Source organism: Aplidium turbinatum, chromosome 4, assembly GCF_918807975.1.
Source record: "Aplidium turbinatum chromosome 4, kaAplTurb1.1, whole genome shotgun sequence".
NCBI lineage: Eukaryota > Metazoa > Chordata > Ascidiacea > Aplousobranchia > Polyclinidae > Aplidium > Aplidium turbinatum.
In genome coordinates this window covers 908,180-962,714 of record NC_137475.1, presented here as the reverse complement: position 1 = coordinate 962,714, position 54,535 = coordinate 908,180, and the positions used below count along the sequence as shown (strand labels likewise).

General features: G+C 38.5%; 4 protein-coding genes across 4 annotated transcripts; all 4 read right to left on the bottom strand.

Moving 5' to 3' along the window:
- Window positions 1-6,741: 6,741 nt before the first annotated feature.
- LOC145769502 (uncharacterized) lies at window positions 6,742-9,216 on the bottom strand. Its single transcript, XM_082581149.1, has 4 exons — window positions 9,147-9,216; window positions 8,671-8,739; window positions 7,746-8,076; window positions 6,742-6,936 (listed from the first exon to the last, which is right to left on the bottom strand). The coding sequence occupies exons 1-4, from the start codon at window positions 9,193-9,195 to the stop codon at window positions 6,873-6,875; spliced, it is 513 nt and encodes a 170-aa protein (XP_082437275.1). The 5' UTR covers window positions 9,196-9,216; the 3' UTR covers window positions 6,742-6,872.
- A 4,436-nt stretch (window positions 9,217-13,652) lies between these two features.
- On the bottom strand, window positions 13,653-15,425 carry LOC145769377 (neuron navigator 2-like). The gene is made up of 2 exons (XM_082580995.1): window positions 15,114-15,425; window positions 13,653-15,033 (listed from the first exon to the last, which is right to left on the bottom strand). Exons 1-2 carry the CDS (start codon window positions 15,380-15,382, stop codon window positions 14,619-14,621), a joined length of 684 nt encoding a protein of 227 aa, XP_082437121.1. The 5' UTR covers window positions 15,383-15,425; the 3' UTR covers window positions 13,653-14,618.
- Window positions 15,426-19,978: 4,553 nt separating this feature from the next.
- Window positions 19,979-22,453, bottom strand: LOC145769503 (uncharacterized). Its single transcript, XM_082581150.1, has 4 exons — window positions 22,384-22,453; window positions 21,908-21,976; window positions 20,983-21,313; window positions 19,979-20,173 (listed from the first exon to the last, which is right to left on the bottom strand). Exons 1-4 carry the CDS (start codon window positions 22,430-22,432, stop codon window positions 20,110-20,112), a joined length of 513 nt encoding a protein of 170 aa, XP_082437276.1. The 5' UTR covers window positions 22,433-22,453; the 3' UTR covers window positions 19,979-20,109.
- A 4,434-nt stretch (window positions 22,454-26,887) lies between these two features.
- On the bottom strand, window positions 26,888-40,927 carry LOC145768669 (neuron navigator 3-like). Its single transcript, XM_082580228.1, has 14 exons — window positions 40,790-40,927; window positions 36,007-36,274; window positions 35,397-35,548; window positions 34,415-34,548; window positions 33,672-33,819; window positions 33,287-33,467; window positions 32,416-32,618; window positions 32,022-32,190; window positions 31,523-31,670; window positions 30,054-30,144; window positions 29,590-29,752; window positions 29,203-29,317; window positions 28,351-28,680; window positions 26,888-28,270 (listed from the first exon to the last, which is right to left on the bottom strand). Exons 2-14 carry the CDS (start codon window positions 36,224-36,226, stop codon window positions 27,856-27,858), a joined length of 2,469 nt encoding a protein of 822 aa, XP_082436354.1. The 5' UTR covers window positions 36,227-36,274; window positions 40,790-40,927; the 3' UTR covers window positions 26,888-27,855.
- Between the last annotated feature and the right edge of the window lie 13,608 nt (window positions 40,928-54,535).

The following is a 54,535-nucleotide window of genomic DNA, read 5'->3' as shown; positions in this document are numbered from 1 at the left end:
TGTACCACAAAACCCATACTCGCTTAAACGTTCAATAAGCTTAATATCTAAGTGGTTTCAATGATCTTTTTCTGTCATTCCCGTAACTAAAATAGCATGTAGATACGATGCAAAACCAGGGATTCCCGAAATCATTTTATCCATGCAACGTTGAAATTGGGCTGAGCTTGATGCCACACTGAAACACATATAATTGTATTGGAAGAGACTAAAAATTTTGTTTATGACAAAGTTTTTTTTTGCTTCGTCATCAATCTCTAATTGCAAGTGAGCATCCGACAAGTCATTTTAGAAAAGTACTGACCTTTTCCCAGCGATTCCAGTAGCCTAATGTGTCCAAAGTCGGCAGCGGGTGTTAATCCACTTGTATTTATTGGTTCAGTCCCTTGAAATCACTTCCATTCGCTTTCGGCACCTCTACGATTGGAGCTGCACAGTCGTTACAATTTATTGGCTGCAAAACGTTACTCTCTTCAAGTCTATCCATTTCTTTGATAGCTTGCTTCTTGGAAAGTGGAATTGGTCTTGGTGAAAAAAAAACAGACTTTGTTTCCGGTTTTAAGTGTATAGAAACTTTTGTCTTAACACATTTCCCAAGGTCAGTTGAAAAAAGTCTGGAAAGTTGGCAAGTTGAAGCTGTAACTTGCCTTTCCCTCTCCATTAGTAAAGCTTCCTCTATCTGTTGAACTTGTGATGATACGAGATTTTTTTTCTTGTCTGAAACTTGATCTAACACCGAAATATCCTGACTGGTCAAGCCAAAACTGTCACTCCAGTTTAGACCCATTAGATTTGAGCCTTTGTTTTCATTTAGTACGATTAACTTCATCCTTGCTTTCGTTTGACAACCTATTTTAACATTCACAAAGCATTGACCTTTAACATGCAAAGGCCTACCACCATAAGCATGCAGTGAAGTTTCCGATGGATAGCACGTGGTAGAACCTAACTCATGATAACCATCTAACCCAACCACGGAACATGTTGGGTTGTGTTAACTTCGGCAAGGATCTAAATTTTCTTTCCGATGCGTTGGTAAGCTTTTGAGTTTCGATTTTCCTTCCATGGAGATGTTTTTGAATTAGGTTGCAACTGCTTACATGGCCTATAGCTTCTACTCGATGTTTCTGCTGGCATTGTAGCCTCTTTGCCTGGCACACAAATTTGATGTGCCCTTTTTTCCTGCACTTGTAACACAGTTGCAGTAACTTTTAAAAAAACATTTACCCTTAGAATGTTTAGAAAACAATCCTGACATGACTTCCATGCTTTGCAACCTTATTTGTGGAACCAACTGAAGGTTTCTTTCTAATCTTAATATAGGTTGCGGACATTTTATTAACGACAACTGCTTCATCTGATGTCCCTTCCCCTCTTAGGATGTTATCAGTTTGCACAGTTCTGATATAAACTTCAGCTTTGTTGAGAACATCATGGAGTGAAAAATTTAAATTCATCAAACATTGACGCCTGACTTCAGGATGTGGGGTGTTTAACACAATAACATCTCTAATCTGCTCGTCGACATAGCTGAGATGATTGCACTGCTCACTTTTGCAAGTAAATTTACAATTTTGAGCAAGCCCTCGAAAAGTTGCTATCCAATTTTTATTAGACTGACCCACTTGTAATTTACAGGTGTGGAAACTATGGCGCGCTGCTTGAACATGGATGGTTTCTTTGAAATGCCATGCTAACTTACCTGAAGTCTGTTTGAACGATTTATCACGTAGCCTACGTTTTTGTCACCAAAAAATTCTCAACTAAACTATATACGTCTCAGGGCCAACCCAGGATAACAAACATGCCTTTTTTTATCATCAATGTAACACTGTAAATGTCCATGTGATGCAAGAACCTTTGTATGTAATGTTCCTTTTTTCTTTATCCTAGTTGAAACTTTCAAACTTTGGCACTAATTCGTTGGTTGGCATTCGACTTATGCCATTTAACGTTGATAAAAATGTTCCTGCTGTATCTCTATTGTGGCTAGCTTTGCTTCGACTGTTTCTTCCATTACTAATGTCTGCAGAAAACCACCGTGACAATGTAATAATCTGATCACTTCAGAAAACTGCAACGTATATTCTATTTTGCTTCTGACACCATTTTTTGACACTCAGACCTCCGGATGGAGGCGTGGATGTGACTTCCGCTTGTGGCACCATTGTTTCGCTTGTAGATACTGCAGAATAGCTTCAGAAATCCACAAATGTAAAGGAATTGAAAAGAGGTCTTAACATTATGTGTACAATTGACAAATCACTGTGTAGTAGGTACCAACCAAATGAAGACATCGAAATAACAAAGGACATGATCCTCTACAATCAATTTCCCGGAGAAGAAAAAAGGAACTTAATACCTCTGATCATGAGGAATGTCTCCAAACACACCATCACCCAAAAGAAGATATCTCTGGATATTGGCAGCACATACATATGGAACACAAAACGGTCCATCATTCAAGCCCTGTGGGTGATCATGACGAAAACAAAAGACATGACTATAGGGCCATTTAAAGTCATTAAAGTCATATTTTTTTCTATGCATCAGTAAGTCGTGAAATCAATTTTAACGCAAAAACCTCATCCCTATGAGTTATAGTAAAAAAGTTATGAAGTCATATAAAGTCATATTTTCCTTGTTAGGTCATATATCAGCTTTTTAAGTTATATAGTCATATTTTTGAGTTATAAAGTCATACCGTTGTATAGCCTACTTGAAATAAAAAATACCAATTTAAGCGGTGAAGCAATTAAGCACTAAGAAAGTAAGGCAATTTCTGATTGAACGAAGGCAAACTGTAGGATTAGCTAACATAACACTTACAGTCACAAACCTATATTTTATGAGGTCACACATTGAGGTCAACTTAATACTCAAAATGGAAAGTTGTATTGTACGTACACCATCAAAGAGGCCCAGGCTGATCTAAATGCCCTTGATTTCGGAAAAGATTCGCTTGAGCTCAAAAATAACATTAAGAAGCGATTGGACAAAAACGATGTGAAACAAATTATGGAGCTACAAAGACAAGACATTTCACCAGCGCTTTATGCAAAACTGCAAAAGTGTCAACCCACATCAGCGTCTGTGGAGCGCTCATTTTCCTTACTAAAGTCATTTTTACGTCCAAATCGTAACTTCAAAGACTCTAACATTCCACACTACATGAAACTGTACTGCAACAGTGGTTTAAAATAAAAATGGATGTGTATTACTGTTATGTTGCGTATGTTTTACTCTTTAGTTCCGTGAGTGACGTTGTTCGTATGTAAAAATAAACGATTTTCACATAAAGTCATTTAAAGTCATATTTTCCAAAAAATAAAGTCATATTATTGATTTTTTAAGGTCATATAAAAATGGCCCTAGACATGACACAAAAGCATAACATACCTTTGTCATCTGACATTTCTCCTCCTTCCAAACCTCCTCCTACGGTCAGAAGAAAGAAAAACCAGTCGAGACTCTCTCTTCAACCGCCCTCTCAGCCATCCTTAGTGGTAGGGACGACTGATTGCAGCGGTGGGTCTCAATAGCACAGTACGATTATAGAACATCTTTGAAGAAGTTTAGACAGCCAAGGGCGGAACAATCCATCATTAACTCGTCCTTCTCACTCATCTGAAACAGCTCGATGCCGGAAGAGTGATTGCAGCGGGAAATCTTTAACCGTCCCTTTCCATTATCCCACTCGCCCTGAGATGACAGGATTTCAGCGTCCCATCCATAGAAGACTCTGGGGTCAGCGAAAGCTACCCTTTCTCTGGCCGCCCCTCTCTGGCATATCCGCCAAATGAGATGTCAGACTGCAGTGACCCGTTTTCCACAAGCAGGATCCATTCTTCAAGCGGGCAACAAGAAAATACTCACACACAAACCATCTCAAATAAAATTAAAATCAATTCTCTACCAAAACGCGCTAGATCTCATGCTTGACCCGCCATCTCCTAGTCTGCTCCAAGATCAGCGAAAAGAAAGTCGAGACAGGCAGATCAGCTTGAGGCAGCCAATCACCACCATTATTACATCAATATATCTACCGCGGTAAGTCCCTTCGGTCAGAGTAAGTCCCTCGCCTCCCTGGTAGGTATTTTCCATGTAAGTAAGGTGTGCCTGCTGAGTGTTGTGTGCCAGTGTCCCACTGGCACGTGAACGGTTTGTCGTTAACTTCGGCAAGGATCTAAATTTGCTTTCCGATGCGTTGGTAAGCTTTAGAGTTTCGATTTTCCTTCCATGGAGGTGTCTTTTGAATTTGGTTGCAACTGCTTACATGGCCTATAGCTTCTACTCGATTTTTCTCCTGGCGTTGTAAGCTCTTTGCCTGATATTCAATATTCATGTAGAAGCAAGCAATGCTGTGGTAAATGCTTACGGAACAAGTTTCGCTTTCAGTCCGCCCCGATATCTCAGTTGATTAGCGCATGACTTTTTGAACGAAGAAACTGCAAGATCAAGTAGCGCTGGTTCGACTCTGAGGGTGTGCGCTTGAGCAACGCATTCTAAGGACTGCTTTCCAATTAGTGATGCTTAATGGATGAAATAATTTCTGGCAATAACACTTTAACTAACGGAAAAACTTCACTTTGTCAAACACGTTAGCCGATCCTGTGTCAAAATCCTCTACAGGTATGCGATACTACAAGGAATAACCTATTAAAGCTTTTGTCCGAAGATACAGATTCAAAACCAAACCAATTAATTATAATAATGTTAATGGTTTTATTTATCATCGCTCTGCAACAGCTAAGGTCTTTTAGAGACAGGGCTCATTTTTAATTTTATATCAGGTGTAAGATGTCATCACATTATTACTCGACTTATTTTCACAACGTCACGCAAGAAAAAACAAAATTGATATCGTTTTTAAAGTCTTCGGTGTGACCCGACCTTTAATCGATCTCAGATCTACCAGCACCAGAGCGAAAGCGAAACCACTCGGCCACTGAGCTGGTTCGCTTTCAGTTGTTTTTGGTTCTACACCCAGTGTTCCGGCGGCTTGATTGCTCTCTTTAGGGTTTGAAATTTTTGAAAACTGTTTCTTTAGAGGTCTCTTATTTGGGGAGAGGGGGCGGTGCCCGGCTTCTTATCCGTACCGGGTCCAAATTGCTCTCTCAAAGGTTCTGTATGTTTTGCGAAGGACACGCAATTATACGTTTTTGCGTGTATTGTAAGTCATTCCATGTCCGATGTCTTATATGTATTGTCTTGCTGCTGACACAGCAGGGTACTTTGATTGGTTTCGAACCGGCGTCCTTCTAGCGTCTAACCGCTCAGTCTTGTCGTCTTTGGTTGGGTCAGATTCAGTTATCATCCTTTTTGAATTTTGAACTGCTTCCCAACCGTGATGTCGGTGACGAGTTAAAAATGCGATTTCGTTCCTATTCACAACTCAACTTCTTCACATAGGCTTCACATTCAAAACTCTTCTTCTTCCTGCAGTCAAACAGGGCTAAGCTCAATTGCAATTAAAATTTCTCACATAGGCCTACAGTTTATTGTATTGAGCTGTCAATATTCTCTTTGTTTGACACATTTAACTTTTTGTTGTAGTCATTACGCAATATCTCATAATGGGCTCCCAACAAAATTACCAGTGAAAAAACCCCATTAGCTTCAGAAGGGCTGATACCACTATTGCAACCCACGTAGACTGCTATTCTACGCAAAGCATTCTTGACAACACATAGCACGATAAACTGTATCAGCGTTTTAATAGCTACCTGGACAACCACTTTATCTGGTCCAGATCTACAAAAGATGTGGACCTGATAAAGTGGTTGTCTGGAAACGCAGTGGTCGCGCTGTGCGCATCTGTGGCTTCATCGGGAAATAAGATTAATTCTCTTTCTCACCCCAAGGTCTTCAACCAACTTTAGTATTATACCAAATCTTTGATTACATATTTTTAAACATGGGAGTTTTAAATCATTTGAAGTTGTGTTGAAAGTCATGTTGCGGTATCATCGCCACCTTTTGCCATTGTTGATGCTTCAGAATTCTAAATTGGAATTTCAAAATATTTTTGGACAATTGAATGGTTGCAAGTTGCTATTCAAATGGTGTCTACACCTCTGGTTTTCATAGGTCGTGGTTTAGTTCCAGGTCCGGTCACACCAGATTTCAATGTTGCCGTTTTCGTTCTTTGTTATCTATAGCAAGGAGAACAAATTGAGAAATTAAAGCGACCACCTCTTAAACCAGCGGTTCTTAACCTTTTGCCTTGTCGGCACCACCTTGAAATTACCAACCAGTTCTCGCACCCCCTCCTAGGATTGGCTGAAAAGTAATAGTCGCCTACAGTTCGAAATTTTTGTTGAAATCTGGTAAAACAACTTTGCTCCCTACGCCGTATTATAACAAACCTAGACAATTCAGCATCCCCGCACTGCCTACCTACAGGTCTCGCACCCCTTAGTCGTGCGTACACTCCTGGTTAAGAACCCCTGACCTAAACCGTCACTTCTGTAAATCTGTAAATCTCTTCTGCAAAACTATTAAAAACTACACTGAGTAAAATTATGCAAACTTATTTCAAATTATACACAATTTTTAGTGCTTCAATTTTACTTTTTGTTGATGTGTTTAAACCAACATTTTAGCGAAAGAACACACTTTCTCTGCATTGGCACGATTGGCACATGTGTCATGGTGACATGCATTGGCTGGTCGCAATTTCGTCATCAACTTCATTTACAATTATCTAAATAAACTAACATTGAAAATAAAAAACAGAAATTCCGTTTTCCCTTTTATTTTGTTTATTGCAATTCTGAACGAGACGCCATTGTGACAACGTAAAGAACAAAGCGCAACAAAAGACGGTTTGTATTCTTCCGCTGGGTGGCGCAAAGCATTTTTCAACCATTCTATTTCGAAGCCGCGGCCTCCGATGACCTCGCCAAGCAGGCGAAATCGTTTCGCGCGCATCGTCTGCAAAGTAACAACACTCTTGATGTAAGATGCAGCCATAAAAGAAAAAGAATTTTTGCAAATTTCATTGTAAATCTGCTATTTCTTTTGTAGTAGAACTGCTGGTTCAATGGTCTCGGTGTGCACTTGAGCAACGCGTTTCAAGGACAACCCTCCATTCAACAACAATGTGTTGCGAAAAAGACATACAGTAAACTAAGAAGTGTGGTCGTTCTACTGCTCTGCAAGCAAGTTGATTTAAAGTTTTGGAAGTACTGTTAAAAATTAAAAATGATCCGATTTATTCGTCCTTCACCTCAATAGGTTCATGTCATCCGTGAAACAATTAACATCAACGTGGCATTAATTGCTTGCGTCCTACGTGCAATGACGCATTTAGAATGATCCACAATTTTCCAGGTGGCATAGTTTTCCTGGAATTTCCGCCCCATTAGCTCAGTTGGTTAAGAACCTGACCTCACAAACGAAGAAACAGCAAGATCAGGCAATCTGGTTCGACTCTCGAGGAGTGCGCTTGAGCAACGTATTTTAAGGACTACTCTTCATTTAGCGGTACTTGGTGGACAGATTTATTAACAACAACAATAACTTAACAACAACAACAACAACTTATGTACAAACAACAACACTTCAACAATCGGAAACTTCACTCTGTAAATCTCGATAACGAAACTGCCAAGGTTGTTTTCAAAAAAGGTTTCTCAGTCCGAGAATAAATATTCGCACAACCGATCATGTAAATACTTTAGTGCTTTGCGTGTTGTGTTGTGACCTATCGGTTTGAATGATGGTAACAAACTTTCACTGACCTTCGCTCGAGGCAGCAGTACCTGACCTCGTAGTTCCTGCACGGACATCTTCTTGGGCTTCTTGGCTGCTCTTCACTGTAGCACTTCAAACCATTCAAAGTGAGGTGGAGAGCGTTCCTCCATTCCCACACAACTAAGTGAGAAGTGACGACTCGCGCTTGCATCGACGGCGGGACCACACGAGAGTCAAAATAGTAGGTTCGGGGGTTCGGATGGCGTTGGCGGTTGCAAGGGCAACTACGCCATTCATAGTCATCTCCATTACCCCCAGGGTTGGTCGAGCTGGTCCATCTGGTCCATCGGTAACCGCGCGGGCATTCCTTGCCGACAGCTGCAAACAATATTGAAACCTTTGTCATTGTGACATGAGGGGCTTGTGATTTTAGTTGTCGCGTCACATTGTGTGACTTCATGCTTTAACTAAGTGGCCGCCTTGTAGTGACGTCACAATAGACAATAGGGTAACAATATTATAAAACACAAACTAGAATACAAAAAAATCACAAAAAATACAATAAAAGAAACCTTAGTTTAAAATAGAAAATACAACCAATGTCAGAATGAAATAAGTGATTATTTCTTAACAAACGAAATTAATATTCTTGTATGTTGTTACAGCAGAAAATGATTTTCGAAAAATAAAACGCTTTTCTTCTATGCATCCGACACAGGTCATCTGGTAATTATGATCTGCCAATAACCATCGAAGGCACTCGATTGTCTGTGTCTTGACAAAAGATACGTTTGACAGATTCCAAAGTGAATAGGAAGATTGACTTCCAATCTTAAATCTTCGAGCTATATCAAACTATCTTGCAATGGAAAGCATTAAGCATCGAAAGCTTTTCACTACCACGACACAACCTAAAGTAGGCAACTTTTCTTACAATAATGAAACGAGAACTTTATCGGTTAGGCTACTCACTGTATATTGTTTGCGGTCGTAGAGAAGTTTGAGGTTGTACAAAAGCTGTTGGTCCTATTTGTGTGAGGCCTGAAACAAAAATACACACAGCGCTTTAGTTAGCTTTGCGACCAAGAGCCATCATGATCAGCATACACGAGTTCGAATATTGGTCAAGTCACTTCTTTCATGATTACAAAACATAATCTGACATTTTAATATAAAAGTTTCTGTAAGCAAATAGAAAAATACAAAGTTGATCGAAAGCATTTGATTAATTATTGAAAAACTGTATCATGGTCTCTTCAGAAGCAATTAGTATGACAAGCATTTCATTTGGTTCTTGATCCACAAGACGCTATTTAAATTTCCTGCTGGACAATTTATTATTGCGGATAAAAACAATGCAGTGACAGCGTTTGCAAGAAGATGGATGCATTCGGCGCAAAGAAGTAGCCTAAGTTACCGAAATGACTGTACAGGTTAATACTGCTTACCAACATTTGCCACTGAGAGCAGAACTAAACCGGCAAGAATGAAATGCATCTTCGTCTTTTTCCGATTAAATTCAAGAAATTTGTATTGATTGGCGAGAAGTTCCAGCTTTTATACAAACCGCTCTCACAAACCAAATTCCATATATGGAAGTCCGGCGTCATCTCTGAGCAATTGTGATTGAGCGTCTTGTCAGAAAACAACGATCGTTATTGTGGACCCGCCCACTTGGAGCATTTGTCGCCTCAGGAAAAATTAAATATAAATTTGCTTCAAGATGAGCTTTGTCACGAATGAACGTTTTGCAAAAATTAATTTCAGTCAAAAGCAAAACTGTATGAAACAATTTTTATATTTATTTTTTGGGTTGAAATAAAAAGAAATTCTTCAGCAAAAAAATTTAAATGAAAATCAAAGAAAACCAAACTTCCTCAAAATATTTTATCACTGGTCGACAGCAAATTTTAAACGGATATCCGATTAAGTAATTCTTGAAAGGTTTAACGACGATTCCAAAAATGTTCACATCAGGTTTTTGAGATAGTTGGATATTTGTTGTTTAAAATTTGGCCTGTAGCGACCTATCTACAATTATAGGCTACAATCTATACGCAATGCCGGTTCCACCATGCGTTGTGATCACCTGTTGCAGTTTTGAAAAGGTATTTTTTATGACTAAATAAGCTATGTAACATAGTAATGTGCAAATATTTTGAAAACTTGATGTGGTAGAGAAAACGAAAGTAGACTCAGAATCAGCACAGAAACGTCATCTAGAAAGGTTTTCTCTTATCTCTAATTAAAAAATGCAGTTACAATTTGTTGACCGAATTATACTACGACACCTCATCAAGTCGTTTACAACTCAACATCCAACTTTCTCAAACTATTTAGAGCAACTGGCGCAAGTCCTGTTCCAGTGACGTCAAATGGCGCAGCAAATCTTAAAATGTTTACACAGAATTGGTTGTTCAATGGTTCAAAGCCTCTACAAGTATGCGAAGCTGCGAGTAATGAGTTTTCAAATTGGCTTTCTCGGTTCGAGGATAAAGATTGCCACGATCAAAAAGATCCATCAATGCAGCTTTTCAATCAAACAAATCACGTCAACCGCTCTTTCGCAATTTCATATTCCGCCTTCAGGATACGATTGTCAACGCCGTATTTCGCGATGACGCTGCAAAAGCGACCAATCAGCAACAACTATTTTGAAATTATAGTCGGTCATGTTATTTTTTATTTTAACTGCTTTGCTGTCAGATTAAGTAGATCCGGGAATTGCATGAGCCTCTCTTGCTGGAAATCCCAGATTATGTCAAGAAAGTTGTTTTGTTGACAAATCACGTTTGGACTTGATAGCTGACATATCCTCGTTAAAGAAGATTTTCTGAGAAACCTCTGGGCGCAATCATGGATCAAACTTCAAAAAGAAATATCGGTAAACAATTTTGTATGCAACGTGCAGCAGTGCAAAAAATACTTGCCGCCTCAAACCGCCGCTGTTGCCAGAATTTTTTTTAAATAATTTTTATTCAAAAAATCTAACTTGCTGAAAGACATCATTCAGTTGAAAACAATTTTTGCTGATGAAAGTTTTAAAGCTGTTTGCTTTTTTATTAAATAACACATTGTCGCAAATACGTTCAAAATGAGTAACAATAGGTTAGTATATGCACCACTTTAAAAAATATTTTACCCAATTTGTAAAACCAAGATATGTTTGGTCTAATCATACAAGAGGTTTTTAAGTTTGCAACTTTATTCTAATCATGTTATATTATTGTTTATATGTTTATGCTATCCCAGAGGTTATTCTCATCATAGGTATGCATCTGAAAATAAGTAATGATATTTTTTGCATATTTAGTTGTAAATATAGACTTATTGGTCTAACTTGCAAATAAAATAATAATCATAAGAATGTACTTGGCTGGGCCTCCATATGGCTGCATTGACACTGTCTGCTTTATAAAGCGTTGAGAAGCAACGCATTCTGCGATGGATACAGCACAATATGAAAACAAGCATTATTAATTATTATGATAACGGTGACGGGTGTGAAGATTGTAACGATTACAAATCTAAATTGTTGGTAAGCACCAGAAATCGTTTATAAGTTTCTTGAGTTCATTATTTGTCTGTCCTGGTGCTTTCCAAGAACTCATAATCTAAAAGTAACGATACCTCGCCTACGTGATGTGCAGGAAAATTCTATTTCCCAAAGACCAAATATTTACAAACGCGCATCTGCAAACCTGATTTCTGCCGGAATAAACTATTTTTTGCTAAAAAGCGAAGATCTCTTCTACATCAGCTCAACTCTTTCAGATGGAACGTTCGAAAGATCCCAACTGCGTTGTCACTTATCTGGCGTTTATTGCATGATATGTTTTAATTTTATAATAGAAATATACATATTATGACTTATTTAAGAAATGAAATGTAACAGCTAGGTTACAAGTAAAGTGATCGATGCTGCAAGTAAAGCCAAAACTTTTAGAACATTTTTTTCACGTTCTTGTGAGCAATTCTACTTTTTTATACTTTATTTCAATTTTGCATTTCAGTTTTGCCAATGATTGTTATTTATTGCAGCATGAAAGCCAGTGCAGAATTTGCCAGTGCCAGTTTTTTCTGTAAATGTATGATAACAATACCGTGATACAATAGGCTAATAATATAAAATAACAAAAATATTAGAAAATACTTTTTACTAAGCATTTTCACTGCACACACTCAATAAAAACCCATTGTACTTTTTCAATTGCCAGTTTTTTGCTGATGAAAGGATGAGGATGACAACTGGATGAGAACAGCAAAAGACAGAATGGTGTGGAAACATATGTGGAGGCCATCTGCCAGCAGTGGCATGACCGGCTGATGATGATGATGAAAGGAAAATTTTTAAAGCTTTGAATTTTTTCTACAAACTTTCTTCCATCGAAAACTTTATGGTTTGAAAAACTTTAGCATGACAATTGTGACGTCTACAAACGTCTTTGTAACGTTATTCTGAACTTGTTTTGTTGTATAGATTTTGACAATTTTATCGATTTTGCGGCATTCTTGTGAATCCAACGTACCAGACTTTTGAAGCAATCCTTCGCAAATCTCACTACAACGTTTCATGCCGATGCAAGTCTTCAAAGATTGTTACATCAATGCACGTTACAATTGTGACGCTCTCGTATCGCAATGATGTCACTAACAACTCACCACAAAATATGTGTCTACTGTTTTAATGCTAATGGAATAATAAACCAAACCATCAGTTATTTGTGATTGGTTTTGGCTTCTTGTCTGGTTGGTGGTCTTGCCAAGCTCTTTCATCCAAAGCACATCGACGACTAAACACTAAATCAGTTTTGCTGCGTAAATTTATTTTCTACCATTTCTGATTTGAGCATCACAAAGCAGTTTTGTGAAATGGTTTTGGTTTTAATTTTGAATCTTTATCCTCGGACTGACAAAGCCTTGATAGGTTATTCCTGGTAGTTCCGCATACTTGACGCAGGGCCGGTTACCGAGATTGACAGAGTAATTTTTTTCGATTGTTACTGGGGAATTATTCCATCCATTAGGTGCCGTTCAATGGAGAGCGTTGCACAAACGCACACCCCGAGAGTCGAACCAGCACCGCTTGAACTTGAAGCTTTTTCGTTCACGAAGTCACGAGCTAAGCAACTGAGCGATCGGGTGGTAAAGTTTGAACCGTTTTGTCTGCATAATGCTGTACAGTTTTCATCCTATTTGAGCAATATAAATTAGTTTTTTAAAGGCTTGGCAAGGGCTAGATGTATAGTCGAAAACGTTCTCAATTTTTTGTTTCTATATCATATCAAATGCGGTCTTATTGCAACGTTTTACTTGCTCATGGTTCATCACTTATCAGGCAAACGTTTAATATTAGTCAATTTATCTTAAAAAAAACATTACAGCAGCAAGCTTCAAGGAGACGATAACTTAATCCTTCATACAAGTGGCATCTTTGTGCCAACCGACTCCTTGCACGAAACGCAAAAGTAAATGGCGGCATTGGCATGGCTCTTGCAGCAATCGATTTTTCGCTTGTCATTGCAAATCGCGCCGCTTCCCGCGCGTGATTGGCAAAGAATGACTTTATTGCCTTGGAAAGAATGCTCAGCAACCAAGCCCAGACCAAAAGCTTCAAGTATATCTGAGGCATAACCTCACTTCCAGTTGGAGGGATATCATTAGTTCACACTGGATTTGTAATGATACCCAACATGTGTTGACCTGTTTGTTGGACGCCATTGGACATAACCTCAAATTTAAAAAAAAGACTGAATCTAAAAACAAACCTATCTTTAGCAAAAGTTTGGAAAAAAAAAAACTGTTTTTATCTTCAGTGCTCAAAACTTGACAATTGATGAACAATTTAATCACGTGATCCAACGTATGCAATTTTATTTGAAAAGCTCAAATCCATCCCGCGGTTTTCAGGTCATTCTCGATCGTAAACTTCGTGAAGCGACGTAGCTGAATTAACACAAAAGTTTGCGCGCGATTGACTGTAGACGCAGAGCCTATGTTGCTGCCAGTCCATGTGCCAGTCTCAAGTAGGTATCATCAATCAAAATAGTGTTTTGCAATCATGGCGGCATTTATTGATACGCACAATAACATTTATTATGACGTGGCCTACAATGCTTTCTAAAATTGTAGATGACATTGAACACATAATTTAGAAATTTTTCATCATCAATAATTGAACATTTTGTTGATTGCATCTTACGACATCAACAGCGTCCACTGTAGCCCCACTACAGCTTCACTGCAACCAAGTGGAGCAGCCACGACCTACTTTGAGGATTCCAAAAGAGTTAGAACATTTTATAGAGTTCTGTAATTAAAGAAAATTCTCTATTCCATTCAAACAATTTTAAGGGGATACTTCCACTATTTTTATATAAAGTAGTTTGAAAAAGACTCTTAATCGCTTGAGATACAAAACATTCAGGTTTGTAAAAACTCGCCATTTCAAAAATTTATCTAAAAATGACAAGTTTAACTTAATAGTCTAAGCAAGCTATATGACAAAGTTGTGAAACCTTTGCGGGTTCAAATCCCATCGAACTACGTGGCGAGGTCTTGGCAAGACACTACACGGCACGCCAAGCTTGTACCAGCTGACGATCAGTAGCGGATCTGGCCTGATGTTTGTGAATTTGTGCAGTTGAACGCTGTTTCCTGCTTACGCTGCACTGTGAATGCAAGTGTGCTGTATGGCGTATGCAATCACAACGGCAATTATTAACAATAATTCGGCTGATTTTAGTCATTTTCAAACAATTCTTGCTGGTAGTTTCACTTTGGAATCTTCAAACTTTAACTTCGTGTTCACAGTAACATTGTGAGTCCTGTCTTCGATATGCCGCGAGCACCGCACCACCGCGGATAATTATGTCGTCATTGTAGCGATAAACAAAAAGTATGAAAGGAAAGAGACGTCATCAATGGATCTTTCTGTTACCGCCAGCGTGGATGGCGCTTTTGGTTGGTGACGTCATAGGGCTGTTGTGCCTGTGCCACACGTTAGAGGGCGTTTTGTTATCTCTCACGCCCATTAACTCCATCGGTGGGACAGGGGGCTCACGATGCCCCTCGTTGTGGTATTTACGGGAATTTTTTCTTTTTATCGTCGAAGTGTCGTTCGTCCTGCAGTGACCCGAGCTGTTGGGGTTACTATCGGATATAATGTTTTTAGGTTTACTAACGGTTAATGAATGTCCGAGTGGAGGCCTCGCACTCCTGCATGGGGGAAGGTCTTGTCTTGGGGGCACTGGAGGGCAGTCGAGATCGTCACTGGTGATAGGCTTCAATCTCAAGGTGTTGTCACATCCCATATCACTGGCACTCCATGGAAAGCTAAATACCATCAGCATAGTGTGTTAGAATTATTCATGTTTTACTTAATTCTTTAAAATGTTGGGTATCGCCCCACTTACCTCTCTACCACCCATCCTGTTGGATCAACCCACTTCTTTGCCGCCGAATCACTCGTCTGTGATTGGCGGATTCTCCTGATGGCAGCTATGACGTATGGTGCGATGACGTGGTTCCACACTTGCACGAACCATGAACATGACGCATAAAACTCGCTCGGGCATGACGTGAAGACGCGCGGCCCGATTGTGACGTCACTGGCGCTGTGCTCCTCCAGGCACCGGTTGACGTGGTGCCAGCACAGAGGTAACCACGTGACCACGCGAAGCATGTTTTCGTATTCATCCTCGCTAACCTCTAGACCTTTGACCTCATTTTCCACCACGCATCGTCTGTGAGAAAACGTATTCGTTTTGTGTTTTGTTTTTCTACTCACATGTTGACAAACAAAACAAAGTAACCTTAGCGGGTTTAACATAATGTAATACACACAAAATATATAACATAATAACTCAAACGTTTTCGACACGTTCGTGTGTCCTCATCAGGAATTAAATCTGCAATATACATAAAATGAAAAATTGTAAGATAAATTTGACTTTGCACTATAACTGTAACGACACCCCGTTAGATTTATTATGTTATATTTTTTGTGTGTAATACATTACGTTAAACCTGCTTAGGTTATTTTGTTTTGTTTGTCTATGGTTCAAAAAAGATCAGTAAGTCTATGCATCAGTAAGTCGTGAAATCAATTTTAACGCAAAAACCTCATCCCTATGAGTTATAGTAAAAAAGTTATGAAGTCATATAAAGTCATATTTTCCTTGTTAGGTCATATATCAGCTTTTTAAGTTATATAGTCATATTTTTGAGTTATAAAGTCATACCGTTGTATAGCCTACTTGAAATAAAAAATACCAATTTAAGCGGTGAAGCAATTAAGCACTAAGAAAGTAAGGCAATTTCTGATTGAACGAAGGCAAACTGTAGGATTAGCTAACATAACACTTACAGTCACAAACCTATATTTTATGAGGTCACACATTGAGGTCAACTTAATACTCAAAATGGAAAGTTGTATTGTACGTACACCATCAAAGAGGCCCAGGCTGATCTAAATGCCCTTGATTTCGGAAAAGATTCGCTTGAGCTCAAAAATAACATTAAGAAGCGATTGGACAAAAACGATGTGAAACAAATTATGGAGCTACAAAGACAAGACATTTCACCAGCGCTTTATGCAAAACTGCAAAAGTGTCAACCCACATCAGCGTCTGTGGAGCGCTCATTTTCCTTACTAAAGTCATTTTTACGTCCAAATCGTAACTTCAAAGACTCTAACATTCCACACTACATGAAACTGTACTGCAACAGTGGTTTAAAATAAAAATGGATGTGTATTACTGTTATGTTGCGTATGTTTTACTCTTTAGTTCCGTGAGTGACGTTGTTCGTATGTAAAAATAAACGATTTTCACATAAAGTCATTTAAAGTCATATTTTCCAAAAAATAAAGTCATATTATTGATTTTTTAAGGTCATATAAAAATGGCCCTAGACATGACACAAAAGCATAACATACCTTTGTCATCTGACATTTCTCCTCCTTCCAAACCTCCTCCTACGGTCAGAAGAAAGAAAAACCAGTCGAGACTCTCTCTTCAACCGCCCTCTCAGCCATCCTTAGTGGTAGGGACGACTGATTGCAGCGGTGGGTCTCAATAGCACAGTACGATTATAGAACATCTTTGAAGAAGTTTAGACAGCCAAGGGCGGAACAATCCATCATTAACTCGTCCTTCTCACTCATCTGAAACAGCTCGATGCCGGAAGAGTGATTGCAGCGGGAAATCTTTAACCGTCCCTTTCCATTATCCCACTCGCCCTGAGATGACAGGATTTCAGCGTCCCATCCATAGAAGACTCTGGGGTCAGCGAAAGCTACCCTTTCTCTGGCCGCCCCTCTCTGGCATATCCGCCAAATGAGATGTCAGACTGCAGTGACCCGTTTTCCACAAGCAGGATCCATTCTTCAAGCGGGCAACAAGAAAATACTCACACACAAACCATCTCAAATAAAATTAAAATCAATTCTCTACCAAAACGCGCTAGATCTCATGCTTGACCCGCCATCTCCTAGTCTGCTCCAAGATCAGCGAAAAGAAAGTCGAGACAGGCAGATCAGCTTGAGGCAGCCAATCACCACCATTATTACATCAATATATCTACCGCGGTAAGTCCCTTCGGTCAGAGTAAGTCCCTCGCCTCCCTGGTAGGTATTTTCCATGTAAGTAAGGTGTGCCTGCTGAGTGTTGTGTGCCAGTGTCCCACTGGCACGTGAACGGTTTGTCGTTAACTTCGGCAAGGATCTAAATTTGCTTTCCGATGCGTTGGTAAGCTTTAGAGTTTCGATTTTCCTTCCATGGAGGTGTCTTTTGAATTTGGTTGCAACTGCTTACATGGCCTATAGCTTCTACTCGATTTTTCTCCTGGCGTTGTAAGCTCTTTGCCTGATATTCAATATTCATGTAGAAGCAAGCAATGCTGTGGTAAATGCTTACGGAACAAGTTTCGCTTTCAGTCCGCCCCGATATCTCAGTTGATTAGCGCATGACTTTTTGAACGAAGAAACTGCAAGATCAAGTAGCGCTGGTTCGACTCTGAGGGTGTGCGCTTGAGCAACGCATTCTAAGGACTGCTTTCCAATTAGTGATGCTTAATGGATGAAATAATTTCTGGCAATAACACTTTAACTAACGGAAAAACTTCACTTTGTCAAACACGTTAGCCGATCCTGTGTCAAAATCCTCTACAGGTATGCGATACTACAAGGAATAACCTATTAAAGCTTTTGTCCGAAGATACAGATTCAAAACCAAACCAATTAATTATAATAATGTTAATGGTTTTATTTATCATCGCTCTGCAACAGCTAAGGTCTTTTAGAGACAGGGCTCATTTTTAATTTTATATCAGGTGTAAGATGTCATCACATTATTACTCGACTTATTTTCACAACGTCACGCAAGAAAAAACAAAATTGATATCGTTTTTAAAGTCTTCGGTGTGACCCGACCTTTAATCGATCTCAGATCTACCAGCACCAGAGCGAAAGCGAAACCACTCGGCCACTGAGCTGGTTCGCTTTCAGTTGTTTTTGGTTCTACACCCAGTGTTCCGGCGGCTTGATTGCTCTCTTTAGGGTTTGAAATTTTTGAAAACTGTTTCTTTAGAGGTCTCTTATTTGGGGAGAGGGGGCGGTGCCCGGCTTCTTATCCGTACCGGGTCCAAATTGCTCTCTCAAAGGTTCTGTATGTTTTGCGAAGGACACGCAATTATACGTTTTTGCGTGTATTGTAAGTCATTCCATGTCCGATGTCTTATATGTATTGTCTTGCTGCTGACACAGCAGGGTACTTTGATTGGTTTCGAACCGGCGTCCTTCTAGCGTCTAACCGCTCAGTCTTGTCGTCTTTGGTTGGGTCAGATTCAGTTATCATCCTTTTTGAATTTTGAACTGCTTCCCAACCGTGATGTCGGTGACGAGTTAAAAATGCGATTTCGTTCCTATTCACAACTCAACTTCTTCACATAGGCTTCACATTCAAAACTCTTCTTCTTCCTGCAGTCAAACAGGGCTAAGCTCAATTGCAATTAAAATTTCTCACATAGGCCTACAGTTTATTGTATTGAGCTGTCAATATTCTCTTTGTTTGACACATTTAACTTTTTGTTGTAGTCATTACGCAATATCTCATAATGGGCTCCCAACAAAATTACCAGTGAAAAAACCCCATTAGCTTCAGAAGGGCTGATACCACTATTGCAACCCACGTAGACTGCTATTCTACGCAAAGCATTCTTGACAACACATAGCACGATAAACTGTATCAGCGTTTTAATAGCTACCTGGACAACCACTTTATCTGGTCCAGATCTACAAAAGATGTGGACCTGATAAAGTGGTTGTCTGGAAACGCAGTGGTCGCGCTGTGCGCATCTGTGGCTTCATCGGGAAATAAGATTAATTCTCTTTCTCACCCCAAGGTCTTCAACCAACTTTAGTATTATACCAAATCTTTGATTACATATTTTTAAACATGGGAGTTTTAAATCATTTGAAGTTGTGTTGAAAGTCATGTTGCGGTATCATCGCCACCTTTTGCCATTGTTGATGCTTCAGAATTCTAAATTGGAATTTCAAAATATTTTTGGACAATTGAATGGTTGCAAGTTGCTATTCAAATGGTGTCTACACCTCTGGTTTTCATAGGTCGTGGTTTAGTTCCAGGTCCGGTCACACCAGATTTCAATGTTGCCGTTTTCGTTCTTTGTTATCTATAGCAAGGAGAACAAATTGAGAAATTAAAGCGACCACCTCTTAAACCAGCGGTTCTTAACCTTTTGCCTTGTCGGCACCACCTTGAAATTACCAACCAGTTCTCGCACCCCCTCCTAGGATTGGCTGAAAAGTAATAGTCGCCTACAGTTCGAAATTTTTGTTGAAATCTGGTAAAACAACTTTGCTCCCTACGCCGTATTATAACAAACCTAGACAATTCAGCATCCCCGCACTGCCTACCTACAGGTCTCGCACCCCTTAGTCGTGCGTACACTCCTGGTTAAGAACCCCTGACCTAAACCGTCACTTCTGTAAATCTGTAAATCTCTTCTGCAAAACTATTAAAAACTACACTGAGTAAAATTATGCAAACTTATTTCAAATTATACACAATTTTTAGTGCTTCAATTTTACTTTTTGTTGATGTGTTTAAACCAACATTTTAGCGAAAGAACACACTTTCTCTGCATTGGCACGATTGGCACATGTGTCATGGTGACATGCATTGGCTGGTCGCAATTTCGTCATCAACTTCATTTACAATTATCTAAATAAACTAACATTGAAAATAAAAAACAGAAATTCCGTTTTCCCTTTTATTTTGTTTATTGCAATTCTGAACGAGACGCCATTGTGACAACGTAAAGAACAAAGCGCAACAAAAGACGGTTTGTATTCTTCCGCTGGGTGGCGCAAAGCATTTTTCAACCATTCTATTTCGAAGCCGCGGCCTCCGATGACCTCGCCAAGCAGGCGAAATCGTTTCGCGCGCATCGTCTGCAAAGTAACAACACTCTTGATGTAAGATGCAGCCATAAAAGAAAAAGAATTTTTGCAAATTTCATTGTAAATCTGCTATTTCTTTTGTAGTAGAACTGCTGGTTCAATGGTCTCGGTGTGCACTTGAGCAACGCGTTTCAAGGACAACCCTCCATTCAACAACAATGTGTTGCGAAAAAGACATACAGTAAACTAAGAAGTGTGGTCGTTCTACTGCTCTGCAAGCAAGTTGATTTAAAGTTTTGGAAGTACTGTTAAAAATTAAAAATGATCCGATTTATTCGTCCTTCACCTCAATAGGTTCATGTCATCCGTGAAACAATTAACATCAACGTGGCATTAATTGCTTGCGTCCTACGTGCAATGACGCATTTAGAATGATCCACAATTTTCCAGGTGGCATAGTTTTCCTGGAATTTCCGCCCCATTAGCTCAGTTGGTTAAGAACCTGACCTCACAAACGAAGAAACAGCAAGATCAGGCAATCTGGTTCGACTCTCGAGGAGTGCGCTTGAGCAACGTATTTTAAGGACTACTCTTCATTTAGCGGTACTTGGTGGACAGATTTATTAACAACAACAATAACTTAACAACAACAACAACAACTTATGTACAAACAACAACACTTCAACAATCGGAAACTTCACTCTGTAAATCTCGATAACGAAACTGCCAAGGTTGTTTTCAAAAAAGGTTTCTCAGTCCGAGAATAAATATTCGCACAACCGATCATGTAAATACTTTAGTGCTTTGCGTGTTGTGTTGTGACCTATCGGTTTGAATGATGGTAACAAACTTTCACTGACCTTCGCTCGAGGCAGCAGTACCTGACCTCGTAGTTCCTGCACGGACATCTTCTTGGGCTTCTTGGCTGCTCTTCACTGTAGCACTTCAAACCATTCAAAGTGAGGTGGAGAGCGTTCCTCCATTCCCACACAACTAAGTGAGAAGTGACGACTCGCGCTTGCATCGACGGCGGGACCACACGAGAGTCAAAATAGTAGGTTCGGGGGTTCGGATGGCGTTGGCGGTTGCAAGGGCAACTACGCCATTCATAGTCATCTCCATTACCCCCAGGGTTGGTCGAGCTGGTCCATCTGGTCCATCGGTAACCGCGCGGGCATTCCTTGCCGACAGCTGCAAACAATATTGAAACCTTTGTCATTGTGACATGAGGGGCTTGTGATTTTAGTTGTCGCGTCACATTGTGTGACTTCATGCTTTAACTAAGTGGCCGCCTTGTAGTGACGTCACAATAGACAATAGGGTAACAATATTATAAAACACAAACTAGAATACAAAAAAATCACAAAAAATACAATAAAAGAAACCTTAGTTTAAAATAGAAAATACAACCAATGTCAGAATGAAATAAGTGATTATTTCTTAACAAACGAAATTAATATTCTTGTATGTTGTTACAGCAGAAAATGATTTTCGAAAAATAAAACGCTTTTCTTCTATGCATCCGACACAGGTCATCTGGTAATTATGATCTGCCAATAACCATCGAAGGCACTCGATTGTCTGTGTCTTGACAAAAGATACGTTTGACAGATTCCAAAGTGAATAGGAAGATTGACTTCCAATCTTAAATCTTCGAGCTATATCAAACTATCTTGCAATGGAAAGCATTAAGCATCGAAAGCTTTTCACTACCACGACACAACCTAAAGTAGGCAACTTTTCTTACAATAATGAAACGAGAACTTTATCGGTTAGGCTACTCACTGTATATTGTTTGCGGTCGTAGAGAAGTTTGAGGTTGTACAAAAGCTGTTGGTCCTATTTGTGTGAGGCCTGAAACAAAAATACACACAGCGCTTTAGTTAGCTTTGCGACCAAGAGCCATCATGATCAGCATACACGAGTTCGAATATTGGTCAAGTCACTTCTTTCATGATTACAAAACATAATCTGACATTTTAATATAAAAGTTTCTGTAAGCAAATAGAAAAATACAAAGTTGATCGAAAGCATTTGATTAATTATTGAAAAACTGTATCATGGTCTCTTCAGAAGCAATTAGTATGACAAGCATTTCATTTGGTTCTTGATCCACAAGACGCTATTTAAATTTCCTGCTGGACAATTTATTATTGCGGATAAAAACAATGCAGTGACAGCGTTTGCAAGAAGATGGATGCATTCGGCGCAAAGAAGTAGCCTAAGTTACCGAAATGACTGTACAGGTTAATACTGCTTACCAACATTTGCCACTGAGAGCAGAACTAAACCGGCAAGAATGAAATGCATCTTCGTCTTTTTCCGATTAAATTCAAGAAATTTGTATTGATTGGCGAGAAGTTCCAGCTTTTATACAAACCGCTCTCACAAACCAAATTCCATATATGGAAGTCCGGCGTCATCTCTGAGCAATTGTGATTGAGCGTCTTGTCAGAAAACAACGATCGTTATTGTGGACCCGCCCACTTGGAGCATTTGTCGCCTCAGGAAAAATTAAATATAAATTTGCTTCAAGATGAGCTTTGTCACGAATGAACGTTTTGCAAAAATTAATTTCAGTCAAAAGCAAAACTGTATGAAACAATTTTTATATTTATTTTTTGGGTTGAAATAAAAAGAAATTCTTCAGCAAAAAAATTTAAATGAAAATCAAAGAAAACCAAACTTCCTCAAAATATTTTATCACTGGTCGACAGCAAATTTTAAACGGATATCCGATTAAGTAATTCTTGAAAGGTTTAACGACGATTCCAAAAATGTTCACATCAGGTTTTTGAGATAGTTGGATATTTGTTGTTTAAAATTTGGCCTGTAGCGACCTATCTACAATTATAGGCTACAATCTATACGCAATGCCGGTTCCACCATGCGTTGTGATCACCTGTTGCAGTTTTGAAAAGGTATTTTTTATGACTAAATAAGCTATGTAACATAGTAATGTGCAAATATTTTGAAAACTTGATGTGGTAGAGAAAACGAAAGTAGACTCAGAATCAGCACAGAAACGTCATCTAGAAAGGTTTTCTCTTATCTCTAATTAAAAAATGCAGTTACAATTTGTTGACCGAATTATACTACGACACCTCATCAAGTCGTTTACAACTCAACATCCAACTTTCTCAAACTATTTAGAGCAACTGGCGCAAGTCCTGTTCCAGTGACGTCAAATGGCGCAGCAAATCTTAAAATGTTTACACAGAATTGGTTGTTCAATGGTTCAAAGCCTCTACAAGTATGCGAAGCTGCGAGTAATGAGTTTTCAAATTGGCTTTCTCGGTTCGAGGATAAAGATTGCCACGATCAAAAAGATCCATCAATGCAGCTTTTCAATCAAACAAATCACGTCAACCGCTCTTTCGCAATTTCATATTCCGCCTTCAGGATACGATTGTCAACGCCGTATTTCGCGATGACGCTGCAAAAGCGACCAATCAGCAACAACTATTTTGAAATTATAGTCGGTCATGTTATTTTTTATTTTAACTGCTTTGCTGTCAGATTAAGTAGATCCGGGAATTGCATGAGCCTCTCTTGCTGGAAATCCCAGATTATGTCAAGAAAGTTGTTTTGTTGACAAATCACGTTTGGACTTGATAGCTGACATATCCTCGTTAAAGAAGATTTTCTGAGAAACCTCTGGGCGCAATCATGGATCAAACTTCAAAAAGAAATATCGGTAAACAATTTTGTATGCAACGTGCAGCAGTGCAAAAAATACTTGCCGCCTCAAACCGCCGCTGTTGCCAGAATTTTTTTTAAATAATTTTTATTCAAAAAATCTAACTTGCTGAAAGACATCATTCAGTTGAAAACAATTTTTGCTGATGAAAGTTTTAAAGCTGTTTGCTTTTTTATTAAATAACACATTGTCGCAAATACGTTCAAAATGAGTAACAATAGGTTAGTATATGCACCACTTTAAAAAATATTTTACCCAATTTGTAAAACCAAGATATGTTTGGTCTAATCATACAAGAGGTTTTTAAGTTTGCAACTTTATTCTAATCATGTTATATTATTGTTTATATGTTTATGCTATCCCAGAGGTTATTCTCATCATAGGTATGCATCTGAAAATAAGTAATGATATTTTTTGCATATTTAGTTGTAAATATAGACTTATTGGTCTAACTTGCAAATAAAATAATAATCATAAGAATGTACTTGGCTGGGCCTCCATATGGCTGCATTGACACTGTCTGCTTTATAAAGCGTTGAGAAGCAACGCATTCTGCGATGGATACAGCACAATATGAAAACAAGCATTATTAATTATTATGATAACGGTGACGGGTGTGAAGATTGTAACGATTACAAATCTAAATTGTTGGTAAGCACCAGAAATCGTTTATAAGTTTCTTGAGTTCATTATTTGTCTGTCCTGGTGCTTTCCAAGAACTCATAATCTAAAAGTAACGATACCTCGCCTACGTGATGTGCAGGAAAATTCTATTTCCCAAAGACCAAATATTTACAAACGCGCATCTGCAAACCTGATTTCTGCCGGAATAAACTATTTTTTGCTAAAAAGCGAAGATCTCTTCTACATCAGCTCAACTCTTTCAGATGGAACGTTCGAAAGATCCCAACTGCGTTGTCACTTATCTGGCGTTTATTGCATGATATGTTTTAATTTTATAATAGAAATATACATATTATGACTTATTTAAGAAATGAAATGTAACAGCTAGGTTACAAGTAAAGTGATCGATGCTGCAAGTAAAGCCAAAACTTTTAGAACATTTTTTTCACGTTCTTGTGAGCAATTCTACTTTTTTATACTTTATTTCAATTTTGCATTTCAGTTTTGCCAATGATTGTTATTTATTGCAGCATGAAAGCCAGTGCAGAATTTGCCAGTGCCAGTTTTTTCTGTAAATGTATGATAACAATACCGTGATACAATAGGCTAATAATATAAAATAACAAAAATATTAGAAAATACTTTTTACTAAGCATTTTCACTGCACACACTCAATAAAAACCCATTGTACTTTTTCAATTGCCAGTTTTTTGCTGATGAAAGGATGAGGATGACAACTGGATGAGAACAGCAAAAGACAGAATGGTGTGGAAACATATGTGGAGGCCATCTGCCAGCAGTGGCATGACCGGCTGATGATGATGATGAAAGGAAAATTTTTAAAGCTTTGAATTTTTTCTACAAACTTTCTTCCATCGAAAACTTTATGGTTTGAAAAACTTTAGCATGACAATTGTGACGTCTACAAACGTCTTTGTAACGTTATTCTGAACTTGTTTTGTTGTATAGATTTTGACAATTTTATCGATTTTGCGGCATTCTTGTGAATCCAACGTACCAGACTTTTGAAGCAATCCTTCGCAAATCTCACTACAACGTTTCATGCCGATGCAAGTCTTCAAAGATTGTTACATCAATGCACGTTACAATTGTGACGCTCTCGTATCGCAATGATGTCACTAACAACTCACCACAAAATATGTGTCTACTGTTTTAATGCTAATGGAATAATAAACCAAACCATCAGTTATTTGTGATTGGTTTTGGCTTCTTGTCTGGTTGGTGGTCTTGCCAAGCTCTTTCATCCAAAGCACATCGACGACTAAACACTAAATCAGTTTTGCTGCGTAAATTTATTTTCTACCATTTCTGATTTGAGCATCACAAAGCAGTTTTGTGAAATGGTTTTGGTTTTAATTTTGAATCTTTATCCTCGGACTGACAAAGCCTTGATAGGTTATTCCTGGTAGTTCCGCATACTTGACGCAGGGCCGGTTACCGAGATTGACAGAGTAATTTTTTTCGATTGTTACTGGGGAATTATTCCATCCATTAGGTGCCGTTCAATGGAGAGCGTTGCACAAACGCACACCCCGAGAGTCGAACCAGCACCGCTTGAACTTGAAGCTTTTTCGTTCACGAAGTCACGAGCTAAGCAACTGAGCGATCGGGTGGTAAAGTTTGAACCGTTTTGTCTGCATAATGCTGTACAGTTTTCATCCTATTTGAGCAATATAAATTAGTTTTTTAAAGGCTTGGCAAGGGCTAGATGTATAGTCGAAAACGTTCTCAATTTTTTGTTTCTATATCATATCAAATGCGGTCTTATTGCAACGTTTTACTTGCTCATGGTTCATCACTTATCAGGCAAACGTTTAATATTAGTCAATTTATCTTAAAAAAAACATTACAGCAGCAAGCTTCAAGGAGACGATAACTTAATCCTTCATACAAGTGGCATCTTTGTGCCAACCGACTCCTTGCACGAAACGCAAAAGTAAATGGCGGCATTGGCATGGCTCTTGCAGCAATCGATTTTTCGCTTGTCATTGCAAATCGCGCCGCTTCCCGCGCGTGATTGGCAAAGAATGACTTTATTGCCTTGGAAAGAATGCTCAGCAACCAAGCCCAGACCAAAAGCTTCAAGTATATCTGAGGCATAACCTCACTTCCAGTTGGAGGGATATCATTAGTTCACACTGGATTTGTAATGATACCCAACATGTGTTGACCTGTTTGTTGGACGCCATTGGACATAACCTCAAATTTAAAAAAAAGACTGAATCTAAAAACAAACCTATCTTTAGCAAAAGTTTGGAAAAAAAAAAACTGTTTTTATCTTCAGTGCTCAAAACTTGACAATTGATGAACAATTTAATCACGTGATCCAACGTATGCAATTTTATTTGAAAAGCTCAAATCCATCCCGCGGTTTTCAGGTCATTCTCGATCGTAAACTTCGTGAAGCGACGTAGCTGAATTAACACAAAAGTTTGCGCGCGATTGACTGTAGACGCAGAGCCTATGTTGCTGCCAGTCCATGTGCCAGTCTCAAGTAGGTATCATCAATCAAAATAGTGTTTTGCAATCATGGCGGCATTTATTGATACGCACAATAACATTTATTATGACGTGGCCTACAATGCTTTCTAAAATTGTAGATGACATTGAACACATAATTTAGAAATTTTTCATCATCAATAATTGAACATTTTGTTGATTGCATCTTACGACATCAACAGCGTCCACTGTAGCCCCACTACAGCTTCACTGCAACCAAGTGGAGCAGCCACGACCTACTTTGAGGATTCCAAAAGAGTTAGAACATTTTATAGAGTTCTGTAATTAAAGAAAATTCTCTATTCCATTCAAACAATTTTAAGGGGATACTTCCACTATTTTTATATAAAGTAGTTTGAAAAAGACTCTTAATCGCTTGAGATACAAAACATTCAGGTTTGTAAAAACTCGCCATTTCAAAAATTTATCTAAAAATGACAAGTTTAACTTAATAGTCTAAGCAAGCTATATGACAAAGTTGTGAAACCTTTGCGGGTTCAAATCCCATCGAACTACGTGGCGAGGTCTTGGCAAGACACTACACGGCACGCCAAGCTTGTACCAGCTGACGATCAGTAGCGGATCTGGCCTGATGTTTGTGAATTTGTGCAGTTGAACGCTGTTTCCTGCTTACGCTGCACTGTGAATGCAAGTGTGCTGTATGGCGTATGCAATCACAACGGCAATTATTAACAATAATTCGGCTGATTTTAGTCATTTTCAAACAATTCTTGCTGGTAGTTTCACTTTGGAATCTTCAAACTTTAACTTCGTGTTCACAGTAACATTGTGAGTCCTGTCTTCGATATGCCGCGAGCACCGCACCACCGCGGATAATTATGTCGTCATTGTAGCGATAAACAAAAAGTATGAAAGGAAAGAGACGTCATCAATGGATCTTTCTGTTACCGCCAGCGTGGATGGCGCTTTTGGTTGGTGACGTCATAGGGCTGTTGTGCCTGTGCCACACGTTAGAGGGCGTTTTGTTATCTCTCACGCCCATTAACTCCATCGGTGGGACAGGGGGCTCACGATGCCCCTCGTTGTGGTATTTACGGGAATTTTTTCTTTTTATCGTCGAAGTGTCGTTCGTCCTGCAGTGACCCGAGCTGTTGGGGTTACTATCGGATATAATGTTTTTAGGTTTACTAACGGTTAATGAATGTCCGAGTGGAGGCCTCGCACTCCTGCATGGGGGAAGGTCTTGTCTTGGGGGCACTGGAGGGCAGTCGAGATCGTCACTGGTGATAGGCTTCAATCTCAAGGTGTTGTCACATCCCATATCACTGGCACTCCATGGAAAGCTAAATACCATCAGCATAGTGTGTTAGAATTATTCATGTTTTACTTAATTCTTTAAAATGTTGGGTATCGCCCCACTTACCTCTCTACCACCCATCCTGTTGGATCAACCCACTTCTTTGCCGCCGAATCACTCGTCTGTGATTGGCGGATTCTCCTGATGGCAGCTATGACGTATGGTGCGATGACGTGGTTCCACACTTGCACGAACCATGAACATGACGCATAAAACTCGCTCGGGCATGACGTGAAGACGCGCGGCCCGATTGTGACGTCACTGGCGCTGTGCTCCTCCAGGCACCGGTTGACGTGGTGCCAGCACAGAGGTAACCACGTGACCACGCGAAGCATGTTTTCGTATTCATCCTCGCTAACCTCTAGACCTTTGACCTCATTTTCCACCACGCATCGTCTGTGAGAAAACGTATTCGTTTTGTGTTTTGTTTTTCTACTCACATGTTGACAAACAAAACAAAGTAACCTTAGCGGGTTTAACATAATGTAATACACACAAAATATATAACATAATAACTCAAACGTTTTCGACACGTTCGTGTGTCCTCATCAGGAATTAAATCTGCAATATACATAAAATGAAAAATTGTAAGATAAATTTGACTTTGCACTATAACTGTAACGACACCCCGTTAGATTTATTATGTTATATTTTTTGTGTGTAATACATTACGTTAAACCTGCTTAGGTTATTTTGTTTTGTTTGTCTATGGTTCAAAAAAGAAAACTCTTCACCAAAGCTTTATTATTCACATGTTGCAGCCAACAAAACTTACTTTGTTGCATTACAAGCAAATGACCGACAGCAAAATAATCGGGTTGCCATTGTTGCTAATGGCAACCCGATTGTTTGATGATGTCATTTAGTGGGATCAAAAACAAAGATGCACAAAGTATCGGTCGACAAACTTGAGCCTACCTCAGATGTTTGGCAAGGTAGTCCTGCACGTGGGCGCTGCTGTTTTCACAAGATATCCACACAAAGTTGTCGCTGAACTCGAAATTAACTCTCTGCTTGCCTCGTAAAGTCGTGCCTTGTAAAAATATGGGTTTTCTTGAAATATTTTCTAAATTTGCTTTTTGCAGTAAGAAGTCATCCTCCTCATAATCGCAAAGCCTTGTAGAACATGTTGACGTTTTTTTTTGATATTTTAAAAGCAAAATACAGAAGTTGTATTTTGTTCGATTAGTTTTTCTTTCCAGGTTTCATACTGGGGACTCGAACCGTTGTCCTATAGACCACCAACCAAACGCAACAACATTCCGTCAACAAGACACAAGTGTGTTTCATTATTTTCTTACTCACCGATCACATATGGGTGGCTCTTGTCGCCTTCAAGTGGCAAGGGGAATGTGTGGCTCAGTGATGTCAGCAAGTAGCAATTCTCTACTATGATTACGTAAGGTTTGACGAGTTGCTTTGCGTGATCGGGTGATGTCATCATCAAATCTAGATAGGCTTTTAAACTCTGCCAAATAAAAGATGTCTTGAAATTGAATAATTTATAGCCCTATGGTTGAAAATTTGGATTAAGTAGTCAGAGTGTTTGCCTTTAAGCATGACGTCGCCAAAATGACGTTGCAATGTTTCGAGAACATTTAATCGACTCTTCATTGGTCTGTTCTTTTATTGTGGTGTTGATGTGCAAAGGCTTACATTTTTTTTATCTCGTACAATTACAATTATTGATGTTATGAAGAAAGAAAAGCGTTGTTGCATCACAGTGACGACACGATGTCGTCATAGTAGCCTTCTACTTTGTCACTTACCTCTTCTCCCTTCTGTTTGACATCATAAACGTAAACAGCTTCCGCTTTGTTTATTTGTTTTCTCTCTCGCGACACCAAGTGATTGGCAAGGCTAGAACAAAGTTGGCAGACGTTAGAACATAAAGATTTGTAAAACAAATTATTATTGGTAAGCAGCTATACTTCGTGTTGCTGTGGCGAAGCTTAAAGCTTAAGTTTTAAACAATTGGTCACAGCGGTAAACCATAATCTCTTCGTGGGAAAATTGTAACGTAAGATTCCCAAATCCGTTCGTCTGCATGCAATGACCCAAAAATAAACACACTTTCGAAACGTCTATTCAAACAGTGTATTCCAGTAAAATTAGCCCGAGGCTATCGAAAATAGGTGTAACGCCTACACCTCTAAAAAAACTGTCACTACAATACAGATTAATTGGATAAAAGACGGAACTTTTGTCCAGCTAGCAAGCACTAAGCCAACAGTTAAATGAGCGGCCAACTTTCAAGCAATCATTTTACGAATGACCAGAATAGATATCAATATCTCAAATTCACGTATGCAGTACTGTGACGCAATAATGAAAAACAATTATGAAGTCATTCAACAGGTGTTCGAGCTAGTGAACCAATGCATTCATGTTTAAACAGGCCCAAACAGGTCCAAACAGATTTAAACAGGTCTGACACAAGTCTTATTAACGCTGGTGCAATTTTGGCTCATGTTTTAGGAATTTCCATGACGTAATATTCAGTAGACTTGAACGGTTTTTATATGACGTTTGATTTGGTGAAAATTGTCGGGAACAACAATGTGTGGTTGGCAGGATCTCATTGTTTTTGTTTATATGGTAGATAATTTGACACAAAAGAGAATTGTTTCCTCACACAGGCTTCATTGTCCACATCGGGATGGTTCCGTGCTATGATTGAAATGCTTCCTCTGGTTGTTTGTTCTGCACATGCCTTTTAAATACAGAGCCGAGTAAAAGATGAAGCGGTAGATTGAGTTTCGCTTTTAGCAGCATGAACGTTGCTTACTTCACAATGTAGATATTAGCGACCTGTTTTAGCCTGATGCTGCGAGTTCGCTGTGGTAATAGCGAATCGCACTAGCTTTTGGATCACTGTTCCCCAGTCAATTGCTATGACGAATGTCATGCATTCTATGACAATGTATGACATTCGTTATAGCACATGACTAGGGAACTGTGTTCCAAAAGTCAGTGCAATTCGCTATTACCACAGCGAACTCGCAGCATCAGGATAAAACAGGTCGTTAATATTTATATTGCGAAGTAAAAAAGAGATGAAACTTTCTGGGCTAAGGTGTGGGAGGCAAGAAGAGAGAAGTTTCCTTTTTGTTGGTCACTCTCTTTTTGTATTACGACATTGTGATTTCACAATGCGACACTATGACACCATGCCACAAAGCCAGTTGCAGCTATAGCGACGCCGCTATAGCGAGACTTTAAATGTGACAAACGGTACCTGTAAGCAAGAGAAGTTTTTCCTGTTCCCGAAGGACCGTGCAGCATTACACGCTTCTTCTGGAGGAGCGTATTGACGTACTGTTGGAGAAGCTCCTTCGAGATGAGGCTCCGTAGAGCCATGAGATCAACCGATCCACATGAAGCATCTACAGAAGATGTTTAATTGATGATTTTGTTACACCATCATACAATCATCAACTGTGTTTCATCAAGACACCAAAAACATGTTTGGATGGAGACACAAAGGTTAATTATTTTACACCTCTGTCAAATTAACTCCAGGCAACAGTCCGGATACAAATCAAGCAAATGGCAAAACAGCAGAGTGGTTTATTAGCTTATCTTCAAACTATCCTCATGACAGAAGAAAAACTGCTCATAAAACTTTTACAAAATTGCAAACTATGCAAAGTCTAAAATCATTTTTAGATTTAAACTTTTTGTAAACTTTTTTTAAAGCCTAAAACGCCTAAATGCATCAATTTTCTGAGACTTGCCTTTTAAAGATACTTCTACGCTATTTACGTTTCCAACAATGAATGCACAAGGGAGCAACTCGGGGGGCTGACTGCCTGGCACCCTAGTTTGCTCTCCGACTTTGTAGAAGGAAATACTTGAAGGGGTGACACCAAACTTCCCCTCTCCATCAATGCATTTGCAATATTCCTGCAACAAGAAATGGCAGTAATTTAAAATTCGTTAAAACTATTTGCTTATGGACGACACTAAATAGAACACTGAAGATACTAAGGAGTCACTAAAAAAAACTTTGGGATAAAATTTAAAAGAATGTGAAGAAAAACACGAAGATTTAGCATCGTGAGCATCGTTCTGGGTCTTGGCCTCCATGCGCTTTTGTTGGGTATTATGTTGCAACAATCGGTTGCTCACCAGAAGTATCTCGGTCGCCAAATTGTCCAGTTCCTCCCAATTTGTCTTCCGCGATACCGGCACTGATCCTATTAATATTTCAGCTGGAGGAGAGTGCTGAGGAGGGCATGGGATAAAATTGGGGGAACGGATCACAAATTTCATCTGCATTCCGTCCTCCTCTTCTCTCCCTGGCGACACTAAGCGATGCAAGTTGCTACAATCTAAACATGAAATCAATCGAGGAATGTGGCACTTTACTTCGTTGTTTTTCCGATTTACTTTAAAGCCACCATAAACATACAGAAATTGTTTCGACCGCCCACTTAAATCCCATGTTATCAGCAACCTCCTACCCCTATGGTGTAGATTCTTCAACTATGCCCATTCACACTTATTCTTTTTTGACGTTTTATCAATGTAAACTTATGGCAATGGACTGAAACTAAATTGCGTTTTTCTTTGTATTCGCCTTCTTGAACGGTTGTAATTTACTAGAATGGATGATATATGTTCATGTTTAGTTGGAAATCGTGGCAGAACATCAGTTTAAGATTTAGGCTTTTTGATTTGATGAATCCAAAATAGCAGTACCATCTTTAAAGAAGGAAACATAACTTTAGGAAATTATCTTTATTTTGTTTTATCTTTTTGGCTTACTTTGTATTATATGCAATAGAAGTTTCGTACATAAAATGAAATAAGAAAATAAATGCCAATGTTGTAATTAAAACGTTGAAAATAATGTTGTTGAAAATAAAACGCCAATAATGAGACCACTCAGACTCAGTGAGGAAAAGTAAATTGCAATCAGCATCCGACTTCCGCATCGGCGATTATTGAAATATAGGAACAACAATTGAAAAGCTAAGCGCTCTAAGTCGCATCTCACCTAGGCTTAGCATGACAGGGGTAAGTTGGGCGTCGGTTGAGTGGCTGCCATCTATGTCGGTAGGTGGTGGTATAGAGCTTAACCGGGTTTGGTTTATTTCCATCTGTCCGTAACTAACGTCTGACGTCACGTTGATGGCTTGCAGTCGCTCGTTTTCCTTTCTCAGCAGCGCCATCTCGTGCTACAAAAGCAATAAGTTTAATTGCAAAAATAACCAGGTGATGTCAGTGAAGAGGAACGAGGCGCAGAACAAACCTGATTAATACTTGACGTCATAATTCAAGCTTATAATACTTGACGTCATCAAAAATGAAATTGCGAAAAGTTTCCCGAACTCCAGGTCCCGGTGTAAAAAATCTACCACACGACTTGTCTCAAAACCTACCTGCATTTGCACGATCTGATCGCGAAGCTGATGCAACTGGTGCTGTGACGTCAGCGCCTCTAGTCTCACATCAGTCAATTTCCTATCCTTCTCCTGAATTATCTGAAGCATCTCATGGTAAGAGGCTTGGTCCATTGATCCATCTGAGCTGTTTAGTCATAAAGGAAAGTTAAAATAAAAACAAAAAAATATAAGCAATGCACTGAATAAATGATAAACAAATAAAATAAAATAACCAAAATGAAACAAACAATTACAAGCAATGATGATGATTATGATACAGACGTTGGCGATCGTGGCCTTCCAAACTTCTCTGTCATTTGACATCCGTATAAAATCGTTCGTTTTGACTGTTGCGTTTGTGGCCCATTGATTCAAGCTTTTTAAATAAGTTAACAAGCAATAATACCATAAAATAAGATGTTATCAGTAGGATTATGATACCACAGCCTTATCTTGCGTTCGAAGTATGTCTGCCGCCTTCGATTTGATGCTCAGCGTACAATCTCATTCACACATTTGTTTAATCCTTCCTGGTGTTTACAGCCTCGTGATGTATAAGAAGCGTTGTGTCAAAAGTTACTGCGCTTGATGTTGTTTATGAACAATCGAGGCTATATTGACGAAAACAGCTTCTGCCTTCTATCATACTTTCGATGTAACAAGATTGTCGGCTAGAATAGTTTCAATTAAATACGAAGATTATGCTCGGCGCAGCATTGTTATTGTTATTCAAAAGGTACCTGGCTTTGTGGAAGAACTTCCTTGCAGACGTGGGAGAGAGCATACATCCAGAGTCATCGAAGTCCTCGAATTCATGGACTCCACTGGACTGGGAAGATCTACTCCCTCTTGAGAAAGCGGATTTGAGAGGAAGCTGCAAAGAACAGAAATAAATGCTTATGAGAAAATGTGATTTAAATTGTTGCATTGAATAGCAGAATGAAACTGTGCATTAGGCCCACTTAACAACTCGCTATTTCGTGCAATAGTAAACTGTGTAGGCTGCGTTGCCGAATAGCAAGAGCTCCAGTGCAATGTTCGAAAATACGTCGCTTCTACACCGCTCTAAATCACGCGGCTGTGTCTCGGCAAAGACGGGAAGCAACTGACCTGATGATTGGCTATAGTATATACCCTATATACCCTTATACCATGGCTTACTTAATACAGGCCTTGCCATCGTGCGAGCTGGAGGCGAACAAAAACTCATGTCTATAACTTGCTAAACACACTTTTCCAGGCTTGTTTGCCCTTTTTGTATTTGCGTTACTGACGTTAAATCAATAATGGCAGATTATGCTGGACAAAAAATATTGTTTTCTTGTGTGCATTTGTACCGTTTCATTTAACACCTTTTATTCTACTATGTGCTTTATTTAAATGTGTCATTCATTGTAAATCAAACGTAGAATGCATATAACTTATCAACTACATTTTTAAAAAAAATTGATTATTATTTACTGATATGGTATCAATCGAGCAGGATTTAACAAAATGGGCAAACAAGCCTTGAAAAGCGTGTTTAGCAAGTTATAGACTTGAGTTTTTGTTCGCCTCCAGCTCGCACGATGGCAAGGCCTGTATTAAGTAAGCCATGCCTTATACCCTTTCGCTGCTTCCTGTTGTGTTCTATTCGCAATCGCATTGTGAGCCACTGCATGTTGTCAGAATAAGGAAAAAACATAAAAAAAAATAATAAAAAGTTCAACTTTTCCCATTTACCCATCTCTTCTTTTTGAGTTGTTTTTGGTCACCATTGGCGCTGCTGCTTGAGCTTGCCGATGATACGCTTGAGTGACTAGCGTGGGAGCTCATGCTTGATATACTTCCGGAAGAGACTCTTTTGTTGATAGTGGAGTTGGGAGATAGAGCGTCTAAAAATAATGAAATATTTAAAATTTTTGCGGAATTACTTCCGCATACTTTAGATGGTTGTCATGATCTACAGCATGTAGCCTAGATGGTAGACAGAACCTTATGATCTAACAGTGTCATAAATTATTCAGGGAAAGATAAAAAACACAAACAGAATATTGGAAATTGGAAATGAACCGTGGAAGAGGACACCATTATGATTACAATTGTTTTCAAACAATGAAGGTGGAGAAATCTCTGGTTCCCAATAAACTAAAGCAGCTTTAATTGAAATCATTTTTTAACAATAAACTTTAACAAAATAGAGTAAAAACGCGAAAAGAAAACCAAAGCGATTGGCTAAAAAAGATGGAATCAAAAAACATAAATTTCCAAAGGACAACACTTGCAATCAAAACTAGATTTATTTCTATCAGATATGTGACCAATTCGTGCTTGACAATAATTAACATCTCACCGTATCGTCTCACTGGAGTAATCCCTGGGCCACCGACCCCAGACGGGCAGCCCCATGAGGCAGGCTCTGGCGTTAGATATCCAGCGTCCGATTGAGGCGTCGCATTCGCGCTCTTCGATTCAACAAATACGTTGTTTCCGCTTCTTTCCGCTTTTGCACGAAACTCTTCAATAGTTTTCCGTAGTTTATCTAATTCCTTTTCCTCTCCAGGTTCATCCATTTCTATCCCAACTTACTTCCAGATCAATTCTATTCAATTCTCAAATATCTAAAAAAAATGAGAAAAACGTTAAACAACTTTGATTAGCTGTCAGGTTAAGTTGATGATAACAACGACAAATTTTTGATCGAGTTCTCCTTAAAACAAAGACTGTCTACAGACACAAAAATTAAGTGCCCCCCCCTCCCCTTTCTCTCAATCATACTGTTTCCAACAGCGTGCGTCTTCAAAGCCAGCAAATCAATTCTTTTTTGCATTGATTCAACGCTTTCTGACGTTGATATAGATGTAGTTGAACTACTGCCAGACACATAATTCCTCTGTACAATACATGGAACTTTTACGTATTTATTGTTTTGAATTAACACAATGTGTTGTTGTGCTTGATTGGCTTTATATCTTTGTGATGTAACAAACTAGCCTCCGTACCAAAGTAATTAACAAAACAAATAAGGTGGAAAGAAAAAAACTCGAACCCAGTGATTAGTTAATTAAACATCGGCAGATGTTCTGAATGTAAAAATAACGTGTTTTTCTGGCCCACAGATAAAAACAGCAAGTTTAAAAGATTTATTTTTACCTTAGCGTCACAACTATGCTACAAACGGACCAGAAGAAACGAAAGTTCTAATGAATTAACGAGAAAGTAGGTTGTTGCAGTCTCTAGCAGCTGTGAAATTAATGAGGCGTGAAATGCAGTGAGGCGATAACATACAAATCCCATAGTCTCCAATGTGAACCAAATCTACTCTTTAGTCGCGGAAGACAAGTTGTACCAGGGAAAACTAGACCGTAAAGCGTGATTTGACTTGAAAATAAATAATTAAATTGCGTTGAATTTACGTTTACAAACGTCACAATGAGCAAAAACTTAATTGGGCAATTCGAACAAAATTGCCCAATAGACTTGGGCATTGTTTTATCTTTTTGTTTTGCACTAAATTGACCCTTCGATGAAGAAAATAATTTTCAATCACAACTTTTTTTTTCCAACTTACAACACCAGTTTATTTCCATTGATTCAAAGTTTGCAGAATTTAGTTTCATTCTATCTTTGGAAGTAAAGTGTTTCCACTAAAACAATTCTATAAATTTAAAAAAGACACTAAAAAAATGTCTGCGAAAATTAATGTGAATAACATTCTCTTTGGAACATGGTGGGTTTTGAAGATTTGTCGCAATTTGCTAGAAGGTGAGTCACTCACGTAACTCACGTGAGTTTTCAACAATGAAAATCGACGCAACTCGAGAAACAGATGCTTTGTTTGGAACGCGAAAGTGATTCAAGAAATTAAAAGTTTCTTCGCTATGGAAAAGATGAATCGCATCAACCACTATCTCACAATTTTGTCAAAAGACACAAATTGTCGCAGCAATCGCGTTCGATCTGAGTGAAACTATCGATCTGCCGCCAGCACTGGCTCATAATGACGTCACACTTCAAAGTGGAGACATCAAAGAAAGTTTTCCACGCGTAAATGACGTCACAAAGAAACAAAACGCGCAGTGAACAGAAACAAATCCAAGTAGTTGAAACAAAATTTTTGATATGTAGCCTAATAAGTAAACAAACTCAGTCAGGTTGGGAAACTTGTATAATTTGTTGATAAAGTTTCCGCCACTTTCGCCTTCTTCAGTATCTAGAAAAGCAGAAGAAAATAAAAAATATACCAGTTTAAAATACTTCAGCATCTTATTCAAATAGAACTCACATGATTAATTTAAACTGAAGGAAATTTCATCGAATTCCTTTTTTAAGTAAAACTTAAAATTAGTAAAAACAATTAGTAAAACTAAAGAATGCGCAAAAACGATGAAGATTATTGCGCCTGAGCGTAACAATGGTTCATCGGAGACTAATTGCAACAAACCAAGTTATTTCGGGTCACTTATAATCTTAACGCATACGTGGCAAAAGAAACACGGATACGAGGTACGAATACACCGTGAATGCGCTGGACAGCGTTGTTTAAATCGTACAGGAGCAATTGTATTGGTGGAAAGGTTAGACTTTTTAAAACCTAATCTTGAATATCATCTAAAGCCATAACTTCAATCAACAATTGTAAATATTTTTCCACTTTTCTCTTCCACTTTTCACTAAACTGTCGAATCATATTCTCTTAGCGCTTTTTCTTTATTAACTTCTTGAACAAATCTATTTCCTTCTGGAAGTTTGCGGCAAGCTGCTCTCCTCTGCAGCTGACCTCATCCGATGCATGTCTAAGTACATTGTCAACCAGTCTGGTAGACTAATTAGATTAAGTTCTATCAGGCAACCGCCGACTCTAACATTCCCGGCAACAATAGACGACGCGTGTCTATCCAAGGATGACACACTATCACGTTGTATAGATCAATTGTGACGAAACAAAATGGAGATCCTTTTCAACTTCGATACATTGGCACGCAATTCTTTCAATAGACACATTTACGCGTAGCAATGAGAACTTGTGAAAACTGTTAGTTTTTAATTTGTTAAATCGAAAACTAAATACAACAAACAAAACAAGGAAAATTCATCTTTTTGAACCGACGCTACACACAGAAGTTGATAGCTTGTTGTCACAATACACAACTTGTGACGCCATAATCCAACAGACACTGGGCCGCTGACGTCACTAGCTGTTTAACGACAATTGCAGCCTTGCCATCGGTGGAGAAGTGTCGTGCTTTGACAAGTTTATCGTCAACAAACTATCACATTCCAGGAATAACAAAGCTTGAAAGCCAAGGAGAGGGATTCGCAGACAAGTCTACGTTAGCTAATAGCTTTGCTGTGTGGGAAGAATTGGGATGAAGAGAAGATTACACGTATTTGAAGCTGGTGGCAATTTATCAACTGATGGAAATTGTCTACATTTCTAGTTTGTTGTTAGTGGATGTTTTAAACAAGTGCGAAAATAAACACAGCATGATACTACGGCAGCACTTAAGTGTCATCTAAAGGTTTCAAGAACGAGTCTGACAAGCATCACCCAACTATTGAATGACAAGAATCCCCCACTTGAACGAACTACCCATGTTATCCCATGTTATTTCCTATCACGGCTAACAAAACCTTCCACGTTTGTGCTGTATCAATATTCCCAGACACCAGAAGATCCATGGAAAATGAAATTATTTGATCAGTCATTAAAAGTGTTGCCAACTTAAAAACCTGAATCGCTATTTTCTCTACTACCCATACGCTTCTTATTATACCTGTGTATGACAATGGCTTGGTAGACTTTAGTGTAGAATTCGTAAACGGTGGCAACAAAGTCACATAACATTGTTCAGCATGTTTGCAATTTAATGTTCTAGCGCGCATAGCGTTTCATCACGGAATCGTAAAGCGCTGTCCTTTCTAACATTTCATCAAATTGAACCTCAGTGAATTGTTTGATGTAACAAAATCAACTGTCTATCGCGCTTGCGAACAATGGATGTAAACGACATTGCTAGGTGAATGTCGTCTGTCGTCCAAACGAGCAAACCTAAAAGCAGGTACGCGATAAATTTAATTACTCAATGCGCTTGTCACTTGCTTGACAAGGGATTAGACAAATCTTCAGATAATTCTTAAGTATCTGATGCTGCTTACATAGTTTCCCACACAACTTCAAAATACTTTCTCTAGTCTAGAAAGACTCGGCGACATCGACTTCTAAAACTTCGTTAGAAATCGGTACAAGCTTCGTTCACCCCTCATGAGCGAAAGCAAAAAAGTAAGTCTGGTACATCACGTGACGGTCTGTCTGGGTACAAACTACTGTAATTTCTCACAAAATCAGTTCAACTTTAATTTTTCAATTTGGCCCCAGCCCATTATTCATTTGATTTTCTGACAAATTATTTCATTTCCTTGTCAGATTTTATTCAAGTTTATCGCTCGTCGTACAAAATACAAACATAACTAATACCTGACCGTCAAAATCTCAGTCGTTGAAAACGTCACTTTTTAATGTTTAATTTCGTTGACTGAGATAAAACTTGCTAAACTTTCCAACATTTGCTTGAAGCCCCACATTGTAAAAACTTTTATAATAATCTGCTGGATTTGAAGTCTAAATCTTCGGTGAAAAATCGTTGCAAATTATGTCTTTGATTGATTTTGTTTATCTAAGTTAGGTCGATTATTGATTGCCAAAGCGTCATAAGTCTTTGATTGAAAATGAAATGACTAAACGTCTGTCATCTGTCAATGTTGAGTAACCGTCGGCCATCCAGTTGCCCAACTATATGGCTACAGCATATTCAAATAAGCCACTTCATTTTTACACTTCGCGTTGTTTTGTGTAGGCTGAATGAATTTACAAGCTAGCATGTTATCAGACATGAATTTGTTATTGAAATACTATTCCGAACTATATTGTCATTCTTAAAATAGTTCTCACCAATTAGTTCGTCTGCTGACATGCAGGTTGGTTAAATGATGATGATAAAACGTATTCATTCGCCTGGATGCTCGGCACTTCACCCCAATGACCAGAGTGTTTATGAAAGTCGAGTTATTTGTTCATTGCAAACATCCACATAATTATTATTTTTTATTTGTAAATTGTCAGCAATAATTCTTACCTGTTTTACGGCAACTTCCTTTTCTTGTGACGACATAAAGTACACGGCAAATGTGACGTAATCGCAGCCCGTGCGCGACAGATGTTGACACAATTCAATGTGAAATAAATTAAAGTAATGTTACAACCAAGTTATCTTCACCAAGCTGAAAAATAAGTGACCGCATTGCCATGGGAAGCATTATTGACGGCCACGCAACCGTACAGCAGCTATCACAATTACTGGGCCTACTGGGTCGTGCCCTATTACATAAATGAGCTAGAAAGCTTTCTCACAAGAACCTTAAAACTATTGCGACTTCCTGCATTCAACTTAACCTTCCAGCTCTTAATCCGAGCCATACCGTTCATGCAGTTATACATAGCAGCATTAACATTAACATTGAGGCTTTTGCATCAAATTTGTATGACAAATGCAGATTTCTGAAATAAACTACTTTTTTCTTGTATAACTGTATAATTTATTTGTGTATTCCCCTTCTATAGTAGTAGATTGCGAGTAGAAGGTTGCTCACTTGCTCGAGCCTCGAAGCTACAGGTTTTTGTCTTTGATGCCTGCTCTCTGCTCATGTCCACTGTCCTCGTTTGTAATACGTATAATGGCTATGAAGGTATTTATTTATTTAGATAGAATATTAAGTTCTTTTCCTTTTTACGATCATCTGGATTTCCAATTGGTTTGCCCATAGCAAGCTTGTAGATTATAAGATCACAATTCTATTCTTTATGACGCATAATCACATTAATTTGATATCATCCAATGAAAATAAGAAATAGATTCAACAATGACGATGATATTTTCTGACAACAATGGCCGCGTGTACTGACCGACTTGGTCCAGTGCCTCTGCATGGATTCTGGCCGCCCTCCCGCACGCGAATCGGTGACATTTATTTCACAGATTAACAAAACATAAAGTTTATACAGACTTCGGAAACCCGAAGCAGTCGTGACCTGAGATTTCTTTAATATTTCTGTTGCTGAAGAAGACAAAACGTCAAGTCAAGTTTAGACATCGCAAGTCGTTCTACGTATCTCATCATAGTTTGTAAAAATCAACCATTGAGGATCTTTGCACATATCGAACAAATTATTGTGACAAACAGCACACAAATAAAGGCTAACAATCTAGAAAAAAGTTGAATTGTCAACTGTCAATGGAGGTGATTGCAAATCGTATGAATTTGCATATATCTACGGTAAACTCTGTAAATGTCTTCTGGTTTCTAAATTTAATAAATAGTCTGCTTCTAAATTGAAGTCACTGTGTAACAGTGTCAGCTATTAATGTTTGTGACATCACAAACCTGCTTTTCCACAATGCAACTTTGGAATGAAACAGCTTTTGAGAACCTTTTTGTTCCAAGAATCAACTCATGAATTCAAACCAACTCCAACTGAATTCGATGAAGAAAGTACGTCAGGCCGTGCTTGATGGGATTCAAAGTCAAACATTCGTTTAATTCTCCGTTGTTGAACGTTACATGAACGTAACGAGCCAACTTGTTGAAACAAAAGGTTGTTTTCAAAGGCTCAGGAAAACTTCCAGTTTGTTACGTCAAGGACTCGAATGTGTTTGTGGAAAGCACGAAGTTGTTTTGTCCAAGAAACGTTAAAAACGGTTATTTGAACAAAAAGTTGCACAAAACTTTTTAATTAACCAATTAAGTCCCAGATCAAGCTGTTGCAATCAATATTACTGAATAATTCATCGTCGATGGGTCGGTCAATCCAATAGGAATGCGGCCAAAACAGTTAGAAATTTAATATTAAAACACTCAACTTGTTCTTCTGTGCTCTGTGTCTGATATTGCATTCGTTCAACCACTGATTTTTTATTCAATATGACTAAATGTAATTTTTGTACCAATGTTTCGCGCAAAGTTGTCGGTCTATTGTTCAAACGTGTCTAGTTGCTCGGACAAGTTCTTGTGGGTGGTCTTCTTCTTCTTGCTTATGAGAAACTTGGTTAGGCCTTCCACATTCAACTGCAGCAAGGTGATGCCTTCCCATATGACAACCGAAGTTGCCCGCCTTGAACAGCTATTAGACATGAAGGGTCGGCATCGCTCTGTACAGGATGGAGTTGCATGGGGCTCTGTGAGCTACAAATGCTGTCTCGATTTGTTGTCATTCGCTTGATTGCAAGAGTCAATTACCAGGGCTCACCTCTAGGAGGCTGACAACTTGAGTCCCTTGTGGCTGGTGATGGCAATTTGAAAATAGATTTAAGTTTTTCAAACTTTTAATTATGAAGTGAATAAAAAAATAACAGTTAACCTCTCAAGTACATGTAGCTCCACACAGAGTGAAATTTACATGCCTTTTGACTCTTTTTTATTTCTTTAAAAGTAATGTCTAAAAAGACATTAAGAAAAGTAACTACGGACAAAGGCCAGTGTTTCGATCTTCCGATTTGCCAATCCTATAGATGTTTGCTGGTACACCCCTTCATTTTCTTTGAATTTTTAATTATGAATCTAATTTTTTCACGACACTATTGTGTTTCAGATTAAGTTATTTTTGTGTCATTTCTCATATTGAAGTTACAGGTTTACAACAAAGAAACTGTAAAAAAATCTTTGGTTGTACCAAATGTTCAAAATAACAAAGTAGATCAATTGAAAGTGCTGAAACAAACATATTTAGAAATTTCGAACTAATTCGTTACTGCCTAAATTAATTTGTAAAAAGTTTTGTTTATTTTCTACCACAAGATGTTGACCTGTCGCTAATAAAAAAATGTTTTTTTCTTATCCCTCAATTAAAAAGAACTTGACTACACAGCTAGCAAACAGTCGTTCAACGTCTGCAGAATTTTGTCTGGGTGCGAGCTCTTCTAATATATGATTCATGGTTTGCAACTGACAGCTCTGTCCGTAGCTTTCATAAGTTTGTTGATCATTTAAATGTCAACCAACGTTACATTGTATAAAAACCACAGCTTGTTGTTTACAAGGTAAGCTTTTCTCAAAACACAACCCAGACATAATTTCACCAGGCAGTCTGTCAGAATTCCCAGACTGACAAAACCAACAATTATCCGCTCAACACAAATAATAAAAGAATTAGCATTTCTTTCAGAAGCTAACTCACCACTCGGGCAGGTCAGCATTTCTATTGTTGTGCAAGTTTTGTATCTCGCTGCCAACACGATGCTGTGCACCCGCTGCATCAACAATAACCTTCTGAAGTGGAAGCCCTTTCCGATGCTGGGCATTGTCATTATAGTGGCAAGGTTGAAGCAATATCCACCGCAAGTGTTGTCTTGTGGTAACCTTACATTACTGGTCATATTTCTGAGTGCCCCATCAACATCTTCCATAAAATACTTTCTTTGGGTAAGCCAATGAAGGAAACTATTTTAAAGATGAAAAAAATATTTCCTTTCAAAATTTGAATAAATACGTAGTCATCATTGTCAAGAAGCGTTATGAAATTGCCACATCTAATGGCCACACAAAGTTTTCTGGCCAACTACCCTCCATCTTTATTCTATCAATACCTCAGCGCAAAGTCTATGATGGAATAGGCTGCTCTGAAGAACTTTGTCTCAAGACAAAGAAATCCGGTTGCTGTACTTTCTTGGTCAATTGTATCACCTTGGAGAGGTAATTTGCTGCACTTTCGACATTCAACAACAAAGTAATACAGCATGTTAACAACGTATGGATAAATCAATTAATTTCGACGACAAACTATGCCCCAGTTAAGGAAGAAACCAATTGCGAAAAAAAAAGATTTTTCATAATTTACAAAAATGTTATTTAACTAAATTATCTGGAAGGATTCAATCTGTTTGATGAAGAAACGTTATAAGAAACCATCAGACCAACATTCATTCAAACGAACAAGCCTGCACTTCTGGAAGATTCCTTGCGAATGGCGTCGTTCCAACTGAACAGACGTCATTCTTGTGGTTTAGTAACACTTCGATTGCAAAGCTGATCCTTTTACATCGATTCAACGTATGCAGACTTTGAATCAATGCAGAAAGAACCAATTTAGCGAGTTTAGGCTATTTAACGAGCTGGGGCATAGGCTACGCTGTAGATCCTTCAACTAACTCCATGACAACTTGAAAGTGTCCCAAAGTATAACTTTCAACAATCTACATTGTTCAAGCATGTACGAACGTTGTACTGAGGCAACAAATCACAAGACCACAGGCATATGAAGCCGAGTGACGTAATTAGATTTAACATATTTACTTAAGTTTATTATAGTTACATTTACAGAAAACAAAAAAAACTACATTGAAACAAATTTCAAACGTGTTTGACAGAATGTCACTATAATACATTAAAATAAACATGTTAAACCTGATTATGTTACCCGGCCTCGTATGCCTATTTCGTACAATCAACCTTTCCAGAAATTGCAAATCGATTCTAGAGAAAACTAATTCACTTTTGAAATCGTTTTTCTTTCTACTTTGTATTTTCGACTTGCAGCTTTGGAAAGAACTATCAGCGACGTGGCCACCTGTTCGGTAACCAAGTTGTGCTTGGCGCAGTGAGAAATGATCACTCGATATCAATTGCGAGCGGTTTCACCGAAGCTTCCACAAGATGAACTATAATGAACCATCAAACTACTGAAAAACAGAAGCAAGTGGAAATAAGACATTTATTTTGATTAAAACAAAGATAAACTATAACTCTTGACTATCTAAAGGAAATAGATAAAATCTTTTCTTAAGTATTTAAGAAAGTAAAAAATCTGAAAATACATTTTTTACACATTTTCCTTTTTCTGAAGCTTCCACGAAGTTACATTTTGCCCGACAGGAGCATTAAGTTTCCTGTGAAATCGTTCTGAGCATAATGTTGCTTGATCATGGCAGCATTGTTGAATCTGCAACGCGAGAAGCAGTGCGCTGTCTAGACGCGCAGGTGGCAACCACATATTTGGAATAGTTGACATGACTGTGGCTTGGCAGGCAAGTGATAATTAACACTTCATCTACGATCAGAAAGAAGCTTTTTGACGGTGAGCGCTGAAATCCTCATTACTTTTATTTCATCGGTTCATGTGCATTGCCAAAAGAAAATAATCTTGACGGACAACAAAACTTTCCAGTTCTCAATCATGACATTTTCAAGTGCGGAAAATTTCAGATCTTTCTAATTCAAAAACGAGCAACATAACAATAAACAAACTGATGAAATTTGTAAAGCGCTAAACTTTTAATTATGATAAAATGCGAATCGTCGCCTCAGCTACAGGACATACAAACAATAAACTTATGTACTGTGTGGTGTACAGTACATTATTGACCAAAATGTTTCGTGTTTCATAACCTTTTTAGATGTAAAGAATAACACAGTCATAAAGCAGAAAAAAAGAATAAAATACTTTAAAAACGTGTGCTCTACATTTGCTTGCCTGATTTAACTAAAGAAATGATTTTTTTTTTAAATTTAAGAGAATAATAACAAATCTATAAAACATGTACAGTATTCCTTCACATTCATGGAATAGCGTTCTTTCTCACCATCGATAAATTATAACTGAATGCAAGATGCAGTCACAGTAATTGCTGACAACACCGCGCATGACACACAATCTGTTTGTCATTGAGCCCAATCAATAGAAGAAAAGTAACTTGTTATGCGGATTCTTTGCAATCTTCCAAATAGAAATCCAACTCCACTCAGCGATGGTCCATTTGTGAGTTTGCAATTACGCGCATTATTTTATGTTAGTTTATCATATGAAGACGTTGATGTAACGGCCGCATGCAGAGATGTTTTGCGGCTCTCTTTCTAACTTGCTGCTATTCTTATCAAAAGGAATCAAATTTGAATTGATCTAAAATGTAAAAATGGTATCAATTTTTGGTTGCAGAAAGAAAATCTTTCAGAAAAAAAGAAGATAGAACTTTAAACGCCTCTTGCATGTGAATGGAGTGAAACGTATCACATGACAGTCACGTGATGGAAGTCGCGAATAACAAACAAACAAACAATTAGTCGATGAAAACACGCGAACAGTTGAATGGATCACGAGAGATTAAACAGGCCGTCAATGATTATTTTGTGAGGTTTCAGGTTTTGGTGGCCGGATTAGCACAAAATTTCTTGCAAACCACATTTAGAGTTTGTGGTAAATTAGTGGTTTTTCAACATTTCTGATAATTCCATTGCTTCTAAGTAAAAATCTCTAAAACCAAAATGTTACTTTTATTTCCTCCTTGATTGAAACATCTACTACGTCATAATGTCTCATTGCACAATGATCACGAGTTTAGACGATTTGCGCCAACACCTCCAGTGGTCAGATCAGTTTATACGGTGCTTTCTGTAACAAGGGCAGCGCTCAGATCAATGCAATCCGATTGATTCGGTTACCTATTACATCACAATGCTAACTATTGGTGAAGGAAAGAAAACAATGGTGCCACTGTAATATTGAATATATCAATGTTGATGTACCTGTGCAAATATGACGATTTCAAGCTATGCAAACAACCCCACAGATCAACCCCCTGAGTATCTGACATGACTTCCGTTAGTTGAAGAATTGTTTGCTTGAGATGAGTAGCTTGAGTCTTAGAATTTTTTTATGAAAGGATCAATCCATCTTGCAATGAAGAATATTTTGTCATTGAAAAGAATAAACTGATCTACAAAATGAAAAACTTTTCTTTCATGTTCGGAGCAATTTTGTGTTATAGAAGAACTCTCTACGTCTAACAACATAATTCCCCAGGCGACCTCTTTGAAAATAAAGAGAACGTTAAATTGTTTGCTTGCTTTAAGGTAAAATTTAATTATTATCTTCATTGTGTTAATCTCGACCAAGGAAAATACAAACTTTTTTTTTGTTTCAAACTTTCTTATCTTAATAACACTTGAACTGCTACCCCATTATCACGTTATCGCTCGTAACTTGTTCGTTATCATCGCGTCACCGGCGCGACTTATTGAAGGATAAGTCGCTTAGAAGGCCGAACATATGAATCATCGCGTGATGCGCTCGATGCGTGTGGATTCAGTCGATTTCAAATATTCTGTTTCAAAATCACCTCAGCACTTTTGGAATAATTGTATTTCTTATTCAAACGACGATGATTTGCGGCAAAAGACGCACGTGTGCTGCTGCAGAAAACCTGTAACTAACTAAACGGAGATTTAAACTCTCATTGCCTCTCAGCTAACACAACAACTGCAGACCATCAATTGAATGTCTGCAAAAGTGCAGTGGTCTGCTTGTAGAAATGTAAACCTCAACTTGATAGAAAACATTTAATTTCTATAATTGCTTCATATTCTTTACGCAATTGTTGACGTTTACAATGCCACATCACCACGATCTTTTAAGTGGTGTAATTATAAAAAAAAATGGTAGAGCAAAGTTCTTAGCATCTTGTTTGTGCTCAGAGGTCATGACCTTGGCATTGTACTTATGCGAAAACAAAACAATTGATGACATTTTCCGCATCTGTTTGTTTGGCCTCATTTGACGTTTTGCAAAAGTTTTCCATCAGCTAGCAAAACTATCCTTTTCACAATAATTTAACGTCTATAAACGGTGAATTATTGTTAAAAAGATAAGTTTTACTAGCTGGATATTTGCGTCTTTTGAACTGAACTGAACTGGATACTTTTTTTGCGACAAGAAATTAGGTCTCCTTGTGTAATAAAACATGTTAAACTGGTTGAAATTACTTTGTTTTGTCTGTCTATGGTTCAACAAAGTGAACTCTGTACCAAAGCTTTATCAGACTTTTTTTATTGAAATTAAACTACTTTTCATTACACAAATATTGTTTCATCATAATGAGCTCAAGTTTTTGTGCCTGGCACATTTGGAAATGATATCTGTTTGCACAATGCTGTCGCGGGCCATCGGCGTCTCGTGGATGTCCATTGTTCTGCAATGTGTTATCCTCAGCTTGCAAATTGTCTGGTTGTTAAATATTTAAATTCAATTCGTTGGTCAACATTAAAGAACAAATAGTTTTCTCTGCAGCTTTCATTGCACCATTCGAGAATTCTTAATTATGTGTTCAAAGCAGTATGTTTCTTTCGTTACAAAATAAGGCAATCGTTCGCCCTTGTTTTGCTTTCATTGTCACGAAACCATCAGGGAACATATTTATAAATTAACGCTCCAAGAAACTAGTTGAATGATCTTCCTTATAAAGAAAGCGAAAAATCACTGAAATATTGAGGATTCTTAGTCTGACAAACCCTTTATCAATTGTTCTATCTGCTCTGCAGCCTACATGCATGGCTTATAACCTTCGTAACATCAATAAGTCAACTTTGTGTAATCATCTGTTTGCAGCCTCTAGACTTGTAACAATGCGAAATATCTGTTACAAGTGGCATGGTGTGATCCTTGTCGAGCATTATCTCCTGCAGTTGCCTCAACCTTTTAATTTATCTACACCAGTAGCAATAGCATAGACTCTTACTGCCGCTACATTCATACGTATCACATTGTTTCATCTTTTAGGTCAGTGAGAACAAACTCAAAAATATGTTTCTAAAATAACTGTCAAAGGGAGCATTGTCGACGCTAATTGCACCGCGAGGAAAGAACCCAGAAACTATCCAGCTAGTGTTCGGTATGTTTTTTGCAACAACGTTATCTATTGTATAAAAACCAACAGTTAATTGCAGCTCAATCGAATAATATTTTGTTCTGCTGTAAACTGTTTGTGACATGACAGTACGTCAGTTCGACAAGGTCCGAATTGCACTGCGGCAGCTCATTTCAAAAGGCGTTGCCAAAATAATTATTTTCATCATAATGGCGATAAGCATTCTAAATCCTCTTTGAACACTTGCGCTTCATTGGGATCAACCCCAATTTGATGAACAACAACCTTTTACTCTTGTTCAACATAATTTTTTGTTGATCTGACGTCTTGAAAGTCTCTTCCAATTAAACTTTGAAAAAAGCGAAATTCTGAAGCAGGGTAAAATTAAACGTTCCCAGAAATATTTTCTGCTTAACTCTAACTTAATATAATTTTTATCAAAATTTCGTGTAAAACATGAGATTTCATCTGGGCACTAAATATTCTGACAAACAATCGACCTAATATACAAAGTTGGTGGCAACATTGATTCGTTTTTAAATAATTTTTGTTACTTTAATTACACGTTACAAGTTGCTTCCCCTGGCAAAAGCCGCTTGCCAGTTTAAAAATCTGTTGTAAAATCTCCTCTGCCTGGTGTCTTGTTTGTGTCAGACAACCACTGCGTCTGATCTACATTGCAAATCAATCCTGACCACTATTTCAATGAGGTTACTGGTGCAAACAATGCACGATCGACTATTGCTTCACTTCTTGTAGGATACTAACTAAAACAGACTGCTACCTTTCATTTGACGGGTCCTCTTCCGAGCTGTCGTTGATCTCAGCAAGATGACGAGGCGATGCAAAGACACGAAGAAGCTCGACATGACAAAGTGCATTGACCACATCCCCACGTAACAATGGTAGTCTGTTCAACCGTCGCACAAACTCGCATCCCAAACCACGCGACACCGCCGTGAGAAAAACGTTGACAATCGGTGTTGTGTTTCGCGTGGATGATTGCGCTACACGACGGCCGGTCGTCGCCATTATCCCCCTACTTGATATCACAATGGGGATGGGTCGGTTCAGCGCGGATGATAATGAGCTGACCGCTTTCCCGCGATTAACAAATGATCCACCCTGTCAATCACGCATAGGAGGTTTACGATTTTATAGAACCATTCAATCGGAGCATTGTGCATCATTTTTACGTTAGATGACGGTTAATGTGCGTCAGCGTAACTGAAGTTGTCCACATGATGCCACACTTTCGGTGGCACGACAACAAAACATCGATTAGAAGACAATGGGATCGCTTCCTAGTTTGTGTCGTCATAATCTTTTACGATCTATTGTTGTTGCAACCAGTTTTCTTATCATGGAAGCATCGCAGCAAAGACGCGCCGTGACAGGGTGCAAAACTCTTAACCCTGGATTCACGTTTTATCAGGCGCACAGGAAACAAAAGCGTTAACACGAAAATTATTGAATTAAACAAGATATCTTCTTTTGAAAGAATTTACTGATCGCACTGAAGTCAAACACCTGATTGAATCTTTATCCTCGAACTAAGAAAACTTCCTTGAGAGCTGAATCCTGACAGTTTCGCATAGAGGCTTTGAACCATTGAAGCAGGGCCGGTCACCGAGATTGTCAGAGTGAAGTTTCCGATTGTTGAGGTGTTGTCTGATCTAAATTATTCCATTTATCAGCAATTAAATGGAGAGCAGTCCTTGAAAAGGGTTAAGCGCACACCCCGAGTGTCGTCGTTCCGTCAACTTGGTGTTTCTTCTTTCGCAATCGGTAGATTAACTAAATAAGCTAGCTGAGAAAACTTAACAATGATTCCACGTTGGATAACTAAAAATTAATATATATCACTATAAATTAGAAACATTCAAATGTATCGTTTTCGTGTTAGTAAGTATCGTGGTTCAACGTTTGCTGACGTTGATGCAACGTTTGCAGTCTAAAGAGAAATGCTTTGTTGACTAGGATCCGTAAAAGTGTTTGGCAACGATACAAATATTAGAGCACACAGCCAAAACGTATCATCACTCTAACGCAGTGGTTCTCAGCGGGGGCGGTACCACCCCCCGGGGGACGTTTTGAGTTTTCAGGGGGGGCGTTTTGAGTTTTCAGGGGGGGCGTTTTGATTACCTCGGCTTAAGGGGGGCGTTTTGATCATTAGGAGGCATTCTGGTTTAAACCATCTACCGCCCAGCGTAACGATTTCGTCAGAGCTCGTATTTTCGTGGTAGCATTTCCTACCTCATACATGGTGGAAAAGGGATTCAGCTGTGTTGTTCTGCTACATACCAAACAGCGAACCCCACCTGACATAGCCTATCCATAAGAGGTGATCTTCGAATGTTTTTCACTGGCTTTACACCGGATGTGAAGAAACTGTCACTTTCCCACCAAGCCCAAGATTCACACTGACTACCAGTAGGCCTATACTGTTTTCATGCTGGCAAATATATATTTGCTTTTCATCAAATATAGTTACTAGTCTCTAAAACCCTTACAGCCTGTTTTACCCTAAAAGGGGGATTATCAGAAGGTCCTTATTCTAATGGAAATAGAAGTCACTAGCCTATATTTGATGTAATTCGCTCTTCTTGGCTTTTTGCTTGGCATTAAGCACTTTTTGTAGTATTAATAGTATTTATTGTTTTATATTCGCTTTTCGTAATTAATCGTTTTCGTTGGTGAGGGGGGGGGGGGGGGGGGCGGTAACATTTTGCCAGTTCATAAAGGGGGCGTTAGGCCAAAAAAAGGTTGAGAAACACTGTTCTAACGTATAGATATGCTTAATTAACGTACAAGCAACAAAGCTAATTTGTTGAAAACTCTCTGTCTATTAACTTGTGGTGATTTGTTAATTAAAATCCGGTAAGTTAATCGAATGTAGGTTGGTCTAGTTTGTTTTGACTTCAAAAATTGTCAGTGAACGCAAATACAACGTTAGAACAAAGTTTGTAGCAACACAGACCATTGGCACACTTTGGTACATAATTGTTAATTGAATTAGCCGGTAAATTATTGTTCACAGAAAAGTGTCTTCTCCAATGATTTGTTCACTGTCTCAGGTAACTAGTGCTGGACCAAAGCTTTTCATTCATTGTTAAGTCATTCAAGCATAAAATTACATTTAAGGTTTCCAACTCTATGATCGTTGCCACTTGGAGCAGACAACCATGGCGGCAATTGACAAGCCCCTCAACTTTTATGAAGTATAGTTTCAACATATCTAGCTATGAAATAAGTTTATCAACGTCTGTAGACGGTGAATTAATGTAAAGAGGAACTGATTTTCTGGCTGGGTCTTGACGACTTTTGAAAGTTGAACAGAACGCAAGAAAAAACGTTTGCAAACGATAAATCGATGTAAACCGAGTGACAAAATTTTGCAGCAGCAAAAGTGACCAGTTCACCGATAACAGTTGGGACGATTGTCAAGTATAGAAGTCAGCTCTCAGTAGCAAGAAGAGAATTGGGATCAATTAGCACGACCAAGAGATAAGAATGGACTGCTACATAGGCTACCTCTCCTTTGCTTGGTGCTCATACGGGCTACTACTACCTACCCACACAGCAAAATTCGTCGTTTTTTCATTGATTCAACGTTTGCAGACGTTGAATCAATGAAAAAACGACGGATTTTGCTGTGTGGGTGTGCAGAGTAAAGGATCTATTTATTTCATCAATCGAGTAAGTGGATGTGATGATATTAAACGTTATATATACGTCGTCATTGCGTTCATCTGCATATTTGCGAAGAGAAACTTGACTTTTCGTGTCACTTTATTTACCTCAGTCAACTCATTTAAACATCCAAAAGATTTTAAGCCACAAACTTAACTTATTTAGATGAGAAAAAGGAAAGTTAAAATAATCTGACCAACTGAACCATTGTCACATTATTTTAACATTTCAACCTCTCCATCAAATCCAAACTAGTTTCTACTTTTGGAAACAGATGTAGTTTGTTATCACTTTGACGTCAGTGATGACGCGTTGACAGTCCACAGGCTTCCAATTCGTCATCAGTTTGATTGCAAGAGTAGCTTGTGGACAGATGGCGTCACAGCAGTGTGACAAAACACTGGTTATCTGTTTGACAAATAGTGTCACATCGCGATCAAGCGTTCGCAACATGGTGAGAGCAATCATGATATGCAAAGCCCATTTTATTGCGATGCAAGTTCAGAAAGTTACTCAGAGCATCAACCACATTTATTGATTGACTTTATGACATCACAATCCATAAGTCTGCTTATGCAACTGACCAGATACGCCATCAGCACCAGACTGCTCAAAATGACTAAACTGTTGCAAAAGATGTCAACTACAATTCGCATTTATTGTTCTAGAATTCGTTATCATTTTCATCGTTTGTAGTTAGGCCACCAAGACACGAATCATAAAACTAGATCGAAAAAAACTACTACGGCAACCCTGCTTGTTGTGGCAGGTTTCGGAAACATGGAGCAACCCTGCTTGTCGTGAAGGGTTTAAGAAACATAGAGCAACCCTGCTTGGCGTGCAGGGTTTAGGAAACATGAGGCAACCCTGCTTGTCGTGAAGGGTTTAGGAAACATAGAGCAACCCTGCTTGGTATGGAGGTTTTTTTAGCAAACACGGTCCTTGCTATAGCCTACGCCAAAGATCGTCTGTGGAACATAGGTTTGGGTTTATTCAATACGTATCGTTCATTAACAAATTATTCCTACTAAGAAAAAGCAATTCGAATCCCATTGCAGAAGCTCATGACCCACTGGGGTCAGTTATAGGTAACGCACAAATAACATTCATTCACGCTGGTATTGAGGAAACATGTAAGCAGCGATTGAAGCAGTCGATTATTACATTAATTCATTATATCATAGTTACATCATAGTTAACTAGGCCGAATACTGGGGTGGGTGGCCTATGTATCCTTCCCCAGGGGACGATATTGGTTCAAGAGGAGATGCCGTCAGCAAGAACTCCTCTCTATCCAGGAGCGCCGGTGATTGAAAATCGATCACACACGTGGAGGCTCCGTCCCAATAAACCGCTGTTAAATCGACAATGCAACTTACAATGTTAAAGACATTTCCATTAGGGTGGATCGTATTTCAGCTTTTTTTCTTAGTCGCTTATTAATAGCGAGGAAAAGTTGCGGACTGACATTGTAACCTAGTAGGCTACTGCAAGATAGAG

Bases quoted from the DNA above. Each gene is read 5' to 3' on its own strand.
- LOC145769503 (XM_082581150.1), bottom strand. From the start codon at position 22,432: ATGCATTTCATTCTTGCCGGTTTAGTTCTGCTCTCAGTGGCAAATGTT. The intron at 21,977-22,383 runs GTAAGCAGTATT...TTTTTGTTTCAG, and splicing joins GCTCTCAGTGGCAAATGTTG to GCCTCACACAAATAGGACCA. The intron at 21,314-21,907 runs GTGAGTAGCCTA...TATTGTTTGCAG, and splicing joins ACGACCGCAAACAATATACA to CTGTCGGCAAGGAATGCCCG.
- LOC145769502 (XM_082581149.1), bottom strand. From the start codon at position 9,195: ATGCATTTCATTCTTGCCGGTTTAGTTCTGCTCTCAGTGGCAAATGTT. The intron at 8,077-8,670 runs GTGAGTAGCCTA...TATTGTTTGCAG, and splicing joins ACGACCGCAAACAATATACA to CTGTCGGCAAGGAATGCCCG. The intron at 6,937-7,745 runs GTCAGTGAAAGT...GTTACTTTGCAG, and splicing joins TACTGCTGCCTCGAGCGAAG to ACGATGCGCGCGAAACGATT.
- LOC145769377 (XM_082580995.1), bottom strand. From the start codon at position 15,382: ATGCTTCGCGTGGTCACGTGGTTACCTCTGTGCTGGCACCACGTCAAC. The intron at 15,034-15,113 runs GTAAGTGGGGCG...GATGGTATTTAG, and splicing joins ACAGGATGGGTGGTAGAGAG to CTTTCCATGGAGTGCCAGTG.
- LOC145768669 (XM_082580228.1), bottom strand. From the start codon at position 36,226: ATGGATGAACCTGGAGAGGAAAAGGAATTAGATAAACTACGGAAAACT. The intron at 32,191-32,415 runs GTGAGCAACCGA...TTCTTGTTGCAG, and splicing joins TGGCGACCGAGATACTTCTG to GAATATTGCAAATGCATTGA. The intron at 29,753-30,053 runs GTAAGTGACAAA...TTTATTTGGCAG, and splicing joins TCAAACAGAAGGGAGAAGAG to AGTTTAAAAGCCTATCTAGA.